Source organism: Triticum aestivum, chromosome 5D, assembly GCF_018294505.1.
Source record: "Triticum aestivum cultivar Chinese Spring chromosome 5D, IWGSC CS RefSeq v2.1, whole genome shotgun sequence".
In the NCBI taxonomy this organism is placed as follows: Eukaryota; Viridiplantae; Streptophyta; class Magnoliopsida; order Poales; family Poaceae; genus Triticum; species Triticum aestivum.
The window spans coordinates 530,406,181-530,476,473 of NC_057808.1; the positions used below are offsets into that span (position 1 = coordinate 530,406,181).

General features: G+C 43.2%; 6 protein-coding genes across 8 annotated transcripts; 3 read left to right on the plus strand and 3 right to left on the minus strand.

Moving 5' to 3' along the window:
* Positions 1–1,856: 1,856 nt before the first annotated feature.
* On the minus strand, positions 1,857–2,933 carry LOC123123511 (photosystem I reaction center subunit IV, chloroplastic). Its single transcript, XM_044544033.1, has 3 exons — positions 2,466–2,933; positions 2,322–2,387; positions 1,857–2,238 (listed from the first exon to the last, which is right to left on the minus strand). Exons 1-3 carry the CDS (start codon positions 2,736–2,738, stop codon positions 2,131–2,133), a joined length of 447 nt encoding a protein of 148 aa, XP_044399968.1. The 5' UTR covers positions 2,739–2,933; the 3' UTR covers positions 1,857–2,130.
* A 7,715-nt stretch (positions 2,934–10,648) lies between these two features.
* LOC123123512 (pentatricopeptide repeat-containing protein At1g59720, chloroplastic/mitochondrial) lies at positions 10,649–12,721 on the plus strand. Its single transcript, XM_044544034.1, has one exon. It carries the CDS (start codon positions 10,767–10,769, stop codon positions 12,393–12,395), a length of 1,629 nt encoding a protein of 542 aa, XP_044399969.1. The 5' UTR covers positions 10,649–10,766; the 3' UTR covers positions 12,396–12,721.
* Positions 12,722–14,702: 1,981 nt separating this feature from the next.
* Positions 14,703–18,208, minus strand: LOC123123513 (WAT1-related protein At5g64700). Its single transcript, XM_044544035.1, has 7 exons — positions 18,036–18,208; positions 17,894–17,956; positions 17,124–17,240; positions 15,984–16,224; positions 15,713–15,871; positions 15,468–15,616; positions 14,703–15,381 (listed from the first exon to the last, which is right to left on the minus strand). Exons 1-7 carry the CDS (start codon positions 18,206–18,208, stop codon positions 15,189–15,191), a joined length of 1,095 nt encoding a protein of 364 aa, XP_044399970.1. The 3' UTR covers positions 14,703–15,188.
* On the minus strand, positions 15,324–28,082 carry LOC123123514 (putative methyltransferase C9orf114). Of its 2 annotated transcripts, none has more exons than XM_044544037.1 (10): positions 27,744–28,082; positions 27,446–27,655; positions 27,292–27,358; positions 26,711–26,769; positions 24,949–25,027; positions 24,411–24,529; positions 24,256–24,335; positions 23,239–23,308; positions 22,888–22,981; positions 15,324–15,383 (listed from the first exon to the last, which is right to left on the minus strand). In XM_044544037.1, the coding sequence occupies exons 1-9, from the start codon at positions 28,005–28,007 to the stop codon at positions 22,889–22,891; spliced, it is 1,041 nt and encodes a 346-aa protein (XP_044399972.1). In that variant the 5' UTR covers positions 28,008–28,082; the 3' UTR covers positions 15,324–15,383; position 22,888. The 2 variants fall into 2 exon arrangements, with proteins under 2 accessions (XP_044399972.1, XP_044399971.1); XM_044544036.1 differs by lacking the exon at positions 15,324–15,383 and adding an exon at positions 22,272–22,829 and having other exon boundaries at positions 22,904–22,981.
* Positions 28,083–41,955: 13,873 nt separating this feature from the next.
* On the plus strand, positions 41,956–52,008 carry LOC123123515 (alpha-mannosidase At3g26720). Its single transcript, XM_044544039.1, has 29 exons — positions 41,956–42,388; positions 42,560–42,643; positions 42,925–43,013; positions 43,116–43,290; positions 44,222–44,341; positions 44,651–44,737; positions 44,819–44,890; positions 45,370–45,483; positions 46,018–46,118; positions 46,212–46,305; positions 46,420–46,587; positions 46,674–46,763; positions 46,843–46,908; positions 47,043–47,099; positions 47,272–47,491; positions 47,585–47,718; positions 47,925–47,993; positions 48,083–48,142; positions 48,247–48,318; positions 49,000–49,047; positions 49,185–49,304; positions 49,555–49,620; positions 50,250–50,362; positions 50,470–50,554; positions 50,723–50,833; positions 50,917–51,012; positions 51,297–51,344; positions 51,436–51,504; positions 51,593–52,008. The coding sequence occupies exons 1-29, from the start codon at positions 42,167–42,169 to the stop codon at positions 51,809–51,811; spliced, it is 3,069 nt and encodes a 1,022-aa protein (XP_044399974.1). The 5' UTR covers positions 41,956–42,166; the 3' UTR covers positions 51,812–52,008.
* A 6,551-nt stretch (positions 52,009–58,559) lies between these two features.
* Positions 58,560–61,575, plus strand: LOC123123516 (uncharacterized). Of its 2 annotated transcripts, none has more exons than XM_044544040.1 (4): positions 58,560–58,884; positions 59,211–59,321; positions 59,943–60,460; positions 60,710–61,575. In XM_044544040.1, exons 1-4 carry the CDS (start codon positions 58,603–58,605, stop codon positions 60,888–60,890), a joined length of 1,092 nt encoding a protein of 363 aa, XP_044399975.1. In that variant the 5' UTR covers positions 58,560–58,602; the 3' UTR covers positions 60,891–61,575. The 2 variants fall into 2 exon arrangements, with proteins under 2 accessions (XP_044399975.1, XP_044399976.1); XM_044544041.1 differs by having other exon boundaries at positions 59,949–60,460.
* Positions 61,576–70,293: the final 8,718 nt, after the last annotated feature.

Below are 70,293 nucleotides of genomic sequence, written 5' to 3' on the forward strand. Positions count from 1 at the left end.
CAATACCTTGTTCAATCTCGTTACCGGCAAGTCTCTTTACTCGTACCGCAATGCATGATCCCGTGACTAACGCCTTAGTCACATTGAGCTCATTATGATGATGCATTACCGAGTGGGCCCAGAGATACCTCTCCGTCACACGGAGTGACAAATCCCAGTCTCGATCTATGCCAACCCAACAGACACTTTCGGAGATACCCGTAGTGCACCTTTATAGTCACCCAGTTACGTTGTGACGTTTGGCACACCCAAAGCACTCCTACGGTATCCGGGAGTTGCACGATCTCATGGTCTAAGGAAAAGATACTTGACATTGGAAAAGCTCTAGCAAACGAAACTACACGAATGCTATGCTTAGGATTGGGTCTTGTCCATCACATCATTCACCTAATGATGTGATCCCGTTATCAACGACATCCAATGTCCATAGTCAGGAAACCATGACTATCTATTGATCAACGAGCTAGTCAACTAGAGGCTTACTAGGGACACATTGTGGTCTATGTATTCACACATGTATTACGATTTCCGGATAACACAACTATAGCATGAACAATAGACAATTACCATGAACAAAGAAATATAATAATAACCATTTATTATTGCCTCTAGGGCATATTTCCAACACAATGGTGCCCAAGAGAGCCTTGGTTGCGTCTCGATGTGACATCCATGATGTTGTTGTAGTACTCGGTAATCCTCCCTCAAAACCGTTCCTTTGATTGATCCGTTCCAACTAATGCATCAAGGGAGATGTTCATCCAAGCCTAACATAAAGGTACATCTTCATCTTGAGAATAGTTGTGAGTCTTTGCTCTTGATGGTGGCTTCATGGTTGATTGTGTCTCCATGTGATCGTCAACATCTTCGTCACGGCCTCCTCTTTGCGCACTTGATTATCAAACACTGAGTCATAGTTGAAATCTTCAAGCCCAAGCATACGTGGCTCCTTAAAAAATGATAAGAATTTAGTTGTGTTCATCTCCACACTACGACAACAACAAGCAATCACCAGACAATGCACTGGCCGAAATGAAAAGACATTTTATTACCTTGATGGCATTTCATCGACCACCTGGCAGCCACAATCCTTGTTGCCGACAGTGGCGGCCGGACGCGTAGGAGGAGTAGCCGTAGCGGTGTCCGTAGACGGGGTCCATGGCACCGGACGAGGACGAGGCACCGAAGACACCTTCTTGTTCTTCGCCACGTCATCGGCGAGCGCCGACACAGTTGTCGTCTGCTTCCTTGCCCTCTTGCCGCGGCTGGAGCAGCGGGAGGGCGGCCTACCGTCACCGTAGACGTAGCAGTTGTCTACTTCCTTGCTCGCTTGCCGATGGCTGGAGCAGTAGGAGGGCGGTCAACTGTCGCCGGAGATGCAACAGCCTTGCCACCGACCTTGCTACCGGCGGTGGTTGCCGGTGAGGTGGCCCTGAGGAGGTTTTGGTGCCCAACCTCTTTTTTGGTGCGGGCGGCGGCGCGGGGTCGTTTTCGGCAGTGAAGCGCCGGTGGCGGTGGCGGAAGGGTCTTGCCTCTCCATCCCATCCGGAATCGGGGGCATTGGTGGTGTCTGCGGCGAGTAGGGGTGACGGGAAGGGAAGGGATAGCTGCTCAGGCGGGAGAAGGGGGGAAAGAAAATTTTACTCCGCGTGGCCTCGGCCGAGTATATTTGAGATACTTGGTGGAAGTTTTCGGGCCAAGGAGGATAATCCACTAACGCTTTGCGAGTTCGGCTAGGTGTGGTTAGCCGCCTATAATCCTCCACTAAAGGATCGTAGGGGGTGGGTTAGAGATGTAATCGATTTGATCAATAATGTCCAATCTTGACTAAAAGGAAATCAGTAATCGACTGGATATGTCTTTGTGAACCTTGTTGTGCTGTCCATGCTGTATTGCTCTGTGTAGCCTTCCGGCAACATGAACAACCGATCTTTTGTACAAAAGTGAGCAAGAATACAATCATTTTAAGCAACGGGAGGAGATTATTAGGTCCATGAGGAAGCAGGCAAATACATATAATCGCAGAGGTATTACACATAAGGTTTGTGAGAGGCTAACATTCACATCGTCACTTGACGAGCTACTGATACAAACATTGGATGGAGCACACGGCAGCTTAGCCTCGTTCGCTTAAGCAGCAACCTCCTTGATCTCGTCCAGGGCGTAGTTGTTGGTCGACACGCCGGCGTAGTTCACCTTGGCGAAACGCACCACCACCGGGTAACGGGTGTTGGGATCCTACACACGCGCCATTCATCATTATTTGGCAATCGAATCCACTAACAGAAGCATTCCATTGCAAGAAGTGAAGATTTGGTTACCTGATCAACCGTGACGACGGATCCGGTCCCGTTGTACCAGTAGGACTCCCTCCTCAGAATCTTCACCTGATCATTTCATTTCAGGCAAGAGTTGAGCCACGATTGCCTTCACAACGATGCTAGCAAAGGAGTGTACTGACGTACCTTGGTGCCCCTCTTGGGTCCCCTCGGCGGCGGCTTGGCTTTGGCGGGCTCTTTGGTGGCCACGGCGCCTTCCGGTTTCTCCTCCGCGGCCGGTGCTGGCTCCGCCGGCGCGGCGGCAGTCGGCTCCTCCTCGGCGCGGGCCACGAGCTTCAAGCCCAGCCGGTTGGAGGGGACGAAGCTGACGCGGCTGCTCACGCCGCCGTTGGTGCCGCTGGGGATGCCCGCCGCCAGCATGAATCTGGAGGTGGCCGACGCCATGTTGGTGCTTGCCATCGGGACGGCAGCAAGTGTTGTTTGTCGGTGCTAGCTTAGCTCCTTCCTTGTGGTCGTGTGGCTCCGGCCAGCAAAAGTATGTAAGTCGACGGTGAGGTGTAAGGCGAAATAAGGTGCAAACGGCCTTGGTCGGGATGGCGAGCGGAGATAGGCGCGGATCATCTATCTCCAGCCAAGTGGGTGATTTGTGCCGGCCACTGCGGTGCCGCCACATGGCGTATCTTATCCTCCCATGTGGATAACCTCCCATCCATGCGATGGACTTGCTTGCTCGCCCACATACACAGATTGCAATCTTGGTTTATTTCGGCTATCGTTGGTCACCGCCGAGTAAATACTAGTAGGTTTGTAGAAAACACACTTTTACAAAAAAAAAAAAAAATTGGCAAAAGATACCACGTCTATGTTAAGCTTTTTGTGTGAACAACTAATCGGCGGATTAGAGCATTTTGACACAGGTATAGATCCCGCTCGTCGGGAGCCGGTTTTGCAAAAAAAAAAGGCACATGGACACTTCTTTTGCATCAAGGTTCCTACTTTTCCTCTCTCTATCTCTACAATGTCGCCGGCAATCGTCCTCTTCGTGCACGGCAGCATGCTCTCGACCTATCCTGTCTTCCACCTGCGCCAAGCCCACGCCCATGACAACGCGTCCGCCGTAGCCATGTTCTACGTAATGGCCCAGCCCTCGCCGGACACATAATGTGTGTGGGCGCCGCGGTCTGCGGCGGGGCGCCCACGTGTGAGCTGGCGGCCTTCCCCAAGAGCGTGCCCACTGGCATGGGCAGGACGGCGCACTGCCTTCTAGTGCGCAGTGGTGGTTCCTTCTCCAACCGCTCATCGTCCTTCTCTCCCGTGTCTTTCAGCCGCTGACACCAGAACATCACCTCGGCACCCTAAGGCCGGCATTGGCGTGCCATTCGCCCGAACCTCACATCTGTCCCCCACCCCGCGCGGCTCCAATGGCACATGCCTGTGCGGTGCCAAGCACTCCGCAATCTCACTGCCGACCTCACCGAGTAGAGGCAACACAATGGCGTGGTCCATGCGGCAGAGAGCGTCTACTACGCCATGTTCGGCCTGGTCGCCGCCATGTGTTCTGATGTGGGATGCTACCGGAACGATCTTTCACGGTACCAAAACAACTCACAACCAGCAATAACTAACTCTCTCTAACTAAGTGTCTTTTCAATTCCTGTTTTTACTTTTCTGTTCGTAGATTAGTAAAACTCCTTTTTATTCCCTTTTTCCTAGAAACAGACTATAGTAGACTATTTTCAAACTTCCATTTGGGTCCATACGAAACTGCATAAGTGACAACAAGTTGGGGATTATTGTGCCTTCCTATTCCCTATCTATGGGATCGATAAACCTTACTTACTGCGATTTTACTACAAAGCCATGTGCACTTGTAGGACATCACCGTGACGAACAACTCTGATTACATCGGCGCATGCTGGCATAGGTAACACCAAGCTTGATGAACCATGGACATAGTGCTGACATGCCTACGAGCTTTCTAACCGGCCGCCAATGGTTTACACCAAGGGTGACCGATGAACCGTACCCGAAAGCAACCACCGCCACCGGTGTGACAGTAGCTCACTAGAGATGGTGGACCTAATGGTTCTCACGGGCCCCGCGCTGGCTGGCTCAGGAGATGTCAAATAGAGCTTGGTTCGTGAATTAAAAAAATACTCATGATTTTGGAAAAAATATTCAAGAAATCATAAAATATTCGCGGATTCGGAAATGCTAGTGATTTAGAAAAAATTAAAAATATGTTCGCAAATCCAAAAAATGTTCATAATTTTGTAAAAATCTTCAGGAAATTAAAAAAATTACGAGTACAAAAAATGTTTGTAATTATGAGAAAAATATTCACGTATTCAAAAGAATGTCCGTAAATTCAAAACTGTTCATGGTTTTGGAAAACTATTCGGGAAATAATAAAATGTTCGTGTATTCAAAAAATGTTTATGATAATGGGAAAAGTATTGGCGAATCCAAAAAATGTCCATGGTTTTGGACAAACTGTTCAGCAACTAATTAAATGTTTGCGGTTTCAAAAAATGTTTATGATATTGAAGAAATGTACGCGAATCCAATCAAACAATGTTAACGATTTTGAAAACAGTGCAATAAAAAAATGTTTGTGGATACAAGAGATGCTTATGATTATGAAAAAATGTTCGTAAGTTTCCAAAAAAATCTTGAATTCAAAAAATCTTCATGAATTTGGGAAAATAGTTTGGGAAATCAAAAAATGTGCGCGGATGCGAACAAATATTTGTGATTTTGAAACAATGTTTGTGTATTCAAAAAATGTTTGAGAATTCAAAAAATTGTCACGATTTTTAAAAACTGTTCAGGAAATAGAAATTTGTTCACAGATACAAAAAATGTTTGCATATTTAAAAAATATTTATGAATATCAGAAATTTGTTTTTCAAAAAATGTTCATGATTTTCGAAAAGCTGTTCCGGGAATAAAAAATTGTTCACAGATTCAAAAATGTTTGTGATTATGAAAAAAAATTCCAGAATTCGAAAAATTGTTCACGAATATAAATAATATTCATGATTTTGGAAAAACTATTTAGGAAATTATAAAATACATGAGGATTCTGAAAATATCTGTGATTTTTAAACAATGTTCACATATTCAAAAAGTGTCGTCACTCCAAAGAGTGTCCACGAATTCAAAAAATGGTGATCATTTTTAAAAAATGTTTGCAGATATTTTTTTGTGATTATGAAATAATGTCCGGGTATTCTTTTTTTAAATTTCACAAAAATAGTGAATTCAATTTTTTTCTTGAATGTGGAAAAACTGTTTGGGAAATCTGTGGTTTTTTTAAATTACTATTTATTAGAAAAGATAATAAATAATTACTTTCAAAATGAAATAAGAAATAAAAAAGAAGAGAAGTGGGGGATAAAAAGAAATAATGAAAATCCCACAGATTTTTATAATTTGAGGGAAATAGGAGGGGTTCAAAATTCCTCTTTACTAGAAGGATTAGGCGCGCTTTGCTGCGCCGTTAGTGTTGTTAGATTTCTTTAAAAAATACTCATTCTATTTTAAATTATAAGGTGTATTAATTTTTTGAAAAGTCAATCGTTTTAAGTTTGATCAAATTTGTAGAGAAATATATCAAAATCCATAATATCAAATCAGTAAGATTAGATTAATCATGAAATGATTTTTCATTTTTTTTAATAATTGTGGATGTCGATATTTTTTGCTCTGTACTTGGTCAAAGTTAAAGAAATTTGACTTTCCAAAAAATAATACCCCTTATATTTTGGAACTGATGGAATATTTAGTTTGTCGGGTGGGAGAGATAATGCAGTGTGTTTTATGTTTATTTATAATGCAGTGATTTTGACGGGCTTTTTATGGTGTGGTTTTGTGTTATCCGCTAACCAACGTTTTATCTGGGGAAATTTCGGCGTCGGTGACTGCATTTACTATATTGATGTTATAGTATCACATGATGGCGCTTCTTTTTTTTTCTAGGTGGTGGGGGGAGGGTTCAAAATTCCTCTTTGCTAGAAGGATTAGGCGCGCTTTGCTGCGCCATTGGTGTTGTTAGATTTCTTTAAAAAAATACTCACTCTATTTCAAAATATAAGGTGTATTGAAAAGTCACTCATTTTAAGTTTGATCAAATTTGTGAAATATATCAAAGTCCATAATATCAAATTAGTAATATTAGATTAATCATGAAATGATTTTTATTTATTTTTAATACTGTGGATGTCTATATTTTTTGCTCTGAACTTGGTCAAAGTTAAAGAAATTCGACTTTCCAAAAAATAATACCCCTTATATTTTTGAACTGATGGAATATTTACTTTGGCTGGTGCGGAAGATGAGGGAGTGTGTTTTATTTTTATTTATAATGCAGTGATTTTGACGGGCCTTTCGTGGTGTGGTTCTGTGTTATCCGCTAACCAACATTTTATGTGGGGAAATTTCGGTGTCGGTGGCTACATTTACTATATTAATGCTATAGTATCACATGATGGCGCTTATTTTTTCTAGGTGGTGGGAGGGTGCACCGGATTGATATATTTTTATAGGCCGATTGCTGCTGATTGATTTGAAAATCGTTGGCCCATTCAAAATCATAAATCAAATCCAAAATTGAATACCTCAATTGAATGAAAGAGCTTCAAAATTAGTGGACATAGGGAATTAAAAGAATCGAATGAGAGAGCTCCTTGAGAAATTGTTGACCCGGTCAAAATCAGGTGACCCAATCCTAAATTGAAGACCTCAATTAATTGTGAGGCCTTAAATTTAGGAAGCATAGTGTATAGTATAAAAGAATTGAATGAGGAAGCTTTGAGAAATTGTTGACCCGGTCAAAATCGGGTGACACAATTTCAATTGGAGACCTCAATTGAATGTGGGCTCTTTAAAACTAGGGAGCATAGTGTCATAGAGGATTAGAACAGATAATAAATAATTCCTTTAAAAAAGAAATAAGAAATAAAAGAGAAGAGAAGTGGGGGATAAAAAGGAATAATTTGAAAATCCCACAGATTTTTTATAATTTGAGGTTTCTTGGATAATTTTGTCCTGTTGGAAATTTTAGTAATTGTATTCTAAACATGCAATGTCCAGTGTTTTTGTACCTCCATGATCGGCAGAGGTAGCTCTAAACATACTTGGCTGATTAGCTTCGCCCACAAAAATTTGGATACATCTTGTTAAAGCTAACAATATGTTTCTTACATTGTGCTTGAGATTTTCAACTTGTTCTTATTTCCTTTTCCTTGTGTAAATAATTTGGTTGTAATGCAGTTCTGCATCTTTATGGCATATATATTCAGGAAAATAGAAGGCATCTGTTTGCTGTTAAGTTACCAATCCTATTGTTGTGGGATTAGAAATGATTCACATCTTCGTTCCTAAATATAAGCCTTTTTAGAGATTCCAGTATGGACTACATATGGAGCAAAATAAGTGAATCTACAAAATATATCTATATACATCCGTATGTAGTTCGTAATGAAATCTCTAAAAGCGCTTATATTTAGAAACAAAGGGAGTATATATATACTAGGGGAAATTACTGATTTGGGTCAAAAAAAATGGATGCGACCAATCGATTTTAGCTTGAAAAATCATTTTTGCGAAAAATAATTTACATATTTTCGATGTGAGGCTTAAAATGAAGGACAGAACATAGTGTTCTGCTCTGTTCTTGGATAGGCCAGCCGCACTTACAAGCAGTGGGGTATTTTCATCATCTAATGTATTTGCCCCTCCTTCGTCGGAGATGGTCGGCCTGAGGCTAGGTGGTCGGGTCTCAAGATCCATCATCTAGTCCCGGCTGCGAGTTAGAGAGACAGAGTTGCCGGTGAAAACCGAGCCGATGGCGGGTGATGGCGGCGTTTTGCGTCGTTACCTTGATGAAGGTATCGTCGTGTAACTGCTGTCGACCCACTCGTGCTGCTTCGGGGGAAATCCTAGGATCTTGTCTTCTAGATCGTCAAACGATGGCGGTATTGCGGTGCCGTTTCTCTCTTGGGAGCATCGTTTGTGGAGCAGCGCTGGAAGACAGAGGCAGGAGGTGGAGCAGCTTCGTCTTGCACGGAGCTTCGGTGGAGCTGTCAAGACATGCCTAGCCGACAGGTGCTACGCTGAGTAATGCGTGGTTGGCAGGTGCTACGCACGACAGATCTTTCAGAGTCTTCGCGTCTGGACGGACGAGCGCAGGGCGGTGGCGTCGTTGGACGCCGTGGTGACGTCGACGGATGTCCGGACTGACAAGTATAATGCGGATCTCTCTCCTGAAGATGGATCAGTGGTCCGATGATGATGGCGGCTTCTAAAACGTGTGCATGTGATGTGCGCTTTAGGTCTGCTGCACCGGCTATTGGTTCCGATAAGTTATGTGGATGGATCGGCGACAACACCGGTTTTAGATATGGGGAGTGAGAGCACTTCACATTATCGAGTTTGTAGGTATGAGTGTTGGCTTCGGATGGATTGATGTATGTTCTTGTTAGACCTTTGTTGAATAATTAATAAAGATGGCTGCATGCATCGATTGATGCAGAGGCAGGGGGTTTAACTTCCTTTTCAAAAAGAAGGTATTTGCCCCTGGGTAGGATAAATGTTGGATGTCCTAAAGAACAAGAAAGATAGTAGACTCCTTTCTTTGAGTTTGTCTCCATTCTATTCCCATGTGAGGCTTAAAATAATGGAATATGATTCTTGTTATTGGTATGAACTCTAAACATGCAAATGTTCTGTGCCTTGCACCTCCATTATCTGCACGGAAATGTTATCTAATTGAATTACTTGGCTGATTAGCTTGCCCTCAAGATTTAGATGCATTGCAACATCACGATTCTTCATACTTGCCCTATATTTTACCTTCTTAAAGCTAGAATATCTGTTGACGGGCAATCTTTCACTGAGAAATATCAAACGTTGTATTATTGCCTGAGACAGGTAGGGTGACCAAGATGTATGTTTCACACTACATAGATTTAGATCTGAGTGGTAGAACACGGGGTTGGGCAGAGCAGCATCCAAAGGTGGACCTGACAAAGGGGAAGCAAGTGATCAGCCCGTGCCAAGCCGTAGTGCAGTTCTTCCACCTTCAATGCATGCAATCCACACTCCTAAGTATATCCGGCCATCCTCTTGCTTCGTTCATCATCATCATCATCAACTTCTTTGTGTCCTCTTCATTGGGAGCTCGGAGATACTCGGGGCATAAACCCGGATCAAAACCTTGGCAAACACCCGCACACATTTGAGTGTGCTATTTTCTCCAAATGCGAAGATACTCATCAGTGTAGTCAGCCAGAATGCCATATGGTATATATCACTCTCATTGCCGCGGATATCGTTTGATATGAACTAAACCCAACCAAACCAGCCGCATTCCTCGAGCGAGTCAAAAAAATGACAGTTTTGCTCGCAAGCTTCCACAATGCGAAGAAAAAGATATCTACGCATTAGATTATGGCTACGAAAGAGGTGAGTCGGATAGGTTGTTACCTCGATGGAGTAATCTTTCGTGAGCATGAAATGGCTGAGAGCTCGGTTGCGTGGAATGTGAAGACGGTCAACTGTCTTCTCTTCTTGCCGGCCTCCAATTCATCAACAAGATGCAACAAGACGAGGTGCTCGACATTGTCGTCGAAAAACGTATCCTCTATGTCGGAATCATCCGACTCCGACAATGAACTTCAATCATTATCCATCTAAAAAATAAATCAGCGATTTAATCTACATACCGCTCGTCTCTTAAAATTAAACCCCACGGAAAGCACTAGAAAAATCACCTTTGCCCGCAAGGGCGGCGCCGCTTCTTCCCCACCGATGGTCGATAGCAAATCCGCCACCCCTACTACCCCATGGACGCACGACCCCAAACCCGCGGCGCCGGCAGCTGCGAGCACGAATCCGTGGCTCAATCGCGCTCGGGGCAACCTCTTCCGCCCGCAATGAGGCTTCACGCAAAGCTCCACGGCGGATCGATGGCGGCGACGGTGGCCACACGTCCGCGGGAAGGAATGGCCAGCCGAGAGCTCCGAAAGTGGTGGACAAGATGCGACGGAGGGCGGTGAGAACTACTCGACGGTGCAAGGCGGCCGGGGGCAGCGAGAATCGACGAGGAGACGCGGCAGCAGCGGCGGTGGAATGGAGGGCGCGATGTGAAACTTCCGCCCCATAAAAATTTCCTAGCGATAGGGGAAACTGAAAATGGGGTGGCGAAAACTGCACATATGCAGCACTCGGGTTCGAATATACCGCTCATTCCGGAACAGGGCATTTTTCGGGAACTGCCCCCGGACTGTGAAATGACGGTAATTTTTGCTAAAGATGCTCTAATGAACGAAAGGTCCTCTCCGGTAAAAGGAAAAGAAACAGAGAGAGAAGAACAAAGCCAACCCGCGCTGCCGTCCACACAATCACACAAACCACCACCATATCCACCTCACCTGCCCCCGCCGTCGCCATGCCCGACTCGGCCTCGCCGCCGCAGCGCCAACAATGGCCCCCTCCCTCGCCGGCACGCCGCTCCCCACCACCTCCTCTCACCCCAGCCGCCCCTCCTCCGTCCAGCTCCTCCGCTCGCTCGCGCGCTCCCGCCGGGCGGACCTCGCCCACCGCGCGCTCCTCCTCTTCCGCTCCCTCCACGCCTCCCCGTCGCCGCCGCCCCCGCATTTCTCCCTCCCGGCGGCGCTCTCCGCCGCCTCCTTCCTCTCCGCGCTCCCCGAGGGCCGCCAGCTCCACGCGCTAGCGGCCAAGCTCGCGCTCGCCCCGGCCCACACCGTCGTCGCCAACTCCCTCCTCCACCTCTACGCCTCCTGCGGCCTCCCCGACGCCGCGCTCGCGCTCTTCCGGCTCATCCCCGCCAAGTCCCTCGTCTCCTGGAACACCGCCATCGACGCGCTCGCCAGCAACGGCGACCACCTCGGCGCGCTCGACCTCTTCCGGGAGATGCAGCGGGACACGACCCTCCCGCCCGACGCCTACACCGTGCAGAGCGTCCTCGGCGCGTGCGCCGGCGCGGGCGCGCTCTCGCTCGGGGTCTACGCGCACGCGCTGCTGCTGCGCCAGCTCGGGGGCCACGGCGACGTGTCCCGTGACGTGCTCATCAACAACTCGCTCGTGGACCTGTATGGCAAGTGCGGGGCCGTCGAGCTCGCGCGGCAGGTGTTCGACCGGATGCCCGAGCGGGACATCACGTCGTGGAACGTGGCGATCCTCACGCTCGCCAACCACGGATGCGTGCGCGAGTCCGTGGAGCTGTTTGATCGGATGACGCGGGCCGAGAATGTTGTGCCGAACGCAATCACGTTCGTCGCGGTTCTTAGCGCTTGCAACCATGGCGGGATGGTGGAGGAAGGCAGAAGATACTTCGAGATGATGGTCAGCGAGTACAGGATCAGGCCGAGGATCGAGCACTACGGGTGCATGGTGGACATATTGGCACGAGCTGGCTTCATCGAAGAGGCTCTGGATGTCGTGTCTGGCATGAACTGCCGGCCCGATGCCATCATCTGGAGGAGCCTGCTGGACGCATGCTCCAGGCAGAACGCCGGGGTAGAGCTTAGCGAGGCCATGGCCAAGCTGGCACTTGATGTTCCGGATGATGCTGTCAGCGGTGTCTACGTCCTGCTCTCAAGGGTCTACGCATTCGCACAGAAGTGGAACGACGTGGGCATGATCCGGCGGTTGATGAGCGACGAGGGTCTCAAAAAGGAGCCAGGTTTCAGCTCCATTGAAATGGATGGCCTGGTTCATCAATTTGTCGCAGGCGACACGTCACACCCTCGGTCGGAGGAGATATATGCGAAGCTGGATGAGATCGAGCAGAGGCTTGTGTCCTCTGGATACAAGCCAGACTTATCAGAGGCTCGTATGGTTGCTGGCATGGACCATACCAAGGGCGCCGCCCTCCGCTTGCACAGTGAGCGGCTAGCCATATCGTTTGGTTTGCTCAAGGCGACACCCGGTGCACCTATTCGGATCCTGAAGAACCTGAGGGTGTGCAAAGACTGCCATACTATCAGCAAGCTCATATCAGAGCTCTATGGTGTTGAGATCATTGTTAGGGACCGGATTCGGTTTCACCATTTCAAGGATGGAGCATGTTCCTGCAAAGATTACTGGTGATACTTGAGCCAAAGAGACTGCGCTGCAGACGTTTTGTTGAGAGTGCCCTAGCAAAACATAAAATGCATCTCTGCAGGCGTTCAAGACACGAAATGAAATAGGGGGTATACCGTAGCATGTATCTTCTTCATTGTTTTATAGGTTGTCCAGATCGAAATTAGCTGGTTTGTCAGATAAACAGGATGTTATTAGATACATGTTCTACTTCTCAGTCTTCACTTTCACTCAAACACTATAAGGTAGATACTGTAATGACAGTTACATTGACCTCACGAGAAATACGAGGCCGGCCAGTCCGTTGTTCTGCACGGATTGATTTTGAGTAATTCTTAAGCCCACCTGTGTTGAACTGAAGTTCTCACTCCATATATCTCAGACACAAAGTCGAATTTATCAGAGATGAAACTCCTGGAAACTACAAGGGGGTAAGTAATCCCACCATTTCTTTTTACCTATTGAAAGATTGAGAACATAATGGTCGCTTTGGCTGATGAAACAGAGTGGCACTCGTCAGTTGTGTCATAAAATGCCGCACAAGATAAAACATTTGTTATAAGAATTGCTTGCGTGAACATGTATTATCTGATTTAGCTCTGTTTTTGGGAAATATTCTCTAAACTGGCATCTGGTTTCTTTTGTAGGACTTGCTGCCTGACAATATTCTTCTAGAGGTGTTCCTATGTGCTATCAAGACGGCAGATTATAGCTCTATAGGAACTTGCAGGCATATTAAAATATAAGAACTACATTAACGGTGTGCCTTTTAAAAGTTTGCGTTTCTATTCAATATAGTTTGGTAACTTTATCAATTTCACTCAGATGATTTTTCCCCAGATTTCATTCTCTTTCATATCTTAAACTTACAAATATTTTCTTCCTTTTTTTCATGTGCAAAAAATTTAGTGCACTTTTACTTATGGATACTACAGTAAATCTTGATCTAACTCAATGTACCTCGAAGAGAGCAACAAAATGCACCTTATATCCTTATGAGTGTTCTGTTATGATAGCAGGCGACTCAATTGTTGCCTAAACTGAGCTTCAGTTAGTCTTACCATTTTATAACAGGATGTCAAGAGACATTTCATATTATTTACGTTCTAGGAGGAAATCTATATTATACACAATGTAATGGAGGGGGTGACCCCTTCCACTGTATAATTTTCTGACATGAAAATGCTATATGCCATTAATTGAGTATATCCAATAATTGATCTTACAGAATGTGTCAACTTCTATACTGGGTCTAACAGTTCCATCTCACATTTCTCTTTTGATTTATTAAGGAGCTTTCAGCTATGGAACACCTTCTTGAGAATAGTAACCTCATGGTACTATTTTTTATTGCCCACACATCTATTTTTTTTGCTTCACAAAATAGTTTCTGTTGAATTTTATTATCAAACAGTATTGGTCTGGGCCCTTTGAGCAAGCCAGGAATGCCAAATGTTGAATCCAATTCTTTTTTTGTTGAGTACTATCTCAGTCCGAAAATTTACTATTGAAAACAATAGAATCTATTATGTCATACTTATGCATCTATTTATAAGTGCTTCATGTTACTTTGCATTTCCAGGGACCCATCTTACAACTATCTGTCAGAAACCTCATGTTACTTACATTTTTGTTGGTGTCCTTCCTGGTTTGACATTGTTTTTCGAGACTGCAGCAAAGAGCCCCTTTAAATCATAAGTATCTCCATCTGCCCTGCCGTGTTAGTTTGCCAACTAACTACACTATGGGTCTGGTAGATAACTCCCGACAGGCTGAGGACTGACTCTTAAGGTATGACTTTTTTCATGTATACCTTCTATACAACATGACTGTTGCTTTGGTGTTTCATTGAGGCAATTGATGGCAGTAAATATTTCATCATTTTTGTTTCATGTTTATATGGAGTCCTAACTGAATGCGGGTTGTATGATAACATAAAACTAAAAATATACTATGTGGGCAAGCGAAGTATATGCAGAGCATAATTTACACTCATTTCTGAAGTAAGTTGAGAATAGTAAAGACAAAAATTAAAGAAGAAAGGATCAGCGACATATGTGAAAAGGTCCAATGCCTTGTGAAATTATGGTAGTAGCTATTCAGATAGTAAACTATATTGTTCTGGTTTCAGAGATAAATGGCAACTTCAGTTCCATGGGATGACTCTTCTCCAACAGTCAATTAATGGCAATTATGGTGGGGTTTAAAAATCCTTAAACAAGGGTATTAGGTAAGAAAAGGATTACAGTTGCCTTTTTTTCGTGTTTCGTTGGATGTGTAAACTTGTGCAAGATGGCAGAAAGTCAGAATCTAGAACATCTGAAATTTAGCACTAATAAAGAAAAGGATTACAGTTGCTCACAGTGGAAGCATGGATTGTCGTGATTACAGATAAGGATGCAGAGCGATATTCCACTAAGATCCGCTAAAGCGATATGCTAATCCCTCTGTTCACTTTTGTAAGTCGTTTAGGACAGTTGAAATTGAACTGTTTTAGGTGTTGTCTTAAATGTCTAAAAGGTCTTGCAAAAGTGAAGAGGGAGTAGTACAAATTTAACCCACCCATGAACCTTAAGCTAGAACTTAATTATCTGAGTTTTGACTATGAAGTGGATATTAGTTTGAGTTCATGTATCTCTGCCTATGTATGCACTTGAACAAGATAGGAAGAGAACCCATTGCTCTACCACTCCCCACAATCTCCGAGTCAAACGATCCTACAGCTGCCTAATGGGGATCGCTTGAGGCAGCCGCCTAATAACAAAGCCTGCTGCTCAGAGTTTCAAAGCTTGCCAGATATCAATCTTCTCTTTCGCACCCCTTGATCGAATCTCGCGTTAATGGAACTGGTACGCCGCTTTCTTGTTCCTCCAAATCCAAGCTTGCTGCATTTGCTTCGATGCCTCCTTGCTTGCTGAGAGCTACTTGCTCTATCCTCTTCCCCCATAGAACATTGTACAGGCCACCAACCATCAGCGCGCCACTTATTACACTGTTCATCAGAAGAGAAATTTCAAGAAGATAAAAATTGATGTAGCTCTTCTGTCTAACGAGCAAACGTTTAAGTCGACAATGGACCTTCCAAGGGTGACTGCTTCTCCTATGAGAAGTGACAGAACGATGGTGATAACAAAAGTTAGGGGCACTGTCATGGCCAGGAACACCGGGCCGCACTTGTCAATTACCCAGACCAGCAGGTAATTTGAAAATGCGGAAACAACCACGCCCTACAACATAAAAGTGTTTTCCGAGGTCAGGATTAAAAAACAGTCTTCTAATCAATCGATATGATCTGCTTCTGTTGAGGGGATTCTTATACTTACAGAATAGACGATCGCGACAAGACCTACATCCAGGCTCAGCTTCCATCTTGAAAAATCTCTCTCCATCACAAGAGCCATGAAAAAAGATTGAACGGTCGCAAAGACAATCTGAAGGGTCATGTTAAGCAGCATGGAAGGGTACTCCTCCAGCAAAGGGCCCTAGAAGGCAACATGCAAGCTAAATTTAGCATGAATAAATTAGTTTCTGAACATGTGCGTGCACACACACACACATACACACCTAGACGTGCGCACAGAGCAAGATGCATACCTGAAACACTGTCCAAAGAGCAAACAGTACAGTCGCGAGAGACTGCAGGAGAATTCCCAATAGCCAGCTCCTTGAGGCATGAATATCAACTCGACTTGTGTGGTGAAAAAGAGGGTGTTGGATGATGGATTTGAGCTGAGGTCCATGGTATAGCGCTAGTACGACAACACCAGCGGCACAAAGCACTATACCAGAAACTTTCACAATCCCATGGAAGCTCTTCAGTTTCAAGGACTCCATTCTACCATAAGTGGCACGACGAATCACTCACTGATCCACGGAATTTTGATCATAAAAGTTCACATTGTATACAAAACAAGTCGACTTATTTTTCACTCCCACTATCGTTACTACACCAAGTTCATCAAAGCACTCACATCTACACAGAAGTAGGTTTACACAACTGATGGTTCATTAGCAATCTCAAAAACAATCAACAACTAATGGTTCACGTTAAACAACTGATTTCACGCGAACATAAGCAATAGCAATTGATTAGCACTCCCACTATAAATAAATATAAATCTCTGTAATTATTTTATTGAAGCAAAGTTAATGAGAGAAAAAGTTATCACTCAAATGTGTTATCTCCACCCTTTGTCTAAAGTTTGATAGAAGCTGAGTCCAGTCGTCGCAATTAGGCTTGACTAGCCCCCTACAGTTTTCTGGCCAAAAAATGGTTAGGCAAGCTTTTGGGCCTGGTTTAGGACCGGCTAGGTTGGGTTTGGTAGTATGGTCTACGATGATCTTGCTATTGATACAACATGTAGAACTGAATTAATTGTTATATTTCTTTCTCTGAACAATTGTGTAGTTTCCTAGAGCAAAAGGAACATTTTGCTTTCCTGTGATCTTAACATGAAGAGTTATAAACATTACAATATAACCATTTCGTTAGGCTGCAAAACATCTCTAAATTACAATCTCAACTATGCCCGTCACTGATTCTCATAATCAGACGTTTATGGAAGCTATTCTTCTGTATATAACATATTCGTGTTACCTACGTATGGATATCCGAAATACAAATTTACTAACATTAGCTTTATGACATGTTTAAAATTTAATTGTCACAAGGGGGAAAGAAAAAAATGGCCTAGCCTTCAAGGAAGTAATGCAATCATCATTAAAAACACATACCCCAATAGAAGAGCCAAAAAGAAAGTTAACACTGGTTGGAGATTTTGTACTGCAGTAGCAGAAGTTGCTGAAGCATAATTGAGGCCAACAAATGATATGTTTAGAGAAGCAGACACCCTGGGGAAATGAAATGAAAGAAGATTATTAGTAGAAGATTTGCCAGAATAAGATGTATAACATATATAAAGAAAACGAAACAGTTAAGATAACTAGGAAATACCAAGGTTCAGTTGTAAGCAAAAAAAAAAAAAACTGGTACGTTTTTACACAATAACTATTTACATAATTCTTAGCTTTGCATAAAATTTCTGTCGAAAGTAAATCAGTTAACCTAACTACATAGCTACTTTCCCACAAAGAGGAAAAATTGGAAATATAGATTTAATATGATGTAACTGAAATTCTCTGTCGGAAAGGCCGGCTTGCAATTGATGAAGGTGATGGGTATACTACACTGAAACCAACACGACCGAGGGATGATCCTAATGAAAATAAAGTATTTTTTTTATATCGCGAGGGTACACATGGTGCACATAAAAGAACTTCAAACATATAAAGTTTGGATAACCAGCAGAATGAAACAATTACGGTATTAGCTAGATGTCTAACAACTCCAAGTCACAATTCCTCACATGAGTACACCCATTCCACGCTAAAATACAAAATTATGAAAATAATACATCATTGCAAATCCATTTTTTTATCTAACAATGCCATTTGATAAACAAGATGATTAAGTATAGACAACACTTCTGCATTGTACTTCCTACCCATATAATGCATGCACAAATAGCTTCAGACAGACTTTGTGTGACAGTTGTGGGGCGGTTTTCCTGCAAAAATAAAATCTCAGTTCATGCTTCCTAGATGAAATCCAGATCCAGGAAAAGAAGCAGCCAAAAATCTGCATACCTTTCAGTTGCAAAAGCAATGGGCAGTAACAACATTGTAGCTATTACATGCCTGTAGAAAACAAGAACATATGTACTTGTACCTTGGTTAAAAGCAACTTTGGTGAGTATCTGCATAACCCCATAGATAAACCTTACGAGAAATGAAACAGCATAAGGTGATGTCTTTCCCATACTCTCGTTTGTTAGAACTTCAAAGATGATTGCTTAAATACTACTACTTGTCCATCGGGACACGTCATCCAACCTTCACTGTCAGGACACCTCATCAAACCTTTGCTGTCATCAGGTTTGTTCAGATAGGACTCATAGGTATCCACTTAAGGAAATATTATCTTACGTATGTTTCACTATGTGGAGGCCACCCTAGTCGCTTGCTTTAATCAAGGTTAAAAAATGGCAGCAACAATTTTTAGGTCTAACAAGTTAATTGGTTACATCTTACAGTACTTCGCAACAACAAAATATTACACTGTGCAAGACACAATAATTGCAACAAACTGGGTATTTTATCAGTTCCAAGGTGCTTGTATGAATGCATGATGCATCTACCCAACAGCAAATTGGCATAGATTTGAAGCATCCAACACTTAAACATTGTCGCGGCACAAATGAAAAGACATGTGCAGTATTACTCATTTCAGGGTTCATCTTACTACGGAAAAGGAGGTAGGAACTTCGAAGTGCTTCACTTCCCAGTCAAGGTGTCAAGAATTACATGATAACTTCTCGTGTATATTTAACAACATAAAAAACGGTCATACTTCAACCATCATTTACCTCAGATAAAAGATTTAAAATATTGTGACGGGAATCTTTAACGTCCCCTCGGCGCTCCCAGTGCGCGACGACATGCTCACCATACGATCAGCCAGGCAGCCCTGGGACCTGGCCATGCACAACATGCATGGGTATGACAACAAGATGGCGTGGAATGTGCGCTGCGTGGGAAACTAAAGCATATGTATATTTCTAAAGGAAAAAAAGGGTTTCAATATGTCCAACTTTGTGACTCAGATGCGTTCAGGACATTCTCTACAAGAAAATAATACTTTGTGACTAATGCTCAGTGAGTCAATTCGGACTATATATTTCCCTAGAAATTATTCCGTTTGAAAGAGGCCTTTTACTGGCCGCAGTTAACAAATGCATCTTTATGGAAGGGTGGAGGGATACGTGGAAAAAGTGACACATGCATGATGTGGAAAAAGAAAAGGGCAGGCAGCAGTAAACAACTGCATCTTTATGAAGGATAGAGGGATCAATGGCAGAAGTGACACGTGATGTGGAGAAGGAAAAGGGCAGCAGCTATGGACAAAGAGTAAAATGGTTATAGGAGAAGGAGTTGTATTAGTGTATATTGCCTTCTAAACGGCACTAAATCCAGAATAGCGCTTGCATGCGTTTCCCTCTGTTCCAAATTAATTAAAGGTTTAGGCAAGTTTATAGAAAAATACATTAATATCTACAACATCAAATATATATAGTATGGAAATATATTTGATGATGAAACTGATTTGGTTTTATGATGAATATTAGCTTTGCGCCATAAATCCAAAACCAGTGGGCAATGATTGGTGCTTAAATGGATCTTGCTGCTTACAATCTCACTAATTTCAACAGATCAAGGAAAATAGATGGAGGAAACAACCAATCATCATCTGTTAATTTAGACATGATTTAGAAGCAAATTTGTCAATATAACTCAAATGATACAATTATAACTAAACAAAAGAAGGACGTGGTATGTCCTAGCACACTAATGGACACATTTTTTTTCTTACTAGTTAATATATTAATGTTATGCTGCTCATTTAATTATTATTAGTAACTGGGGAATATAAAAGATATTAGCAAACAACCAGTAACCACCATAATTTTTATGTGATGTTATGAAATTTCAGGTACATTTATAAGAAGGTACGAGCTACTCCCTCCGTCCCATAATATAAGAACGTTTTTGACACTACACTAGTACCAAAAACGCTCTTATATTATGGGACGGAGGGAATATATTTTATTCCCTCAGTGTTAATTTATTTTATCTTATTATTGGTGTTAAAGTCATCTTGATGCAGAGATTATAACATGATATAAATTGAGATAAGTAAAGCTAGTAATCTAGTGGTTTGAGTTCTCCTTTGTAAAGCTTAGCTCCTAAGTTACTCAGAGCTTATTCGAAGCTCCACAATTGACAAACAGAAAGAGAATGCTAGAACTTCTTTTGCTATTAAAAATGGAATATGAAAAAAATTGTGATGTTGCTTTGTGACCGGACAGCCCATACCATTTCAGCATCTAGTCATCATCGCCAGCCATAAGCACTCATGTCAAACCAGTAGAATCGCTCATCAACCATGAGCCATCCTTCCTCTCCCAAAGACTTACAAGTGACGCCAGAAACCACCTGGTCTCAGCCACCAACTAACCATTGTGTTTGTCCATATGCTTGCTCGCACGTTTGGAGAGGACTGGCTCTGGATCTGGTAAGACGATTGTGGAGGAGGCTCTCAGAAGCAGAAAGAAGTGTGGCGCCATAGAAAAGGCGTCTGCGGCTGCTTGACGGATGGTCATCAGCCTTTTGGGTTGTCCTTATGGTCTGGCTTGTCTCTATGGATTTGATGGTGCCCGTGGTCTTCCGCCGAGGTACTCTCATTGGGGGTTTCTTTACGATGCAGCAGTGTGGGGTTGGTGGTCGTGGCTGATCATGCGGTTGCATGCTCTGTGTGTAGTCCACATATGGTGGGTTTGTATCGTTTTTCGCTTGGTTTTTCATTAATTAACTGGGCAATTCTCTTCTTCTTAATTAATCGATGAGGCAAATCTTTTGCCTCCCTTTCAAAAAAAAATCATCACTTCGAACCACTGGACCTGACACTACTTTGCCCCCCCCCCCCCCCCTCTCCTCATCGACTCCTTCAACCCATAGGTCAGTTCCTGTAGGCAATTTGAAATTGGCCAATTTCAAGCAATTCGTACCAAATAGAGGCTTATGGGTAGGTCAGCGTCCTTGATGAATTTTACGATATCACACTCCTTAGCAGTTTGTTCTTAACGTCTTGATTTTGGTTTTAGTGCTAAGAGATTCCTTCCAGGGTTGAGTTTGATGTGGTGCTCTATGGTGTGGCGAGTACATTGATCACGGTGCGCAAGATTGGTTACGGTGTTTTCTCTAAACATACCGCATTTCAGTTTATGTCGCGCTAGGTTCATGTGTAATTTTAGCTGGTGTTGCTGTCACACGCGGTGGTGCATTGCAGGGCAGCTTTTATGCATTGAAAGCCCACTGTGCAAGAAGAACGGTCTTAGCGAACCAACAAGTGGTTCGATGGTTACTAGGACAATGGTATTCTTAGCTCATGAGGGTTCAAGTCCTAGATTTTACCTTAGTGCTCGCATTTTACTGGATTTATTCTAGGAGACGTTTCTATCGACTATGAAGACGTCTATGGCGACTATCAATCTTAAGATGATGTGTCAGCTCAATCTCTCGAAGGTGCTCATATGGATAGGATGTGTGCGTGTATTCATAAGGGTGAGCGTGTGTTAAAAAAAATAACGGTCTTACGAGCCCCTTGTTATCTCGCCAAAGGTGGTCTTGATTCCATTTTTATGTGGAGTAGACAAAGGTGGTCTTGGTAAACAAATGTGCTTAAACTTACAATTTGGTATAGCAATCGCACAAAGTGACTCAAAGACTGAACTTCTCAGGCGTTGTGTACACGTATGATGTGTCCCTATGGATGTGTCAGCTCTAGTAATCCTAATCTGGCGAATTCCCATTCGTATGAGTTTCTTTTTCTTTTACCGACCAATCCCAAAAGTTGGCTCAGAATCTCATATTTTTTTTAAAATAAAGCAGGTAGCCGGTTCGGAATGAACATGTGACTGAATGCAAAGAAATAAAATTTATCTTATTTATTGCTTTGGAAAACTTGAATCTCGCCTTCCAAAAAACAGTAATTCAATACCGGTGTAGATTTTAGCAATAAAGTACAATTTAATTTATCCATATTTCTTTCAATTTTGCATCATAAAACCCTGATTTGGCATAAAAATGTAACGAAATTCAAATTTAAATTTGGCTCTAGAGGACCATGGTTAGAAATGAACACCACAAGTCAGAGCAATGTTGCTTGCCAAACCAATGTTTTGATAGAAACCTTCTAAGTCATTAATTAAGCCAGCCAAATACAGTAAGCTGAAGCTTGATACAGTGGTACAAAGCTGCCAGGCGTGAAAATAAATAGGTGATACATCATAGATAAGACAACTTGGAGCAAATAAAATAGAACACTCGTTTTAGCCAATTTGGAGCAAATAAACCGACGAATAATTATGCTCCCTCTCTAAACACTTTTGTGTGGCACTGATCTTCTCAACTCTATCAATGCTCCCTTAAGAAAACTCTACCAATGCTAGCATCAATGTTTAAGCTATCTCGGCTTTTGCCCGGTTTTCCTCTAATTAACCAGGCAAGTTCTCTTCTTAATTCATGAAAATGTGTGTCTTGCCCATTTCAAAAATAGAAGTTAAAGCTATCGCCTATTCTTGCACCTCCTCTTTGCATTTACAGTGCTTGACCCGAGCAGAAAACCTGTAGGTGCTACAATCCAGCGATTGACCACCAAAAACAAACCCAAGGTGCATCTTCCATGTCTGTTCCAAGCGTTAAAACCAATCCTTGGGTAAGCGCAATGTTGTATTTGCATGTGTCGCATAAAACCTTCTAACTCGCCATCCCTGCTCGCCTGATGGGGTCTTGGAAGTATTGAAGGGATATGAGAAGTGCCTCCTGAAAATGGTTGCTTACTCTCAGCAAATAGCCTACATAAAGAATAAGCTCACAAGCTCTCAAGTGACACATACCTCTGTCCTTATTGTTCTGCTACCTTGGTTGGGGCATGTATTCAAATAACATGGGAATACATCATTTGCACCTTTGCCCTGTCAGAGGAATGTGTCACTTTAATACTACGAACAACAATAGTACAAACACTAATCGATGACGAATCAGATCTCATCCAATGGAAACAACCTTTTAGTATTTTTATTCAATCATATAAAAAAATACATGCCATGACGATAACTCGCTATCATACAAGTGATCAGGTTGCACAATATGATTGGACAATATAGAGACATGTCTGACGACAAAAGTAAATATCAGAATAAATATAGGAAACTGTAAAATGCAACCATACATTCAGATTTGGGTCCTCTTCGATGCTTTCTTCCAGACCAGCCAGTCCACCAAACGCAATTAAAAGGTGCCTGTGCAATGAAAAGCATATTTTTACTAACAGCACAGACTCCCGCAGTAGAGACTTCATAGATGTTGCAGGTTCTAAGCATAACTCGTAGGTTTGGAATGTGGAAACCATATGAGTACAACAAGGGTTTCTGATCATGGGAACCAGAAGACAAAAAAACAGAACCTGGCGATTTCATGTTAACTACGCTACAACCAGTTCAGGGCTTTAAGCTTTTGAGTTTTGATTGTTTCAGAATTAACATATCATAGAAACAACTATTTATTTACCTGTGCAGTTTAGGGGTGCTTAGATAGTGAACGAGGCCCTCTAAAAAATCAAAGAGGATGACATGGTTCGGTTTACAGGCCAGTAACCGCCAGTTTAACAAACCCTGAATACAGACCAGGAATCAATATAAAAAGGTTTTACTAACATGTATTAGTTCATCATTCCAAGTGAATGTTCAACAATCATCATTGCATTGGTCAAAACGTTTTGTCTGCTTTGAACCGATCAACCCAAAAAAAATTGTTTGTTGTTGCTGTGCTAAAAAAGAATCCAGCCATGGTGAGGTACAGACGGGGATTGGGACTTGGGACTTCAGGCACAAAAGAGGTGCACAATTTATTTGTTCAGCAAACTGGTGTTTTTGTGTAACTTCTCCCAGATAACCCAATTTAAAAAAAAAATGAAATTATCCGCCATTTTATTTGTTGAACTGTTATAGTTTATGTCTGCTCCAGTTATACCTCAAAATTATGAATAGGAAATTAATAAGCTTCATAGATCCTAACACCATATCATCTAGGAAGAGAAATTTACACATTGACAACCAAATCTGTTGTTTTGTTGTTGTTGTTGTTGTTGTTGTTGTTATTATTATTACTACTACTACTATTATTATTATTACTATTACTATTACTATTATTATTATTATTATTATTATCAAGAAGGTGGTCCAAATACCTGAATGAAGGTAAGATTAGCTCAGATGAAATAATGGTTTCGCCATGCTCTGAAGTGCCAATGATATGATCATATCCTTCCTAGAAGTGGTGAAAATAGTAAGTAATGATAAAATAAATTCGGCATTGGCATTATAACAGCCTTACAAGCAGTACCTTGTATGGTGAATCATTGATAACACCACTTAAATTTGAAGCATACCGGACTTTATAGCCCCAATATGATCCCATTTCTTCGCTGGGTGAGGACTGGGGAACGACTTTCCTTACACAAGCTAGATGTTCATACCGAAGTTACAATCAAATGGCAAAATGACACAAGTACAGTTTAAGTTACTCAAAAAACAACTAGATGAGAAGAGAAAGATGTATGCCAAAGGTAGACCACAGGTATGATAAAATGGAGTCTAGATTAAATATATTTGGCACTGAAAAACGAAATGGCTCTGGTTCCCCAATATATATATTCAAAATGGAATGTGACTGGCCCAAGTGGGTGCAATAAGAACATGTGGTGAGCTCAAAATTAATATATGGAAAATTTGTACAAATTGTGAACCAATACTAGTGGTACTTAAACATGATATCTATATTACACAAAAGATTCCTAAATTCTACAAGTATTACCAAAATTTTACACAGAACATCAACATAACCATGTGTATTGCCTGGAGTAAATGAAACGGTCATTTACCTGGTGTAAGGTCTCTGTTGGTTCCCATGGCTACAGTTACCCTTTTTCCTTGTTCTACGATTTGCTCAACCAGAACGTTCTGCAGAATTTTGATAACTAGAATTAATTCCAAATCCATCAGATCAAGATGGTCAGATATTTGTCTAGAGGCAATTTAGGTGTAGAACTGTGGATGAGACGGTATGCATTCTGGAATTTTGTTTAATATTTTAATAATAAATCAAGGGCTGTCCAAAGGAAGACATGCAGACATTTTGTTTAGTACGTGAAGCAACAGAATTACATGTTCTATCATGGGTCTGCCATGGGCCACGAAGAGAGGGGGATAATCCATATGGGGTAAATCCGTACATGGTGTCCCTTTTACAAGGAAGACTTGATTTGACACCAAAGAACATAATCCAAACTTTTCTAATGGCCCATATCATTATCTTTGTATTTAAGCTTATAACTGGCCTAACCAAATTGATATCCTTACTAACTAAATAACCTGTTATACTTATCTCCTTGATCACGGAACTACTCCTAGCTTGGTGCTGCCCTGTGTCATTGGGCATTGACCCATGACATCTTCATTTTCCAACATTTCATAGAAAAACAATTTTGTAGGAACACTCTAATTTAAAAACAGTCTAACACAATAAATTGTGTGTAAACAGTCAGAACACAGTAAATTATCAAAGAACAATTTGCGGTTCTCACCCTAAAGTTGGATTGGTTACGACTCTGGAATCCCTACCGTCATAGACTCCCTATAGAATTGGTGGCCAAGGAGAGCAGACTTGAGCGCAAAAGGAGGATATTGGCTCCATGGTTGCCCTCACTGTTTGGTCCACGGCAGGAGCATAGCAGCAGGGTGTTCCAGGGGGTGAGCAAGGACTTCTGGTCTGTGGCAAATGATATTAAGACGGAGGCGCAGCGATGGCAGCAGGTTTCCAATTACAGGTTGCACGAACTGCCATGAGTAGTAGCTAGTGTGTAACTGCGTGCGTGTTGCATGTGTTGTGCATTGTATAATATTTGATCCCAGCCCAAATCTTGAGTTGGAGACACTTGTTTGCAGGTTATCTAAAAACAATAATTAATCAGAGTAAAACAACATCACCCATAGCGGTGGTGCAGTAAGCTTCTTCTATAGCTTGAGGACAAGTTGACTGCTGTTATAAACCTATAATTTGTCTTAAACATAACACAGTTCCTAGAGATGATGGTTTAGAATTGAACAAGTGTTCTTATAATCTCAACATCTCAACCCCTAAAATAATAAATCGAACCAAATATAGATAATACCACATTGTAGGTAAGCGTATAGATCCATTTTATATTAGTTTCAACAGCCACAATACATACTATTGGATTCGTCACTGCTTCTATCAATTATCGTTAAATGTTTGACCATTTGTAAATGCAACTTAACTCAGAAACATTAATAATTACACAAAGAATAATGACTCCTGAGAATAAAATAATGACCTAAATGTGCTTGCTTGTAATGAAATAAGCTTGCCACAGTCGCAGACCGGTTGCTTGTTGGCATGAAGCATTACTCAGGGATGGGCATAACTTTATGCAAGTTAGATATATTGTTTCCGTCAAATAACTTGTACAGAGTGGGGTATTTACTAGTTTGCCACAATGGTAAAAATCGGTTAACTCTGTACATGAATACATCAATCATAGATCATAATTTAAATTTCAACAAAACCCTTTTCTCAAACATGTGCAGGAGAACAAAATGAGCATATAAGAGTACCATACACACCTGACTTAACCCAACATCAACAAGTGTACCCTTTGAACGATCCCCACCCAATGTTACACCTGTCGAAGTTCAGTATACTGTAAGCATCATGTCGAATCATACATGTGGAACATAAGCTGTGATAGAACATCATTCGATATGACATAGCTGATCTTTAACAAAAGTTAGAGATATATAACAGAAGCAGCATTTGCTGAAGCAAATAATTCTACACACATAACCATGTTACCGAGTACCTACCAGAACAAAAGCCAAACAAAGTATTCCCTCAATGACATGACTGATAGAGTTCAAAATACAATAAGTAACAATCGAACACTGGAATAAAGCTATCCAAGTTACGAAAAGAAGGATAAGTGCAAGACTTACATGGCTGCACCCCTAATTTATGAAATGCTTAGTTGTGGTCAATTGGCCATATATATCACAGGAGCCACGACAAATTGCCAAATTCATGTTTTACTATCAAAGTGCTCTCTGAATAAACTGAAACTCCATTTCATGTTGTGACCACATACCACAGCAACAGAAATTGAGACCAATGACAGCACAAAAGAGAGAGAGAGAGAGAGATATGCCACCTTCACGAAATTCAGACCACTCATGCTTGCGCACATGGTGCGGCGCGTCCAGCGGTGGAAGCAACCCCTGCATACCACAAGCAGCACGGCGGAATTAGCAGCCTCAAGAAATCCCCACCTATCAAGCAACCACCACCTTCTCAAAAATTCTCACCACATATTTAAAGTTCTTGTGCATTGGGAAGAGACGGCGGCGCAGGTACTGCGGCGTTTCCAGATACTCCAGTATGCGGACAAGGAACCGTGCACCGCTCTCCTCTTCCTCTTCGGCGCCACCGCCGTTCTCCGCCGCTGGACTGCTGTCGAAGACGACAATCTCGTCGATGCGGAATACGGCCGCCGCACGGGCTATCTGACCGGCCAGCTGAAACAGGAGAGGCGCGCTCTTATTAGCATCCCTAGTGTAAGAAATGCAAGGTACAGGGAAGGCGATAGGGGACGGGATTACTGACGAGGGTGGCGAGCTCGAGGGACTGGGCGTTGTCGATGACGGAGCCTGCGACGGCGATGCTCACCGTCGGCCTCCGCTTCGGATCCGCCTTCTCCTCCTCCTCCGCGTGCTTCTTCTTCTTCTTCTTGTGGACGGCTTCCTCCTCGGCCGTCGCGGGCTCGCCGCCGAGGTGCTCCGCGGTTTCTTTGCGCTTGCTTTTCTTCTCCTTCTTGTCCTTGTGCCGGGACTTCTTGGCGGCGGCTGCCTCCGCGCATGCCGGATTCATGGCGGCGGCGGCGGCGGCGGTCGGCCGGGATGGATTTGTGGGGTTTGGGGTTTTTTTTCTTAGGGAGAACGGGCTCGGCAAAGAGTTTTGGGGAGTGGCTTCCACCCGTGCGTGTCGGCCCAAGACCAGGCCACCGGGCCCGAGCCGGCGGCCTATAACCAGGGAACTGTTTTCCCTTTTTACCTGTGCCCATGACCTTGTCTCAAAAAAAAAAAACATGTGACCATGACCGGGGAACCAATAACTCGCACCGAATTTGGAAATCACCAGTTATACTCTTATTCCAAAAAAGGTAAATCAGTTTTCTTAAACACCTATTACAATATAGGCACATACGCACACATCGTCTATTAAAGACAGGTCACCACGGGTGACTCACTAGCGACGAAAATCTCGCCTTCCACACCAAAGCGTTAAACTTGGGGTTTAAACTCTGGCGGGTTGGGGCTACCACTGCCCACCTAACCGTCTAACCACTTATTGGTTCTTAAAAAGGAAAACTAGTTAGGAGTACGTCTTGAGAATGATATTTTAATTGGCTCTTAGTTACGACATAAGGTGTAATCCATCTGCACGTTTGTCGCCATTAGAGAGTTTTGGTGTGGTTTCCTAAGAAATAAATTGAGCGTCCATATTACAAATTTGTTTTCACCCATGTGTTTGGCATGTTGGTATCTTCAAAATTATATCATATGTTAATGGGTTTTCCTCGGGCACAACCTATATTTTCAGTGAAAACAAATTTGTACCTGGTGCAACAATGTAATGTACGTCATGTGGTCACGTACTTGTACTTCTCATGGGTAGTATGCTCCCGCTAGTGCAACTTGTACTCTACACGTAGTGGAACTTGTACTCCTGGGCACAACCTATCCCCCAACCTCGTGTGCGCAACGTGTACTTCATGTACAATACAAGTTGTACTCCCAACTCCCAAGTGCAACATGTACACCTTTTTTTTAACTCTGCAACATGTACCCCTTGTGCGACACAACTTGTACTTGCCACGTAGTGCAACATGTTCACCTTGTACTCCCAACAAAAAGTAACACAAGGGGAAACGAGAAAACAAACCAACAACCTCAAACCTGGGAAAAACTAACCTACCAAAAAAGGGAACCCTGGAAAGGACCAATCTCTCGCTTGCTCGTTGGTGGCTTCCCTTGCTGTCATGCGTTAGCCTGGAGTGCACATGTGTGTGCCCCTTGCGAGGGTACCCGCCAACTAGTCGTTTACCTCAATTTTTAGTCGTGGATGCCCCTCGAATTAATGGTTGGCTATACCCTCGTCAAGATGCGAGGGGACTCTTCAAAAATCTCCAACTCGGGATATCTCCTCTAGGTCATAGTTTCGACTCAAGTAAGTTTGTAAGTGACTCACCTCCCCTGAGTGAAACTGTGGCCCACTAGTAGAAAAAGGGTCAAATGTGAAGCACATTAGTGCCGGTTTGATTTTGAGCCGGCACTAATGTGTTCATTAGTGCCGGTTCCAACGGCTAGGCGGGCGGAGATCATTAGTACCGGTTCGTGAGCACCCTTTAGTACCGGTTCGTGTCACGAACCGGTACTAATGAGGCTGCGTCAGGCTGTGGTCAGGCTGGGGCCCCACGGGCACCTTTAGTACCGGTTCGTGCCATGAACCGGTATTATAGTTTCTTAGTAAGCTGTTTTTTAGTCCCACCTCGCGAAGAGAGAGGCACTAGGAGCGGTTTATAAACCCTGAGTGCAGAGACGATGAAGGAGAGGCGCAATGCTCATCTGCACGTTGCTTAGCTTTAAGCCTTGAGGAATAGTGTAGACTGCACGGAGCTATGTGCAATGCAGTTTGCACTATTTCGAAAGGCTTGAAGCTAATTAACGAGCATTGTGCCTCTTTTTTATCTTTAATAACTTATTACAACTCAGGACTTCTTGTGTTACGGCAAAAACTGGACGCACTTCGTGTACAAACTGGACAATCTCTTTCGAAGTATCAGGGTTTCTGACGAGAACTCATCTGTTACATGGGCACTTCATTTTTTTAAACTTATTACAACTCCAGACTTACTGTATCCACTTCGAAGGTCTCATCCAGCTTGGAGCCACGAACCGGTACTAAAGGGGCAGTTTCCCGCCCCTTGGCCTGGCGAAAATTGGCCTTTAGTACCGGTTGGTGGCTCCAACCGGTACTAAAGGCCCCTCCTATATATATGGCACTTACGAAAAATTCAGTTTCATCGACCACCACTTCTTCTCCAACTACTTCGCGCGACATCGCCGCCGCCGCCGTCGCCCATCGCGCGCCGCCCTCGCAGGCCCCGCCGCCCTCGCCGCCCCCGCCGCCCGTCGTCGCCGTCACCGCCGTTGCCCCCGCCGCCCGTCGCCGCCGCCCCGTACTACGTCGCCGTCTCGATCGCGCCGTCGCCCCCGGCCCGCCGCTTGTCGTCGCGCCGTCCCCGTCGCATCGCCGTCTCGCGCCGCCGCCCGTACGCCGCCGCCCCCCCGCTCGTACACACACACATACACACACACATATTGTTTTTACTTATTTTCTGTTTTCTGTTTTTAGATTAATGTTAGATAAATTACGTACATAAGAATGTTAGAATGTTAATGTTAGATGAATTATATGGAAAAGATATTAAATATTAATGTCAATTTTAGATGAATTAGCTAGATACTAATTAGGTATATATATGAGATTTGAACTAGTTGAATTAATATAACTAGTTTACTTTTAGTATGAAAATTAATAGAACAAGTTTATTTTTAGTAAGAAAATTTAGGTATATGAGATTATTTGAACTAATTGAATTAATATAACTAGTTTATTTTTAGTAAATGCTTAGTTGAACTAGTTGAATTAGTAGAACTAGTTTATTTTTAGTAAGAAAATTTAGGTATATGAGATTTGATGATCTAATTAAAATATTACTATATATATAGCTACTTTATATATTTTAGTAAGAAAATTAATAAAACTAGTTTATTTTTAGTAAATTCTTAGTTGAATTAGTTGAATTAATAGAACTAGTTTATTTTTAGTAAGAAAATTTAGATATCTGAGATTTGATGATCTAATTAAAATATTACTATATAGAACTAGCTACTTTATTTTAGTAAGAAAATTAATAGAACAAGTTTATTTTTATTAAATGCTTAGTTGAATTAGTTGAATTAATAGAACTAGTTGAACTAATTGAAGTAGTTGAATTAATAGAACTAGTAAGTGTTTAATGTTTCACCTATATGAACATAGGAAATGTCGTCTGACGACGAAAAAGATTTCATTAAGTGCGAATACTGTGAAGACCAACGCGGCCTGTGCGACAGAAATTTCCTTGTTGATGATAGGCGCTTCAGCATCAAGCTGGATGAGACCTTCGAAGTGGATACAGTAAGTCACAACGACAAGTCTTTTTTCGTAATTAAGCATGACTTATGCTTCATTTGCTTCAACTTATAATTTTTAATTTTCACTATTGTACTAGCGCATCCCCTGCCATGCAAGAATTTTTGTCTTGGATAAGATAGGTTTCAGTGCTATGGAAACTATGGAGGTAAAGAGAGTTTATCTGAAGACCGAGCATGGTTATACTTTCAACGTCAAATTATACAATGCAGACACATACACCTATTTTGAATGCAAAACTTGGCAAGCACTATGCAAGACTTATGCATTTGAGCTTGATATGGTTATCACCTTTGATATTCGTCCGGAAGATGATATTGAAGGTAATAGAGACATCTGGGTCGATGTGCAGACGCCTCCAGTTCTACCATTATGTGAGTTTCTCAACCATATTTATGTCTTTGATATTGTTTATTCAAAAATATAGTTGACAAGTAATTTCTATTGACAGCTTATTTTGATTCAAGCAAACATGTTCGGCGCTTGGTAGACAGGATCATCCACTGTCCCGGGGCTGAACTAAACTGCGAGGAGATAAGTCATTATGTTTCATGGCTTGAGGATCTTGATGTTGTCAAGAGAAATCATTTTCCTGAATTTGAAAATCTTAGTACTCAAAACGTGCGACCAATAGTGATCGTATTGAACTACGGTCACATGTATTTAGGAAAGATGTTAAGATTTTTACTATTAGTCCTCAGTGCATCTTTTGCATACATTATTTTTCAAGCTAAACTTTCATTGCTAAATTACTATACGATGTTCTTCAACAGGGACTCCTGATGACAGTTGTGCCTCAGTGGATCGAGACTAAAGGTCGCATGTCAATTGTTAGCTTACGGCCAAGATATCCTACAGTGCACATGAGTGCATTCATGATTTCTGAAAGCGATGAATGCTTAATAGTGAAAGATTGGAGCAAAATTGTTAACGATCGCAGAGAAGTACTATGGGGCAGCAATCAGAAGCGCAGCCCACGATTAGGAGACAGGTTCATCTGCATGCTCCAATATGATGAATCAGGAGAGCTATACATGTTCTATGCTATTTTACCTGAGAGAGAGCAGCAGGAGTGATTTAGCTAGTTATCATGCTCTTAGTACTTGTTGTCCTCTCATGCGTGTCCGTGTTCTTCGTCCTGAACTTAATCTCAAAGAGTGATTTGCTTTTGTGGTGTTATGAACGATTATAATATCATGACCATGTTGAACTCGATGATATCCTTGCTAGCTAGTATATACTGTTGTTGGTGATGATATGATGCAAGAGTTTTTATATTAATATGATGATGATGATGATGATGAGGAGTTATTATATCATTTATGAAAGAAACCGCATATTAGTTTCAACTGGATGGATCCTAGCTAAGTGATCAAGTATATGCCATATCCATATTACTTGATCACAAGTAATATGGATATGGCATATACTTGATCACTTAGCTAGGATCCACATGCATCCAGTCGAAACTAATCTGCGGTACTTCCACCTAATGATTTAACAACTCATTATAATGTAAAAAAATCACTAAATTAAATTGAAAACACAAAACTAAAGGAAAAAAAATTAAAACCAAAACACACCCAAACATTTAGTACCGGTTCGTGTTACTAACCGGTACTAATGTCCTACACGCACCCGGGCCTGGCTCGTGCCACGTGGTGGCACGTTAGCGCCGGTTCGTGCCGAACCGGTACTAAAGCGGGGGACCTTTAGTCCCCACTCTTTAGTGCCGGTTGCAGAACCGGCACTAAAGGCCCTTACGAGCCGGTGATAAAACTCCGTTTTCTACTAGTGGCCACATTCTAGCGTGGGGCTTGCCAGTGAGTACAAGTACACAATTTGAAGGATATACCCTACGCGCGTGCACATACCAAATCAACCAGTGAGTTTGTACACCCCCCTCTAGTCTCGCGCCTAGTCATGCCCCGAGTAGGACACTCGGGAAGGATAAGCACATGAGTGATAAGTCAGGGGTTTGTCGTTACATGAAACATGTTGCATGTAATCGTGTGATCACTAGATTGTATTAGATCTGCCCGAAGATAACTATGCGAATTGTGGCGGCAACCGATTTATATAAGGGGGAGGCGACCATCTGTCAAGCATCATTTGATTTACGAAGGTGGAAGGTCGTAACCTAGATCTATTTAGATCGGATCCACCACATTATAATTTTGTAAATAATCAATAAAACTCTGCATGAAGTAGGGCTTTTACCCATACAGGGCGCATGAATCTGAGTAAAATCATTGTGTCACCACTATTGTCATTGAGATCCTTTCAGATGCCACCCTTCACGCTAATGTTTTCCATGACCTGAGTAGATGATATAGTCGAAGGTGTATTAGTCGTCAACAAACTTGTCCACATCAGTACAAATTGGGCAACTGCACACGGTCAAAAAAGTGGATCACACATGGTTTCCATACCAACCATGTGTGATGTCACTACTAGGGAAAACCCTAGCAGTAGCGCGGGTATTTTGCCTATCAGTAGCGCGGGATGCCGCGCTACTGATAAGGCGCTACAGCTAACATGTAGCAGTAGCGCGTGTCGTCCAACGCTACTGCTATACATGGCTAGCAGTAGCGAGCTTTAGTGCAAAGCGCTGCTGCTAATATCTGCAGCGCTTTTTAGCAGGAAGCGCTACTGGTAAGGGAGCGCTACTGTTAACTTTATTCCCCTCGCTACTGCTAGTTTTATTAGTTTCTGTTTCTTTTTTCTGCATATTTGTTTTGTATTTGAACATGCTTTATACAATAATCTTTAGCATATCATACACATACAAATGTAATCATATATAGCATATACATACAAATAGTCTCATCAAATCATGTCAACATCATAATCATCATCCAACACAAAGTGGTCTATCATCATCATCTCGAAAATAGCGATACAAGTCTCGATTACTTGCAACTACATCGTCATCCATCTAAACTAAACTAACTACTAGCTGTCGCTCGGAAACCGGAAACCGGTACACCTGGGCCTGACACTCCGGCCACTCGTCGTATACTCCTGGCGTAGCACTTCTTCGCCATCGATGATCTATGCACCTGCATCGTCACATGAGTCGATGATATGCAACTTATATAGTTGAGCAACAGAAAGATACAGACTTGGCAAAAATAGAAGCAACATATCATAAGCATAAATAACAAAGTTCATCATACCCAAAATGCCCTAACTAGAGTGATCTTCGCTAGTCGAGAATGAAGGTTTAATTACATCACAAATAAAGTTTCGTCGTGCATAACTCAAAGTTTCGTCATACATAAAGTATGGACTAAACGGACACATTGTCATATATCGACAATCACTCCAACATGTCGTGCCATCCATCCAAGTCAGGGAGATAGTCCCCGAGCTTAGTGAAAGGCTTCAGGTCGAGAAGTTGAACGGCTACGCGTGTTCGGACGTCTTCCCGCGACTTTTGTCCTTCTTCGTAGAACATCCCTGTTTTTTCGATGACCTCCTTCATGATGATTTGGGCAAGTTCGCGCTGGATGTGATAGAACTCAGCTCGAAGTCGATGATCCTCGATATCTTCTAAGTTCTTTGCCCATTGCAGAATATGGGCATCTCCGGATCTAGGTGACATGCGAAGCTTCTGGTGATCCCGTCTGTACTCCAGCATGTGGTGTAGGACATAGAATCCATCATTAAGAGAATCACTCGGTTGCTGGATGCAGCATAAATCGGTCTTATGGCCGAAGGCGGGCCTGCCGTCCCTTTTCTTCTTGTCCTTGACCTCTCCACCTCGTGCGCCATAGTAAAACATAGCACTGTCGAGAACAGACTTGATGTGGGTGTAATCATTTTTGTTAATGTTCTTCGACGAGTCCAAGTAAAGAGCGTGGGAGTATCGGGGGTAGAGGATGATGAGGACGGCGCGCCCGCCGCTGCGCAAAATAAGTACACCTCAAATTAATTAGCCTCCACCGTGCAAATGAATGATTGAAATCGAAGGAAGGATATCCACGCGGATGACTTACAGGGGATGATAATTAAGGCACGAGAATCGCCTCCTTGTCCTTATTGGCGAGCATGAAATTGGCGATGTACTCCCTCGCATATTCACGGTGCTTTGTGGAGACTCCCAAGAAGCCCTCGTGCATGAAGTACTGCTCAACCCCGATGAGGTAGTTCATGTGCAAGGCATAAAGGCGGACAAACGTAAAATCCAGCTTCTTCAAGTGAAACATGTCGAAGATGTAATCGAATCGAAGGAAGAACTTCTCCGCGGGGAATGTGTCGACGTACGACAATTGCTGCGGCACGTTAACCACGTAGAGTGGGTATCCTGAATTTTTTGAGGCGATGAGGCATTTCTCTATCCGCGGCACATCATCATGAAGTCTCCTTAGATCGCCGAATCTGGCCCCTAGCACTGCTTTAGGTAGGATTGGTTCACCGGGGATATGCCATTTTGCCGCACCGGGGATATCTATACGGTCTTGAACCCGAGGTTGCTGAGGCGGCTGTATCATAAAAGCAGCTTGGTTGTCTTTCCTCGCTCTCTTCCTAGGCTTCTTTGCTACCGGAAGGTCGTCTATAATACGTTCAGCCTCCGGAGGCGGCAATTCAGGCACCGACTCATGACGCTCAAACCCTAAGTAGGCACCAGTATTGAGAAACTGTTGAGTGTCATCATCATCCTCATCCTCATCTATGGCGACATCACCAGCGACTAATGGAGCCTCTTCCTCACCCCATCCGCTATCACCCAGCACGACAGCCGATGCTAATTGGGTAGGCGGGGTGTTGATTTTCATACCTAACTGCGTGCTCGTGGGTTTGCTCCCGGCCGCCTCCAGACGAAGCAGACTCTTTAGCCACAACAGGACCCACCCATTGCAATCAGCAAGCCACCGCGGGGTCTCTTCGTCATCCCCCCTAGTACCGGAGGAGCCCAATTCTCGTGGCCCGGTTTGACACTGGCCACGGAAACCTTGAAGACGTCCGGGGGGATCGGTCGGCCGTGGAACAATGGTTCCTTCGGCTTCATTATCGTCGCCTTCCCCACGTCCACCTTCTAGTCGCCGATGGTGTACAATATGATGCACGGGGTTACGTCGCCGATGGTTCCTTTTTGTTTACGATCTGATGTTTCACCCTTGCTTTCCAGGCGGCCAACGCGTCGCTAAACTTGGTCATGGCGTGTTTGTTTATCTTCTTCATTTGCCGGGTCCTTATCTGGATCTCTATAATCCTTTTCATTATGGCCTGGGAACAAGAATATCTGGTGCAGCTTCTTTAGGAGGGAGGGCCTCATATTATCTATCTTCTGTAGTTTCTCATCATTGATGGTGGCGGTTGGCCGTACGATGCAGCCTATATATTTGATTGCCGTAGCACGATCGCGCTTCCTCGGGCGCTATTGGCTTAAAAATGCTGTCGTCCATCTCCGTGACCACCAGTCTAGTAGTCATGAGCTGGTTTGGGCGCCATGGCCTCTTTGCTTTCGGTTCTAGACCGGCTTCGCTAGTCTTGGCGCCGGTGTCAGTCTCATCGCCGGTCTACATGTCGGTATCAGTCCCCGATGCGACAGGTGGGCCCAGCAACAACATCGGTTGATCGTCGGCTTCCCTCAAAAGTTCGTCTGCCGCCAGGTAGACGTCGTCGCAATCAACATAACCCTGTCCTTCATCGTTGCTAGCCATGTTTCCTACGACTAAATCTAGTGAATTAATTCTAGACCTAATAAAATGAATAATGACATAAAAAAGGCATATGTTTTGCAGGAACGTTGACTCCTTCTCGGTGCGGCAAATCCCGGGCACTCGATATGTCCTCGTTTGTAGCACAAGTCATGCCGAAATTCATGGAAAATTTGGGCATGACCTTTGCTAAAAAATTGACAAATCGAGCACCTGAAATTTGCCGGAACGGAAATGAATCAACATTCCGGCAAAACATAGGCCACTCGGCTTCATTCCCTGGAAACAGTGTTCAAATATCCATCTTCGACACCGCAACACATGTCCAAATATACACGAGCAACCACATGTCCAAATTTCACAAGCTAATTCAAAAACTAAGTGTAGAAGAAAATTCATTTAACTACTAATAGAACAAAATTCCATTAACTTTAGTGCTCTATAATGATGAAAGAAAAAAATTCAGTTAGCTACTAATTTCATTCATTTAGGTTATTCATTTAACTTCACCTAATTAACCTACTGTACCACTACTACTAGCAACACTACTAACCTAATTAACCTAGCAAAACCCTACTGCTCTAACTAAAAAACATCTAATTAACATCTACTAGTACCACTACTGCCCTAACCTAATTAACATCTACTAGTATCACTATATACTAATAGCAGCACTGCTACAACATTTTCTTCATTTTTTCTTTTAAAAAAACATCTATGAAAACAAAAACCCTAATTAAACCTACTGCCCTCACTAACTTTTGCTGTAAACCAAAATTTTTGCTCTAACATCTACTACTTAACATCTTTTGCTATAAACTAACTTTTGCTCTAAACTAATTTTTGCTCTAAAATGCAGAGAGAGAGAGGAGGGGTGGGGGGCTTACAGAGAGGGGAGAGACGGTGGCGGGGAGGTGCTCGGCGACGATGGCAGGGGCGGGGAGGGCGGGCTCGGGCGGCGGTCCTGGGCGGGCTCGGGCGGCGGTGAGGTCGAGGGCGGCGACGGTGAGGTCGAGGGCGGCCTCGGGCGGCGGTGGTGAGGATGAGCGCGCCTCGGGGGGAGACGGTGAGGTTGCGGGCGTCGACGCCGGCAGGAGACGGCGGCGAAGTGGGCGGCGAAGAATTGGGGAGATGGCGGCGAATTAGGGAGACGACGACGAAGTGGGGCGAGGGATTTGGGGAAGAAGTGGTGGCCGGGGGGAGGGAAACCGCTGGTTAAGTGAAACATAACGGTAGCGCGTTACTGAAAACACGCTATAGCTAAGTTAGCTATAGCGCGTTTCAGTAAACGCGCTACTGCTATGCCTTCCTCCCTTTTCCCCTTTTCATTTATTTTTCTTTACATTTTATTTTTTCCCTTTCTCCTTTTTCTATTTCCATTTCCATTTACTTTTCTATTTGTTTTTCATTTTATTTTATTTTCGTTAGCAGTAGCGCTTTACACCTAAACGCGCTGCTACAACAATATTAGCGGTAGCGCGGTTTCCGAAAGACCGCTACTATTATGTGTAGCCTATCGGTTTAGTGGTGGGAATTTTAGTAGTAGCGCTTTTATAGTGAGACGCGCTACTGCCATATATGTATCTGCAGCGTGCTTATTCTGCACGCGCTACTGCTGTGTAGCAGTAGCGCGCTTTTTTAACAAGCGCTACTGCTAAAGTTCTGTGTATAATGTTTTCCTTAGTAGTGTGTAGCCATCATGACACATGGTTATGTCACCCCAATAGCGTGTGATGCCACATACATTGCACACGGCTAACCAACCAAAAACAATGTGCAATGAGCCAATGATACACATATTGCACACGGGCGGAGATTGTAAACGGTGCCAGATCCAATTTTAAGCATAGTAGGCTTCCCCTAAAAAATGAAGCCCCGCAATAAAAAAAGCATCCAAACCTGAGCATTCAAAGCACAATGCCATACATTTCACATTTAAAAATCAATCTACACTCGAAGCATCATCACTAGTCTTCAACCATCTGACAATCTAAGCATCAAGTCTCACATTGCATACAAGCATGGACAGAGCCTGGAATTCAAGGGGTCCATGAAAGAGAGAAAATGTTGAGGGAGATAAACGTATAAATTAGATTATTTCGAGTTAACAATTTAGAGGTGCTTTTAAAAGAATCAGCATGAGGAGAGCCATGACCCTAGATGGCGCACCATGGCTCCGCCCTGCATACAAGTCAAGTGCAAAGTAGCATTCGTCTTCATGCTTGATTATGCTTCAATCCTTGTCCTTATCCACGTTAGGTCCTTTACTTCTAAGCAATGCAAACAAACTAATTTCTCAAAACTTAAATCTCTACTTCTAAAGGGGAGTTGGTAGTCCCGCCTTACTCCCATCAACCCCTCGGCAAACTCGATATTACGCCCACGAGCATCATACAGACGAACTTTCATTGAAGCGCAGGCAAGTTGGGCCGGTCCATTTGACGCGTGCATTAACTCAAGCAAATTGGCACTTTTCCAAAACTATGTCATGCATTTAAATCATTCAAATCAAATCTTAACAAAATCTCAACTAAATCCATACTTGTTTACTATTCAAATCAAATCTTACCAAAACATTAACTATAATCAAAGTTGTCCGGGCGTGCAAGCATTTTTATTTTTTTGTTTTTTGTATGTTTCAGTATTTTGGCTTCTTTTTTTTTTATTTAATTTTTCTATGAGCAACCTATTATTTTGTGCTCGGCATACTATCAGAATAGACACTTCCCCAAAACAAAATCCAATTAAATTGACACTTTCCCAAAACAAGGTCATGCATTTACTCAATCAAATCTAAACAATATCTGAACAAAACAAAACTTTCTTCGCCTTCCACTACTCATACCTAGAAGGCCAAAACAAATCAAATCTTACCAAAACATTAACTATAATCAAAGTTGTCCGGGTGTGCAAGCATTTTTATTTTTTTATTTTTTGTATGTTTCAGTATTTTGGCTTCTTTTTTTTATTTAATTTTTCTATGAGCAACCTATTATTTTGTGCTCGGCATACTATCAGAATAGACACTTCCCCAAAACAAAATCCAATTAAATTGACACTTTCCCAAAACAAGGTCATGCATTTACTCAATCAAATCTAAACAATATCTGAACAAAACAAAACTTTCTTCGCCTTCCACTACTCATACCTAGAAGGCCAAAACAAATCAAATCTTACCAAAACATTAACTATAATCAAAGTTCGCCGGCCCATTTGACGTGTGTGCGTGTTTTTTTGTCTTTTTTTTCTAAGTTTCGTTTTCTGGCTTCCTTTTCCGATTCATTTTCCGTGACCAACCTATTATTTTGTGCTCCGCATACTATCAGAATTGACACAGACCTATACACTATGGTGAGGTGCTAGCATCGGCTCCATTCCGGTTAAACCTCCCCACCGATTTTTTTCTATCCCACCAATTTATTTAAATAGTTTTTAGCCCATTGATCTACTTAATTAATTTGGTTTTATCTGCCAAATCTACACAAATCATGTAGACCGATCTTCAGTATACATGTAAAGAAATCAAATCACGGTGATCTCTAATCAATCTTTACAATCCAAATCTATGGGAAAAAATCAATGTTTGATAACACAAGGCAACATTTATGGAAAGGAATCAATTACATGTCTATAATCTCTTTCTATGTTACTAAAGGGCAATCTATTGTTAAATAACAATATGTAGTAATCCTCGTTTGTACCCACGACTCCCACCGATCGAAGGGATACCGCACCATTTTTTTAGGGAAACTTTTACCATCACCCGGCGGATCGCGGGGTCTGCGTCCGCCACCTCCCCTACCTCACACGTGTCCCAGTGAGATTCCACACACTATCCTTTGTTGAACGCGCTTCTGCAACAGAAGCTATGTTTCTGAAACATATATAGCGTTGCAATGGTCTACGACAGGTCTACGTTTTGTAATAAAATATCTCTTACAAAATTTTTCTGCAAAAAGACCTTGGTTGCAAAAAAAAATTGCAACAAAAACTCAGTTGCAAAAAATGCAACAAAACAACTGCTGCAGAAAAATTCTGCAACAAGACCTATGTTGCAGAAATAATCCTGCAACGAGACCTGTGTTGCACAAGTAATCCTGCAACAAGGCATGCGTTGCAATAATGAAGGCACGTCCGAGCGCTCGATGCGGCACAGATCACATATCTAATGGCTCGCGACCCGGCTGATCTTCAGCCTGCGGATGCGTAGCACGCCGCTTTTTTTTTATCGTTTCCCTACCATCAGGTTTACTGATTTTTTTGGGGAAGTGTCAATTCTGTCTCTCTCTCTTCAACGGCCGATTCCCCTCCGTGTAGGGATCCTCCTACAAAATGAGGTTGCGCCTCCGCCGCTCAACTCCTCCCCGCCCCTTGACTAGGGTTTCTATATCAAGTTGCCTCCACCATGAAGGGAAGGTGCGTCGTGGGTTTTTTTGTGTGTAGGGCCAGCGTGTTGGAGATAACATGCGGATAGTTCGGACAACCACATTTCTCCACCGCATATGGTCTGGATTTGGGGGATCCCGACCTGTCCAAATGATTGAATTTTGGGTGCCTGTTGGGCACTCGTACACGCCATGACATACGTGCGAGAAATGAGCTTCAACCCTAAAGATGATCTTAATCATTTATTTGATTCATTTATATGCATTATAACCCGTACAACGCAGAGTCGTTCTACGAGTATGTTTAGCTGCGGGGGTGTAGTGTAGCGGTGGTATGGTATGGATGTCCTAGTCGGAACGAAAAGGAAGCACTGAGGATCGGAGAGAAAGGTCAGAAGGAGATGGCTGTAATTCGTGAGAAGGCGGGAGGACCACACTGAAATATGCTCTACTGGATAAATGCAGCAGCATATCCTGCATCCAGCCGAAGCCGACGTGGTACAGTGAGGGCGCAACCACCTGCACGCCCACTCCGCGAGCCCTCCCACCGCCAGGTGGGCCCGCTCCCCGCTGCTCTTAGCTAGTCCACTTGGCCCGCCGGCCGGGGCACTCATCAGTTACTCTCGCAACCCGACGACCGCCGCCGCCCCCTCCCCTCCCATCGCGCTCGCTCCCCGGGTGGGAGGATTCCCGACCGGCGGCGACCGCGCCGCCGCCCATGGGCCCCGTCCGGCTCGCCCTCCTCCTCCTCCTCCTCGCCGCCGCCGCCGTCGTGCTCGGCCCCGGCGGCGGCGGCGAGGCGGTGTACATCCCGTACAACACGTCGGCGGGGGTGGTCAACGGGAAGCTGAACGTGCACGTGGTCCCCCACACCCACGACGACGTCGGCTGGCTCAAGACCGTCGACCAGTACTACGTCGGATCCAACAACTCCATCCAGGTTCGAATTCCGCCGCTCGATTGTCGCCGGGCTTCTGCGAGATTTTTTTTCTCCCCCCTTTCCTCCAGATTTGTTACCCTTGTTTTGGTGTAGATTCATTTACGTTTCCGGTTGCCGTCAGACTCTGTGTGCATAGCGTTGAGGCTCAATTCGGGTCTTTTTTGGTCGCAGAATGCCTGCGTTCAGAACGTGCTGGATTCGCTCGTGCCGGCGCTGCTCAAGGACGAGAACCGCAAGTTCATCTACGTCGAGCAGGTAAGGAGACCGTCAATGTTCGCCAGACAATCTGAAAAGCTCGGAGTTCTGGAATTGGGAGGTTGCAGAGCACTGTACAACAGTCTCTGCTGCTTTACACCCGTTTCATGTCTGTCAGAGTATTATAGGAACTCTGTCCCCTGCTGTCTGTTTCCGGAATTGGAGCTGGACCAGCAGTTCTGCATCAAAATAGAACGGATGGTGTTACAATGTGGGTTCATTTTTGGGTTATATATGCTGTGATTTATCTTCAGTGACCGTTTATGTATGGTTGGTTGCAGGCGTTTTTCCAGAGATGGTGGAGGCAGCAGAGCGACATGATCAAGGATACAGTGAAGGGGCTCGTCAGCTCCGGCCGGTTGGAGTTCATGTATGCTGGCTCTTTGAACAACTTTCCTTTTTAGGCTGTACTAGCAATCATGTCTATGCTCTATAACTGATTGATGGCATATTACTCCTTGTGATGTTGCAGAAATGGGGGTATGTGCATGCACGACGAGGCGACTGTGCACTACATTGACATGATCGATCAGACTACGCTGGGGCACAGGTTCATCAAGGAGGAGTTTGGTCAGATTCCGAGGATTGGTTGGCAGATCGATCCATTTGGGCACTCTGCAGTTCAGGCTTACCTCCTCGGTGCAGAAGTAATTCACTGTATCCATTTTATTATGTCATGCTTTCAGATTTTGTGTGACTTTTTTTTTCTTATGGTCCACTGTTACTTCCGTGTACATCTCATTTGCATGATAAGATGAGTTTCACACTCAGGATGCTGACTTCTATACCATTATGGTAGGCTACCTGTCATCACTGGTTACAGTAATACCTGAACGTTGAGATGTGGTACTGTTGGTTCATAGAGCATGCATAATAGGAATGCCAAGGGCTATGCTCTCAAGAGTGAAGTGATTGACTGCACTTCTTGACCACCTAACACAACTAAATAATTTACACAACTCAGTCACTTCATTGAATTTTCAGCTACGCCTACAGTGTTTTGACAAACATGTCAGACTTGTCAGCGTAGAGATGGCTGCATAAACATTTAGTTGAGAAAGGTGACTCATGTCCTATTAGGACTTGGAGATGTATGACTAGGGATTTCTATACTAATTTAATCTCTTAGAGACTTTTAGTTTAGTTAGAGGAGAAGTTGGAGAATATGTGTGGGACAATATATAACCATTAGGTATGGCCATAGTTAGCAATCTGAGAGGTCAAGATCTCATCCAAAGTACGGTTAAGAGTGCAAGAATGGATTAAAGACTAGGTTATTCGTTAGCACTAGATTCTTGTATAGGGCATGGACCCAAGGCAAATTATTTGAAAGGTTGTGAGGGAGTGATAATCCCCTGTACTTGTTCAAGGTTATACTTAAATAATGTGTGGCCATTTCCCCAAATCTTTTCTCTCTTGCCGTGATTGTTTTGTCTCTGCTATTCTTGTTCTCTCTACAAGATCCATCTTTTGCTCTTGACACAATACAACCTTGTCCCAAGCTCACAGCCTTAGATTGGATATATGGCTACTGTGCATAAGAAGTATACTAGTGTAACACATTTTACCGTCTTTCAGGTAGGATTTGATGCCTTATATTTTTTCCGGATTGATTACCAAGATCGTGACACGAGGAATGGGACAAAAGAACTCGAGGTTGTATGGAGGGGCTCCAAGACCTTCGGCTCATCAGCTGATGTAAGTAGTATTTTCCTTTTCCGTAATGTAACATACAGTGAATCATTCTGATGATCTAGCGTAGACCTGCACTGCGACGCACCCATGGGGGTCTTAGCAGTATTTCTCGCTGCGAGTGGTCTGCACCGCACTGAGGTGGCATGCTCCAAATAAAAACCATGACCATATATATTGTAACAGTTTCTTTATTGTCAATGAGTATGCAGCACTCCTGCCAGTTTTCTCACAGAACAATCACTTTCAAGTCCGTAAAGTTTGGTAAACATGTTTCATATGTAATGACGGGAAATCTGCTCATTTTCTTTTCAGATTTTTGCTGGCATCTTCCCAAAAAATTATGAACCACCACCTGGTGAGTTTTATTTTGAAGTCGATGATACTTCCCCTGTTGTCCAGGTAAACTAATGAGAACTTCAGATATGTTAATTTAATCAACACCAGGAATAAACCTATTCTTCATTACTTTTGTCTATGTAGGATGATCCCCTTCTTTTTGATTACAATGTTGAACAACGGGTGAATGATTTTGTTGCTGCAGCGCTGGCACAGGTACAGTAGGGTCTCATATATGTCCATACTTTTACGCTGGTGCATAATTTGCCCAGTTATATGCATTGGATGAAAATCCATTGTCTACAAATTTCTTATTTAATTAGAATGGCCATCTGGGTTGCATTCACAAGTTCATACCTAACACTAAAAATGCGGCTTCAGATTTCTATGTTACTTCGACCTTAGCATTTCATGCTGAAAATTTAAAGGATGCAACAGAAACGTCCCGACAGGTAACACTGTCTGTCCTAAACCCGTGTCCGCCATACCGCTGAGTCGCGTGGCTTGTGGAGAGTATGATAGCGAGGCCGATCGGACAGCGCGCACGTGGTTCTACCAATAAGCCAAATACAGACCGTTCTACAAATAGATTTCCGTTATCTAAACCGCATCATTTCATACTTAAAGTTGTTGTTCTATTTGGTAGTACAGGTGTTCATTGTAATATATACTCTTTATTTCTTTTCTTTTTGTAGGCAAATGTTACAAGGACAAACCATATCATGTTTACAATGGGAACAGACTTCAAATATCAATACGCAGAAAGTTGGTTCAGACAGATGGACAAATTAATTCATTATGTGAACAAGGTAAAGGATGAGCCTAGAATAAGGCGAACAATACTAGATCTTCATGGCATATATTTTTGAAAGATATAATTATGCTTGTTTGAAACAACATATTTAAGAATATGGTCAAATGGTACTTTGAAGGCCATAAATGTCCTAAACTACTTGTATTGTGAATCGGTGGGTGTATTTCTTTAGTAACTTAGAAGCACTACTTAATCATACCTCGTGAGCTATCACCATCATGATTGTTTCAGTTATGGATCATGCAATACGTTTGAAATGTTTCAGTCTTCTCACACTAATATATGGGAACATTTCGTGGGATGCATTTGGTTTTTTTCTTGTGTCATATAATTGGATAAGGACATAAATGCTTAAGAAAATGGTCTAAGATAGTGCCATTCCATGCCTTTCTTTTCTTGTTATTGATACAAGTTGATTTTATTTGAGTATTTTAAATCGGTAAATAAGTAAATAGTGCTGAAATTTTATCTAAGATAGCTATTAACACATTATAACTCACCATGCTTGTTCTGTTTGATTATACCACAGGATGGCCGTGTGAATGCTCTGTACTCCACTCCTTCCATTTACACTGATGCAAAATTTTCTACAAATGAGCCATGGCCTCTTAAGACAAATGATTTCTTTCCGTATGTTCTATCTTATATTCATAATTAGTACAATTAACTTCGCTTTTGTACTTTTGTTCCTTCTCATTCGTATGGCTGTGTTTCTTTGATCAGATATGCAGATAACCCCAATGCATACTGGACAGGTTACTTCACAAGCAGACCTGCCTTAAAACGATATGTCCGCATGATGAGTGGATATTACTTGGTAGTTTTACCTACTCTTTTAATGTTTCCCTCTAGATGTCCAACACCATACGATATACTTCCTTTGTCACTTGGTGCCGTTCATGCTTAAAGGTCAATACGTTTTCACTTTCAGGCAGCTAGGCAGCTGGAGTTCTTCATTGGGAGAAGCAAGTCAGGTTCCACAACAGATAGCTTAGGAGATGCTCTAGCTCTTGCTCAGCATCATGATGCTGTTACAGGAACAGAGAAGCAACACGTTGCAAATGATTATGCGAAGAGATTATCAATTGGCTATAAGAAAGTAACTTCTCGAGAAAATTGCTGTAATTCATATTTGATGATTTCTTTTGCGATTCGATGGATTGATTTGGTTTGATTCTTGTCTAGGCGGAGGAACTGGTTTCGACTTCTCTCGGTTGCTTGAGTGAGTCAGGCTCAAATTCTCGTTGTTCGTCCCCAACGACAAAGTTTGGGCAGGTTGGTTTGCAGGTTTTCTCTAACTAATTTGCCTTTTCAGTTAAAAATGTGTATTTACTGTTTACTGATCTTTTTTCAGTGTCCTCTCCTGAACATTACTTATTGCCCCCCTTCCGAGATGAACTTATCTCAAGGAAAAAGCTTGGTGAGTTCTGTTCTTAACTCATGCATGGCTCTTTTCAAGATGAAATTTGTATAGGTTTTTATTAATCCATGACACTTTCTTGGAAAGTAAACCCGTGTAACATCTAATATGTTGTTTTCAACTATTTGTTACAGGTTGTTCTTGTGTACAACTCTCTTGGATGGAAACGAGAGGATGTCCTCCGCATACCAGTATGCAATTTTTGTTCCCTAAAAAACAAGATGTTTTGTTGGTCTTTTATTGCTGATTCATCCATCCATCCATTCTTTTTATGAATAATATGTGCTTATAAAAAGTGCCACTACCATGAAACTCCCGTACTGTGGAATGAAAACTAAATGTGCCTCTTTGTAAAATTAATAGGTCATGAGTGACTCGATTGTTGTCCATGATTCTGAAGGAAGAGAAATTGAATCGCAACTTCTGCCTATAGCTAATGCCTCATCGCACCTACGGGACAGACATGTCAAGGCTTACTTGGGCACATCGCCTGCTGCAAGTCCTAAGTTTTGGGTTGCTTTTCCTGCTTCGGTAGCACCACTTGGTTTTAGCACTTATTTTATCTCGATCGGAAAGAGATCAGGTGAATTCCGCATCTTTCGTCTTGATATACAACAAAATATAAAGGATTGCTCGAAAGTTTGACAATTTCTCTGTTGCATTATATACATTTCAGCATCTATCTCTTCGACATCCACTCTAAATTCTCAGGGAAGTGAAAGTAGGAATCTGCAAGTTGGGCAAGGGCGTTTGAAACTTCAATATGATGCAGCTGGAGCATTATCCCAGTACTCCGATAGCAAGACACAGGTAATTTGCTAATTGCCCAGCATTATTTTCAATCTAAAACGGTTTTACCTCTTGCCTTGCTTTTATCTTTTATACACTAAGATTATCCAGGCTTATCTTCCCTAGCAGCTCATATGTCCATTCTGGTATTGGATATTGAATTTCGCTTTTAGTCTTGCTTGTTATCTAGAATCACCTGTACTCAAGAATCATTAATATATTTCAAGGTCGAAGCAAATTTTGAGCAGAAGTACAAGTATTACCTAGGACAAGATGGAAGCGGAGATGATCCTCAGGTGCACCAGGGATTCTACAAATAGTCTATTTCACCTTAAAAGTAGCAATTACTTACACTGGCATTTGTTTAATTTTTCCTGGACTGTAGGCTTCTGGAGCATACATATTTCGCCCTAAGGGCGTTGTTCCTATCAAAACTGATGGTCAGGTATGAAGAAGGGATCAAAGTATCTCTAAAATACTGAATGGATCAAAGGGATCTTTAAAAAAGGTGCATTGTCGATCTGACGAATTTATGTTTCCCACTTCAAGGTTCCTCCCACGATTCTGCGTGGGCCCATATTGGATGAAGTGCATCAGCAGATTAATCCATGGATATATCAGGTTAATCATATGTATACTGCTTGTCTGAACCACCACTCATAAGGATTTACTTGCTTCTTTTTTCTTCCTGATCTTCGTGTTCTCAACGAATTTCTAGCACACATCTTTGTTGCTACAGCAACATGGCGCTATTCGTTTGCAAATTTTGATAGTAACACTATTCGTTCTAAATTATCATATACCTTAGACTCGGTAGATTTACTATTGTCCATTCAACATCTTCTGTATAACATGTGCGGTTCACCTATGATTATGCAGGAATAGCAACATGAACTAAATGTCCTGTCCAAGCCAAAGAACTTACCCCGAAAAGTCCTGACAAATGATGTATCCACAACAATTTTTACTTCTCGTTCCGGCAAACGAATAATCATTAAGTCCTCTTTCCGGACAAGACATACAAAGAGACCCGCCAACTGTCTTTTTAGTGAATCTTTAAAAGATAGATATTGTATTTTTTTTTTACAATTTTGGTTAAGTGAGGGATCAAATATGTCGATGAAATGGTTTGAACTATTTACTAGGAAAAAAGGGGTCCCACAATATAAGAGCGTTTTTTGACACTAGTGAGGTTGATAGTGCCAAAATATGGACTTTATTCTTTTTTTTCATTCCTTGTTAATCGACTAAAAATAATTTTTTTTCTTGATAATTGATATAGCTTTTCTTATCTTTGTGCAGATAACTAGAGTTTACAAGGGAAAGGACTATGTGGAAACCGAGTTCATAGTGAGTGCTGTGTCATTGCACCTTGCATTGATTTCTTCTTGGAGGCCTTCACATTTTGCATGACAATACATTCGCCTTGTTTCTTTTCTGTCATTACATATTTCTAACATCTTATTAATAATTGTTTTTATTCGTAGGTTGGACCAATACCAGTCGACGATGAAAATGGAAAAGAACTTTCAACTGAAATCATTACTAGCATGGCAACAAACAAAACATTTTACACTGATTCCAGTGGGCGTGATTTCATCAAAAGGGTATGATGCACTACCACTAGCACTTGACCCTTTCCCCAGACAAAAAATGTCTATTGTCTTTCTAATAAATGTAGTGAAAGCAAAAAAATAGTTCACAGACAATTGCATTAATGATTCTTGTCGTAGTTTTGAAAGGGGGGAGAAACTAGTGATGTTATAGAGGATAACTGCAATATAAATTAAGTGTTGCAACAGTGCACAGTTATGCCATCACTTATTTTAGTATATAATATGCCCTTTTTTCTTTCAGGTACGGGATTATCGCTCGGAGTGGAAGATTGAAGTAAACCAACCTGTTGCTGGAAACTATTATCCTGTGAGCTCTTGTTTTCTCTATTACAGTATATTTTATACAAGGAAGCTTAGTAGTATCCTTAAGAAATGGCTTCTTTCATCCTTTTCCATCATTGAGTTGACATCTGAAAGTAGTTAGGAGTTCACTTTGCACTTCCCCTCAGTTTACACATATTTTGTTTTTGGAGGGTTTTTGGTTTACTTTGTAATTGATATGTTTTTGGTCATTGACTCTACCTGTAGATGAAAACAGATATCTAATGACAGCTAAAGTAGCTCTCTTCTTTACTTATTTAGCATCCTAAGAATAACACCTGATCTCGACATGTAGTGATTTTATTGTGTAGCTTAGACGAGATGATGTGATCTCGCAGTGCAAAAGGGGACACAAATTTTGACATTTAATGACAGATAAGGCAAGTCTCTCCATTTGGTGTCATACGAGAGGGTTGACATAGGAAGTTGATCATTTAATGACAGATTTAGCCGTATTTGGAGAACTTTGGTAGGCGAGGGGCTATTGGTGATTATGGAGGTCATAAGAAGTTGAACTTTGGAGGATCCAAAGTTGCAAATTATTCTGTAGTTTCACTTATAGATTGTGATGGGGCTGATTTATACACAGATTGATAGATCTGTATTTATTTTCAGATTAATCTTGGCATTTATGTGGAAGATGGCAGCAAAGAGTTGTCTATACTTGTAGACAGGTCTGTTGGAGGTTCGAGCATAAAGGATGGACAAATAGAGCTAATGCTACACAGGTACATGTCACACTCAGAGTTGCACAGTATTTTCTTGCTTCATTCATACTGTTGCAATTTTCTTTTTCTACCTCTGCTTGGTTAAATATTTCCTACTCCTTGTGTAGGAGGCTACTCAATGATGATGGTCGTGGTGTTGCGGAAGCACTAGATGAAAAAGTCTGTTTGGATGATCAATGTGAAGGACTAGTTGTAAGTAATGAATATCTTTCTGACCATGTGCTTTGGATGGAATTCAGAACCAGATGTTGGCATATATCACCAAATCCTGTTGTGCAGATCAATTTGTTCTATTATTTGCAAGCACACAATATGTTGTGCAGAAACATTATCTAAAGCAACTTATTACATTATCAACAGATTGAAGGAAAATACTATCTCAAAATTGACCCACAAGGTGACGGAGCTAGGTGGCGTCGTACATTTGGTCAGGAGCTGTACTCCCCTCTTCTTCTTGCGTTCGCAGAAAAGGTACAGCATAAATTTTGTTGCACTCGTGATCGATCAAACAGTTATTCTTGTCGCATTGAACATTCCCCTACTTGTTTTTCCAGGATGGAGGCAACTGGGGGAATTCACATGTTTCATCATTCTCTGCAATGGATCCAACTTACAGCCTTCCTGAAAATGTCGCGTTGCTTACTCTTGAGGTATGTGTATGTCTATGGAGAATGGACCATTGTTATCATATCTCCTTAAAAAGGGAAAAAAATCGGTATGTACTGGGCAAGAGAGTGCTGATCTGATAACTCTGAGTACCGTACCGTTTATTTTGCAATGTTGCAAGCTAGTTTTTAATCCTGCTGGTTTGAGAGGTTACAAGTAATACCAGCCAGTTAGCTGCAACAAATGTAATCAACACCACAGAATATTGATGAAAATGGTATCTGGATCCGTTTGCTGCGCGTGTTAAAAATACCTATGCGTTGTACAGGAACTCGAAGATGGAAGTGTTCTCCTTCGGTTGGCTCACCTATACGAGGTCTCATACTTTGGTCATTCTCATTTATTTTCTCTCGCTCCAATCAGATCCAGTTTTGTACCTTTTGTAAAACATTGTCCTGTGCATATAGGCTGGAGAGCATAAGGATCTCTCGGCCCCGGCGAGTGTCGACCTCAAGAGGGTATTCCCAGATAAAAAGGTAACCTCCATTAAAATCTACACCGTTTTATTTATTTGATTGGATCTTGATGAATATTCTCACACCCTTCCCAATCCTGATGCTCCAGATCGGCAAGATAATCGAAACAAGCCTATCGGCGAACCAAGAGCGCGCTGCCATGGAGAAGAAGAGGCTGAAGTGGAAGGTGGCAGGGCCTCCCCCAAAAGAAAATGTGGTCCGTGGAGGGCCCTTGGACCCCTCCAAGCTCGTCGTCGAGTTGGCACCCATGGAGATCCGCACATTCGTCATCAACTTCGACCACCGACTCGCCGCACATCCGATGTAAGCGCCATGGCGATGATCGCCGACGTTGTTGTTAGGAATAAGCAACTTGTATTCCCATGAGGCCATAGGCCGATATATATACATGTATAGGTGTGGAACATATGCAGGAAACCCCTTATATAACGGGATAAATACAAAGGGGTACATGACTTATATTATAACTCTAACACCCCCCTCAAACTCATGGTGGATGAACAACACTGAGTTTGGAGAGATAAAAGCCATGTTGTGCTCTAGTCCGGGCTTTCGTCAGGAAATCCGCCAACTGTAACTCGGAAGGCACATACTGAAGAGCAATAACCTGATCCTGCACACCAGCGCGCACATAGAAAGCATCAACACCAATATGCTTAGTGAGCTCATGCTTCATAGGATCGCGCGCAATGCTAATAGCACCTGTACTGTCAGATAAGAGCAGAGTCGGTGTAGTGACAGAAACACCAAAATCCTGAAGTAACCAACGTAACCAAGTCACCTCTGCCGTCAAAAGAGCCATGGCTCGCAACTCAGCCTCAGCACTCGAACGGGAAACTGCAATCTGTTTCTTCGTCTTCCAAGCAATGAGAGAACCGCCAAGAAAAACACAGTAAGCAGAAAGTGAACGGCGATCAGAAGGATCACTAGCCCACGTAGCATCCGAATAGGCCTGAAGCTGTAAAGAACTGGAGCTAGGAAAGAATAGACGGTGAGAGATCGTGCCCCGAAGATATCGGAGAACACGAAGGAGATGACTATAGTGAACCGATGTGGGAGCAGAGACAAACTGACTCAGAATATGAACCGGATAAGAGATGTCCGGACGAGTGACAGCTAGATAGACAAGATTGCCAACGAGATGACGATAACGCGTCGGGTCAGGGAGAGGATCACCATCAGTAGCACGGAGGTGAACATTGAGCTCCATAGGAGTCTCAACAATGCGCTCGTCAGTAAGAGCAGCACGAGCAAGAAGATCCTGGATATACTTTTCCCGAGATATAAAAAAGCCATCAGAGGTAGAAGAGACTTCAATCCCAAGAAAGTAGCGAAGAGGTCCAATATCAGACATAAGAAACTGCTCATTAAGACGAGCCTTTACAAAGGCAATATACTCGGGGTCATCCCCAGTGATGATCATGTCATCAACATAGAGAAGAAGAAGAGTCCGACCACGAGGAGAAAGGTGAATAAACAATGCTGGATCATGAGCACTTGCTGAAAAACCAGCAGTAGTGACCACAGAGGCAAACCGCTCAAACCAGGCGCGAGGGGCTTGCTTAAGGCCATAGAGAGAGCGACGAAGACGACATACCATGCCATCAGGAACAGAATACCCAGGTGGTGGCTGCATGTACACCTCCTCACGCAGCTCACCATTAAGAAAGACATTCTTAACATCAAGCTGAGATATAGACCAGTGGCGTGCAGAGGCAACGACAAGAAGTGTACGAACAGTGGTCATATGGGCCACAGGAGCAAAAGTCTCGTCATAATCACGACCATGCTCCTGCTGAAAACCACGAGCCACAAGACGAGCTTTGTGACGCTCAAGAGAACCATCGGAGCGAGTCTTAACCTTGTAGACCCACTTACAAGTGATGGGACGGACTCCGGGAGGAAGAGAAACAAGATCCCAGGTACCAGTGCGTTCAAGAGCAGCAATCTCCTCTGCCATCGCAAACTGCCATTCAGGATGAACAACAGCCTGACGGTAAGAAGTCGACTCAAGAACAGCAGCACCAGCGGTGGGAAATCCAAAGCGATCAACAGGCGGACGAGGACGAGAACGCAAGCCATAAGTAGGCTGAGAGGAAGAGGACGACTCATCCAATGAAGCATCCACAGGTCGTGAACGACGAGTGTAATGCTGAGGAAAAGATGGAACAATAGAAGGAGGAATCGCCAAGGTAGAATCGGGGGGTGGCGACGAAGAAGTCACCGGAGATGAAGGTGTAAAATCCGGTGACATGCTAGGCGAGGAGACCGGAGAAGATGGTGGCTGCAAATCGACTAGAGGTGGAGAAGCAGAGGGAGTGGAACGAATAGGCACAGGCACGACGGGGGTGATAGGTGAGTCAGGAAAAGTGAGGAAAGAGATATCCTCCACTGAAAAAATCGAGGAAGATGGGCGTGGGTAGAAAGGACGAGACTCATCAAAAGTCACGTCTCGAGAGATACGCATCCGACGACCGATAGGATCCCAACAACGATAGCCCTTATGCTCATCACTGTAGCCTAAGAAGACACACTCAACAGACTGAGCGGTCAGTTTGGTGCGTTCGCGAGGGGCAAGAAGAACATAGCAAACACAACCAAACAAGCGAAGCATCGAATAATCGGGAGAACAATCAAAAAGACGCTCAAAAGGAACGCCACCCTGCAAAGCAGCGGACGGCTGAAGGTTGATGAGATAGGCGGAAGTGGAGATAGCCTCGGCCCAAAAATGAGGCGGAAGAGAGGCGGCGATCATCATCGCACGAGCCGTCTCAAGAAGGTGACGATGCTTGCGCTCAGACACGCCATTCTGAGCATGAGCACCAGGACAAGAGAACTGGGCAAGAGTACCCTGCTCAGCAAGGACACCACGCAACATCTTAGAGATATACTCGCCAGCGGAGTCAGCATGAAAAACACGAATGGGTGAAGAGAACTGAGTATGAACCATGGCAGCAAAACGCTTATAAATAGACAACACCTCACTACGAGAAGTCATGAAATAAAGCCATGTGTAACGAGAGAAATCATCTATGAAAATAATATATATTTATGACCACCTTTCGAAGCGAAAGGAGCCGGACCCCATACATCAGAATGGACTAAATCGAAAGGACGCTTAGACACTGACTCACTATCTGAATATGGTAATTGAATCTGCTTGCCAAGACGACAACCCTGACACTCTAAAGAGACATCTCCTGAGACAGACCCCAGAAGACCTCGACGAACTAAAGACGATAACCGAGAACCACACAAATGACCAAGTCGATGATGCCACTGCTTGAAGGAACCAGTAACAGAGGCGACAGAAGCGGAGGGACTGGCGATGGTGGTGGCAGCGGAAGGAACATGAAGCCAGTCCAACTCCCAAAGACCCTGAGAATCACGGCGGCGAGGGCCAGCCCCAACCAGAGTGTGCGTGCGACGGTCCTGGACAGAACAAGAGTCAACGTCAAGGATGACACGACAACCAGAATCAGTAAGTTGACCAGCAGAAAACAGATTCATGGTAAGTCGAGGAACATGAGCAACATCAGGAACAGAATAAGAAGGAGTGGAAAGATTGCCTCTACTAGCAACAGAAAGTGGAGTACCATCAGCAGTGAAGACATGAACAGGAGAATCCAGCGATCGAAGAGAGGACAAAGCGGAAGAATGAGAAGACATATGAAAAGAAGCTCCAGAGTCCAGAACCCATGGGGATGTACCTGACTGTGTAGAGGGCGGTTGCTCAGTGCGGGAAGCATCAGTCACAGAACCAGCAGTACCCGTCGAGGAAGAACCTGAAGCCGCGAGCAGATGCTTAAGTCTCAGAATATCCTGCTCAGTCAAAGCAATGGCTGAAGCTGTCGAGGGAGATGACGAAGTCCCTGAGGAGGATGATCGCGCCTTGCGCAGGTGTTTCCGCTTTGTGTAGCACTGGGACTCAATATGACCATCATTGTTGCAGTAGTCACAATGTGGACGGGGGCGACCTGAGCCTCCAGAAGGAGTGGGCAAGAGCGGCGGAGCACTCGAGCGAGAATGGGTCGGTGCAGCAGGTGGAGTGGAAGAAGCCCGAGTAGCGAGCACAGAGGGAACCTCCAGCAAACTAGCACCACGTAAGCGAGTCTCCTCAGCACGAATCTCTGAAAGCGCCTCCATGAGAGAAATACGGCCACGAGCAAACAACTGAGCACGCCGGGGCTCAAACTCCTTACGGAGCCGAGACAGGAACTCGTAGACGCGATGAAACTCCAAATTGTCCTGGACAGCCTGGCAGCAGGGGCAAGTACGACAACCAGCACTGCGGAGAGAATCAAGCTGGCGCCAGATAGCAGAACTCTGTGCATAAAAGTCATCAACAGTAGAGTCACCCTGCTGAAGAGCATGCTCCTGACGAACCACAGAAAGGTATAAGGCATCACCAGAGGGCTCATAGCGCTGACGAAGACAAGTCCACATCTGAAAGACAGTAGGAAGACCCAGAAACTCAGAAGCAAACTGAGGCAGAACACTAGCAGTGAGAACAGCTGCAGCACGAGCATCATCATCAAGCCACTGGGTGTAAACAGACAAAGCACCATGATACATCTGAAGAGCCTCCTCATAAGCCAAAACCCTCTCATCATAAGCACGATCAGCAGCCTCATCAGCAAGCTTAGCCGCATCCTTGGCAGCCTGATTAGCGTCTGTAGGAAGAACCGGTGGAGTCGGCGGAGTAGGGGCCACCAGAGGAACCGGACGTGGCGGACAGCAGACCTCGCCAGAAAGAACACCCCAGAGACGGATGCCACGCATGTGAATGCGCATGAAGCCATCGAACTCGGTGTAGTTAGTACCATCGAAGATCACCGGACAGCGAGGGACAGCAACATAGCCCGATGCAGCAGACATTTTTTTTAGCAGAGATCCGAAATCAGCAGAATCCGACGAGAGAGCTTCCAATCGGGAACGGGACGGGATCGGGGAGCGGCAGGCAGTCGATCAGGGGGCAGCTGGCAGTCGGCGGCTGAAGAACCGCAGGGGCCAGGGCCGACTGGAGAGGAGATCGACAGGAGATTAGAGCCGGCTGGAGACGAGCCCCATGCTTCGATCGAGCGGCGGGAGCAGGAGATCGGGGGCGCCTGCGGGAGTCCGGGGCTGGCGGGAGCAGAAGATCGGGGCCGGCGGGACGAGCCCCCTGCTTCGATCGAGCGGACGAAGAGGAGATCGAGCGGGGTTGGAGATCGATCGGGATGTACAGACGGATCAAACACACGAGTTGCAGCGTGCAAAAAATTGACCTAGCTCTAATACCATGTTAGGAATAAGCAACTTGTATTCCCATGAGGCCATAGGCCGATATATATACATGTACAAGTGTGGAACATATGCAGGAAACCTCTTATACAACAGGATAAATACAAAGGGGTACATGACTTATATTATAACTCTAACAGTTGTAACTTTTTTGTAATTTTGAATCAGAATGTTGTATTGTTGAAGCTTAACTCGAATGAGTTGTGAATAGCAATAAGAAATAATGTGGCTACGGAGGCCTGGAGCGTCATCAACATCTTAAATAAGTTTCAGCTAGTGACATCAGTTGCTTGAGTACTTGAGGGCATACTCTGACGCCAAATTATTGATTTAACATAATATTTTTCAAAGTCAAATTTTGTAAATTTTGACCAAGTTTATAGAAAAACTATCAACTTACAGTACCATTAGATTCATCATAAAATATGTTTTTGAACGTAAATATTCATGTTATACCTATAACTTTGTTCAAAGTTTACAAAGATTTTTTTTTTAAAAAAAAATTATAGGAGTGAGTATGTGGTTGTGATGGTATGGTAGTGTCTGAGTACCAAGTGTGGAATTTTGACTCCCTGGCTTGAATTTTTTCTTTTGGAATATTTAGAAATCATCTTTTTAACTTTGAAAATTTTCTGAAAAAAATACACACACATACACATGGATGAAGTAAGTTTTGACGATGCGACGACTTTTTTTTTAATCTGTGGCTCACATACAAACATATTTCATCATGCAACTTTACAAACATGAAGTCATATATTATACTCTCTCAGTCCTAAAATAAGTGCCCGATGTGCCAACGATTCGATGAGGATGGAGGCCATCTCTTTTTTTAAATGCAAGCTATGTAGTAAGGAAAGTGTGGAGCCTGATGGAATTGGAAAGCGTCCGACAGCAATGTATGAACCTAACTGATCCAAAGCAGATTATCTGTTACTACTTGCTAAGTGCCGACCTTGAAGCCAAAACCAAATGCATTAGTCTGCTTTGGAACTGGTGGAAGTGTAGAAACAAGGTGAATTTTGAGGGAAAAAAGTTTTGTTGCAACTCAGTTGTTTTTCAGGCTGGTTCTGATGCAAAGGAGTATGTAGAGTTCTTTGCACAGCGCAAAGATTCAAGTCCAAAAACAGTGCAAGGGTGGAAGCCCCCGCCACAGGATATTCTAAAGATTAACGCTGATGGAAGTTTCCATAGTGACAAGAAGTGTGGTGGCTGGGGGTTTGTGATCCGAGACCACATGGGAGATGTAATGGGTGCAGGTGCTGGCAGGGTGGAGTACGCCCAAGATGTTCTACAGGTGGAGGCTGAAGCGTGTGTGCATGCCTTGAACTATGCCCAGGAGTGGGGAATGATCAACATCTTGGTAGAGACGGATGCGCAGAATTTGGTCCAAGCTATCACTAACACGAAGAACTACGATCTAGCGCCAAATGGAGTCCTTTTTAGGGAAATAATTGCCCTTGCTATGTTGCATTTAAGTTCTTTTTCTATCTCTTTTTGCCCACGGGATTGTAATAATGTTGCGGATGCTCTAGCGACGCACGGATCGAAGATGGTGCATGTGTCCCAAGCCGTATGGCCGGGCGCTGCTCCTACCTTTATCCGAGACTTGATTGCCGACGATCTTGTTCGGCGTGGTTAATTGAAATGAAATTAAAAAAAAAACCCTGGTAAGCTATCTCAAAAAACAAAAACCCTTAGTCAAGCACCTGGTCCTATCGTGAAAAAAAAAAACCCTCCACTCCTGCTCGCCCAAGGCCCAAACTCAACATTTAAAAAAAAAAACAAGGCGGCCCGCTCTCCCCGGCTGCTCCCATGGCGAAGGAGGACCCGGGGCCTCAGCCGGCGGAGGGCAACGCCCCGTTGCCGGCGGGGTTCATCTTCAGGTGCGACGGCGCGACCAAGCCCGAGTGCTTCAGGTACAGGGTGCTGGGCCTGCCGCGGCGGAGGCTGGGAGCCGTCTCCCGGATCAGGCGCGGCGCGGCGCTCTTCCTCTACGACTTCGACGCCAGGTACCTCTACGGGCCCTACCGCGCCGACTCCGACGGCGGGCGCGACCTCGAGCCCGCCGCCTTCGAGGGCCGCCTACCCGCCCAGGTACCGTCCCGGCCCCCCTCGCGTTCCAGGCCTGGACTCTGGAGTCATGTGTGATTGTGCGTGTATGAATCTCTCCACCATCAAGGATGCAGTGCTGATTTGCCACTCGATGCGTGACTGAAATGTGGGTCCTGGTGCCACATTTCAAATCTGTATGGTTATCTCCCAAAAGAGTCCTGTCAATTTTAATTTTCTGAAATTTCAGTTCATCTTGGCTCGTCTTATGATCTTCAGTTTCCAAAATGGCATCCAGCAATCAACTTGATAGATGAGCCGTACATTATTATTACTCATAAATTGAATGTTCAGTCTTCTTGTATCTGCAGGTCAAATTCATGATTGATGGTGATTTCATGCCTGTCCCAGGGAAAATCGTAAGATACACCATAAAAGAGAATTATCCCGGCAAATTCTTGCCAGAACTTACCTTTGCACAAGTAAGTGGAATCGGTGTTTATTGATGTTTTGTATTTGAGTAGAGGTGAAACGAATTCTGCTGAATCTTTCTTGTAGATAGCTCCTGTACAAAATGGTTCAAACTTAAGGCAGTCTGCCAGATGAACACTCATGCTCGCTTATTTATGGCCTTCTGTATACATTAAAGTATCAAACTAGTCAATTCTCATCTTGTTGTGCCTAGTTTAACTACAGATGGAGGGCTATTTTATGAAAAGCAATAATTAGGAGAGCCGCGTGCTTCAGAACTTGCTGCTGTGGTGTAAGCATATGTAGAAGCAAGTCGAGATTGAGAGGGATTACAATGTACTACCTCTGTAATCAAATTATTTCCTTTTCCTGGGAAAATAGCAACATGGTATAGAGATGAAAAAAGTGGGTGTAATGGGAACATGTTCTTCTTTCTATCACTTCTTCTCTTGAGTTTTTAGGTGAAATTACTGGTATAATCATATCAGTGTATCGGCTAGTTGGAATGGACAGGGATAACATCTTTATCCTCCATCTTTCTACTCTGTCTTTAATTTTATCAGTGGTAGCTGTGAACTTTATCGTACATTTACCTGCATTGAATTTCCATTGTTTTTGGTATTCTGTTGTAGGTTGAGAAACTGAGAGCATTGTTCCGTCCAATTACTTCACTGCCAGTGCCAGAGGCACCACCCCTGCATTATGTTGGCAACAGTCATTCCGCTCCATCTGCTGCTTTTCTGCCTCCTTCGGCTTCATCTTCAGACTCAACACAGCCAGCTGCTTATGTGCCTCACCCAAGCGCCCATGTTCTCACTCCAGCTGCTCAGCTGGTGCCAAATGAACCTTATGCATGCCCAGATTCTCACCTTCCTGCTCCGACTGCTCAATTCGCCGCGCCTGCTTACTATGTGACCACAACTGCGCATCTGTATCAAGCAGGTTATCAAACATATGGTGCATCGCCTGCCACCTACCACTACGCCCAAGCGCCTCCTTTGCAACTTGTCTATGTGCAAGCCCAACACCCTGTGCCAGAACATGTTACAGACCCTGCCTGTCCCTCTGATCCCAGCTATGATGCTAATGGGAATGATCCGTATCTATTTGATGCTGTGAAGTCTCAGTACCTGGAAACTACTTCTGGGAGGTATGTATGGTAGCCACCAGTTGGGCCTAGTACTTCTCTGTTTCTTAATATCTACATGCAAAGCTATTTTTTGCAATCCAATTTTTATACATATAGGTCCATGCCCACCTCGTTGACGTCTCAACTTAAAAGGAACTACTTGCAGGGACAATGTAGATCGGAAGCCGCCATCTATTCCTGTGTCTTTTTTCCTTTGCTACATGCACAAGTAATTGATCGTGCTTTTTCCTCGTACTTTTTGTGTTTCAGAGCTGCTGCACCACATGAAGTGGCCGCGAAGAACCCGCAACTTGTCATGCATTGTGTGTACGCCCCAGGCAGCGAGTGTGCAACCGGAGAAACCACGCAGTCCAGTGCTGAAGGAGCCGCATCGGCGGTCTACTCCCATGGCTGCGCCATTGGTGTACGCCGTCGCAGCTGCACCACATGAAGTGGCCGGGACGAACCTGCAACTTGTCATGCACTATGGGTATGCCCCAGGCAGCGAGGGTGCAACCGCAGAAACTACGCAGTCCAGTGCTGAAAGAGCCGCATCGGCAATCTACTCCCATGCTGGTGCCCCAGCGACCACTCAGGCTGTGCCATCGGTGTATGCCGTGGCAGCTGCACCGGCTAACCTGTGATTACCCTGTCACCATTCAGTCTTTCTGGCAACATGGTCAACCCGAACCAAGTGAGCTGTTACTCTGCCCTGTCGTGTTTCACCATTCTACCCAGACGAGGACTGGAAGTTCAGATCGACTAAAGATGATATCGCTCTCCTTTCTGCTGATGTGTTTGGTATGATGTATAGAAGGATTCAGCTGCTGCTGTTTAGTTCGTTAGACTGGTGGTACTAATATCCCTATAATTTTCATATTGTAGACGGGAGTGGAATTTTTCTGAGATTTATTATATGTGATTTTATAGCCTTGTAATTCTCTCCGATCTATATGTCTTCTTTGGCCAAGTAGATTGATTTATCTTCAATGAGAGAGGTGCTTGGTACTAGATTCAATCTTGCGGTGTCCTTACTCTGTGACGGGATGAGTTGCATAACGCGTATTGTATTGTTGCTACTAAGGGTAAAACGATGGGGTTCGAACATATTATTTGGTTTTACTTTGTTTACGTTATGTCATCATGCTCCAAGCATTACTCTGTTTGTTATGAATTTAACACCTTAAGATGCATGCTGGATAGCAGTCAAGGATGGAATAATAGTAGTAGGCGTCATTAAGTTTAACAGTTTACTTGTCACGGACGTAATGCCTATATATTGATCATGCCATGAAGAATCATCATAACTATGAGCTATTCTATTAATTGCCCAACAGTAATTTGTTTACCCACCATTGCTATGCTTATTAGAGAGATGCCTCTAGTGAACCTATGGAACCCGGGTCCATTTACTTTATATTTACTAAAACCTAAAAAATACATCGATGTTTTTATTTATATTTTATTTTATCTATCTACCACTATCAGATTTAATTATAGCAATTGGCGAGAACGAGGGGATTGACAACCCCCTTGTTGTAGTTGGGTGCAAGCATTTGCTTTGTGTGTGTGCAGGAACCGTTTATCTTGTCTGTGTGGTGTCTTCTATTAGTTCAATAAACCTTTGTTCTTAACTAAGGGAAATACTTTTTGCTACTACACTACTTCGTTCTTCCTCTTGAGGGAATCCCAACGCCTATCACAAGTAGCAGTGGGGCGCAACGAAGATCGCCCAATGATAGTGGCCCCGGTAGTGCTCTGCGGTCCACCCGTCATGGACCTCCCAGCTGGGTCGCATAGACGTGAGCCATCCGGGCAAATCCGATGGCTTGCATCGCCCATGAGTAGCCCCAACGGCAAGACATAAGCGTGAGGTCACCCGTCATGGACGTACCAGCCAGGTCTCCGCGCGCGTGGTACCTCCCCCGCGGGCACGCCTGACGTGGCCCAATGGCGATGGCTCCTGGCACGCCGGACGGTCCAACCCTCATGGACCTCTCAACTGGGTTGCCCAGACGTGCGTCCGAGCAGATCGCACGGGCCGGAGCGCTCCCGAGTGGCTCCCACGGCAAGCCACCACGCCACGTACAGCCATGAGACTTGCTTCGCCCGCGGAGAGCCTGGGAGGCGGGTACTCCACCATCCTTTATAGGAGTAATAATTAGTCATGAATGCATATGTGGCTTATGTTACATGTGTTATTTGTTATTTTTAAGTTGCGTTGCTTCTTGAAATCTTATTCTATTTCTTTGTAGATGAAGTGGTATGTGATGTACATAGCTACATGTCTAGGAGTCTACGATTTATGGTCCTCATGCAATGAGCAAGTGATTGCTTGCAAATGCTGCTCCTTCAAATTGTTCAATAGTAGGAACGAGGCAGAGAATGATTACACCAAGTATGTGCTCATTGAGAAGAGCAATTATGAAGTAGGCAATGGTGTAGGAAAACTTATCGGGTTGAGTGGGTTCAAGAACTTGATAATCCTCTTCCAGCTTGTCCTAATTGTGGTATTGCTTTTATCATGTGATTTTATGTAACATGCATTGGCCACGTTGTTGTTTAGTGAGGAGACACTTGTGCTAAGTAACTATTTTCTGACTTCAGATGAAGCTTGTGTGTACCATATATGATGTTTTTGTGAGTTTATTGCTATGTATGTGGCACACGGGTCGCTGGAACAACATATATGGTCCACGGGCCGCACGCGCCCTCGTAACCGCCGTCCGCCGCGGGGCACGAGGTTGGATCTAGAGCTGGCATCGTGAGAATGTAGCTAGGGGAGAAATGGGGGTGGACACGGACTGCACGCATCCTCGTCGCAACCGTCCACCGCGGGGCTTTGCCCAGGGCCTCCTCCGGCAACAGCAAGTGGAGGATTGATGTCTACTACACAACTTGTTTTTGTAAACTCGTGTTGGGCCTCCAAGCGCAGAGTTTTGTAGGACAGTAGCAATTTTCCCTCAAGTGGATGACCTAAGGTTTATCAATCCGTGGGAGGCGTAGGATGAAGATGGTCTCTCTCAAACAACCATGCAACCAAATAACAAAGAGTCTCTTGTGTCCCCAACACACCAAATACAATGCTAAATTGTATAGGTGCACTAGTTCGGCGAAGAGATGGTGATACAAGTGTAGTAATGATAGTAGATATTGATTTTTTAATAGTAACAATAAAAAACAGCAAGGTAGCAAGTAACGAAAGTGAGCACAAAAAGTATTGCAATGCTTGAAAATGAGGCCTAGGGTCCGTACTTTCGCTAGTGCAATCTCTCAACAATGCTAATATAATTGGATCATATAACTATCCCTCAACGTGCGACGAAGAATCACTCCAAAGTTCTTATCTAGCAGAGAACATAAGAATAAATTGTTTGTAGGGTACACAATCACCTCAAAGTTATCCTTTCCGATTGATCTATCTAAGAGTTCGTACTAAAATAACACCAAGTTATCCTTTCCGGTCGATCTATCCAAGAGTTCGTACTAAAATAACACCATATGATACACATCAACCAACTCTAATGTCACCTAAATACTCCAATGTAACCGCGAGTATCCGTGAGTTGATTATGTGATATGCATCAAACAATTTCAGATTCATAATACTCAATCCAACACAAAGAACCTCAAAGAGTGCCCCAAGATTTCTACCGGAGAAACAAGGACGAAAACGTGCATCAACCCCTATGCATAGATTACCCCAATGTCACCTCGGTAATTCGCGACTTGAGTACCAAGACATATATCAAGTGCTCTCAAATCCAACAAAGTATTCAATCCGATAATAACGAAATCTCAAAGGAAAAACTCAATTCATCACAACAAGATAGAAAGGGGAAAACACCATATGATCCAACTATATTAACAAAGCCCACAATACATGAAGATCGTGTCAAATCCAGAACACGAGAGAGAGAGAGAGATTAAACACATAGCTATTGGTACAAACCCTCAGCCCCGAGGGTGGACTACTCCCTCCTCATCATGGAGGCCGCCAGGATGATGAAGATGACCTCCGATGATGATTTCCTCCTCCGTCAGGGTGCCGGAACAGAGTCCAGATTGGTTTTTCGTGGCTATAGAGGCTTGCAGCGGTGGACCTTCGGATCTAGGTTAACTTTCGGGGGTTTCTGAAAATATAGGATTTTTCAGCATTGGAATCGCACGAAGATGGGTCTCAGGGGGCCCACCACCCACCAGGGCGCGCCAGGGGGGTGGCGCACCCTGGTGTCTTGTGGGCAGCACGGGCCCCCCTTTTGTGGTTCTTTGCTCCATTATTTCTCTTTTCTTCCAATTTTTTTCCAAAAAGTTTCGTCCAATTCCGAGAACTTTTATTTCTGCACAAAAAACAACACCGTGGCAGTTCTGCTTAAAACATCGTCAGTCCGGGTTAGTTCCATTCAAATCATATCAAAACCATATAAAATTGTTGCAAACATGGCCGAATACTTTATAAATTATAGATACGTTGGAGACGTATCATCACCCCTAAGCTTAATTCCTGCTTGTCCTCGAGTAGGTAAATGATAAAAGAAATAATTTATGAAGTGTGAATGCTAGCATAGTGTGTAAGTTTGACCAATGATAATTTCATTCACTTTTCCTAGCATCATAACAACAACTCTTTCTCATAAAACTTCTCATGTTAAAGTAGCGACCAATTCATATGTTATGGTTCAAACAATGAATTCTCTTGAAACTTAAAAACCTATGTTTTTAGTCACCAAACAATTGCAATTCAACTTATTCTCAACAAAGTCTAAGTAAGAGCTGCACATACTCAATCATCATATAGTCTTCTATGATTGCTAGTACTCGAAGCATATTTTTAGAACAAATGGCATTCATCGAACATAGAGAAAGATAGGGGCGTAATGTTTCGCCTCCCAACTCATTTATCATAGAGATAATTGTCAACAATAATAAATAATGATCAAATATATTTGACTGGCCATATGTGCCTAGATCTTTCCCCACCACATGATGCTTGCCAACTAGATAATAATTGAGGTTGAATGAGGATGTATACTATTGACTCTTGCATAAAAGTAAATACTGAAAAGTAAAATATAGGCCCTTCGTAGAGGGAAGCAGAGCTTGTCATGCACTTTTTATTTTTGGATGCCCAAGCTCTTAGTGCAAAGGAACGTCACGTTATATTGCCCCTTATGGTAGCAACCTTTATTATGCAGTCTGTCACTTTTATTACTTTGCCATCACAAGTTTGTACAATGCTTATTTTCCCTTACAAGAAAAGATCAAATATATTTAGGAGCAATTTTTATTGCTTTATGCTCCGATGACAACTTACTTGAAGGATCTTATTCAATCCATAGGTAGGTATGGTGGACACTCATAGCAAGAAACTTGGTTTACGGGTTTTTGGATGCACAAGTAGTATCTCTACTTAGTACGAATTTTTGGCTAGCAAAAGATCCTAGGCAGACACCACATGTTGGAGGATCCATAACAATATAACTTCTATGCAAATATACACAACCATAACTCATTATGTTGTCTTCCTTGTCCAACTTCAACTAATTTGCTCCAGTTTGAAAATAATTAATGGGTATTCACAATCATAGAAGATGTCCAAGATAATATATTTGTATGTGAAAGTTCTCTTCCTTATACTAATCATTCATGAATTGCTTGTATGACCAATATTGTGATTGTCAAGCTTCAAAAGATTTCACTTTCTAAACCCAATGTGAAGCTACTACTAGGTATGATACAAGCATGTGAAGCACATATAATTTCAACTTTGTGATATTCAATTCATTCAACAATTTACTCATAGGATATAACTGAAGCACAAGAGTAAATGACAAGCTACTCCAAAAAGATATAAGTGAAGTTCAAGCGAGTAGTTAAGTAAACGGGCAGCTAATTGACGTCTCTCTCTTATTTAAAAACTTTCAGATATAAGTATTTTATTAAAACAGCAAGCAAAACAAAATAAAATGACACTCCAAGAATAGCACACATCATGCGAACAAGCAAAAACTTAGCTTCAACCGATACTAATCGATAATTGTTCATGAAGAAAGGTGGGATGCCTACCGGGGCATCCCCAAGATTAGGTGCTTGAGACTTCTTGTAATATTATCTTGGGATGCCTTGGGCATCCCCAAGCTTGGGCTTTTGTGTCTCCTTAATTCCTCATGGTTTCCCTAAATCTAAAAAAAATTACCCACACAAAACTCAACAAGAACTCGTGAGATAAGTTAGTATAAACTAGCAAACATACCCGTGCGTTGCAATGGGTGAAAAAAACATCTCTACCCGTAACAGGCCTGAGCATTCGGTATAAACCAAAAATTCGGTTTCTACCATTCAGTTTTTTTGTAATTTCGGTTAGCAAAGTTGGAAACCGAAACATACTTCACAAAATAGCTAACCGAAAATTCGGTTAACCGAGTTTTCGGTTTGGTATTCGGTTTTCTACCGTATTAGCCGAATGCAATAGGAATTTCAGCTGTGTAATCGCTACCATGCACCTGCGCTCTTATATAAGCTAGGACTCCAACTCCTTCTGCATGTCCAACCGAGGTGGGACTAAACTAAGTAACGAACCACCGGCAGCGCGCGCGTACAGTGGCCTCGCTGGAGAAAAAGAAAGCCCATACCAGATTGGACCTTGCACGTAGGTTGGTCGACTTGGCCCATGAATTATCATTTCCCTGTCGCGCGCGAGCTCCAGCGCTGGAGAAACTACTGTACTTTCACGCGTCGTGAGGTATGTTCGGTTTTCGGCCAACCGAGCTAAAAACCGTACCGACCGAAGTAAGTTCGGTTTGCAGAGTTAAAAACCGAACTTTTCTGTTCTAGCATTAAAAACCGAAATTTCAGTTTTTGTTGGTTTCGGTATCGGTTCGGTCTTCGGTCCATCGGTTTTTATGCCCACCCCTAACCCGTAATACAATATGTATGACTCAAGACCTCCTCCTCCAGCTCCTTCCACACTTGCATAGGTCCACTCCCTCTATTTCAATACTGCACCCCACCTTTGTCGCCGCTTCTCTTACCTTTCACGCTCACCAACAGTGGCCACGGTGTTCACCAGATCATAACACGTCTGAACATGATCAATCACAAGGCGATGAGATCAATCAGCACCTGTAATTGAACTGCGCCAAGACAAGAGAATGTTTAGAACTCAAAAAATCTAATCTCATCAAGTAGGGTGCGAGGGACGCCTTCCACGAGTAATTCCTACCACAACGCAAATGCTTCGCTATGGAGAAATGCCGGTTGGCATGAATCAGGGATGGTCTGGTCTAGGAACTTTGAAGATGGATTGATTTAGGTTAGGATTCTTGGAACGACACTTCGAGGGATGGAATGTGTGAGATGAACTAAGAACTACGGGCACTGTGTGCATTTTACCGGAAATGAAGAAATCAACTCTCCATGCCGTATAGTGAACTTCCCATGTGGCTAAAATTGAATTAGCAAAACACGAAATATATAATCTAGAGATGAGGAGTAAAGCATGACAGCAAATCATAAATAAAGGTAAAATGTTTTTTTCCTCCGAGTTAATTGTGTCGGCTTAATTTTATTATAGCCTAAGAGGGTACCTAAAGGAATAAGTACTATAACAAAAATGAGTTTCCTTGATTCCAATGTTGCAAGAAAACAACACTGAAAAACCATATTGACAGGACAGTTGTGATCCTGATATCAGATTAGTGGCAGGAAGAGCAAGACGTTTCATATTCAACATATGGACCCAAAAAATAAAAATGGAGCATCCGCATATTTTTTTATAAAAAATAGAACATTCCGCATACCCAAAATTCATATCATGTGTAGTTACTTTCAAATCTGAGTGGATTAGTAAGAGCAAATTCTGATGTTGCTCAAGTAGTAACTTGTGTAGTGGATGAAACAAAAATATTTTCTAAAACTCAAAGAATTAGTTGATATCTTGGTGCAACAGGAAATTTAGAAATTCCATATCCATGTAACTGAATCTTATCAAACTATCAGCTAACCAATTTAATAACATTTCACGAATTAATTGTCATGTATGAACCTATTTGGCTATTGTAGAGGAAGCATAACATCATATAAGAGATGCACATTTCAATCATCTTCTGTGCCGCATTGAGAGTTGAGACACTATTAGAAGATATAGAAAAAAGGAACCTTGTATGAGTAATTCAGTAACATTGGAGGGAATAAAGCTCACGTAACAAACAAATCATATTCAACCATATCGAAGGGAGATAGCTGTTGTGCAAGGAAAAACATAAAGTGCAAAATTCAGCAGTGTCAGTACCTAGCTGGGCTCCATGCTACACGTAGGTCATAAACATCGACAACAGGTGACAAAGTCTTGCATCTGGCTTGTGCAGAAACTATGCAAACAGTATACTACTCAAGAAAAACAATTGAAAAAATGAAGATTGAATCTATTACTTAAATTCCCTTGGTTACTACAGAGGTCAGCCTGAATTTGAACTCTGTCATGCAATATACTATTGATCGATGGTGCTCACAGTATGTCGCGCTGTCGCCTGAACCAAGCCCGTCTGTAATTGCTCACCTCTGTTGGAGTCAGGCTACACGCGTGGCTATGCAACTAGATCCGTAGCGGATAGCCAAGCCATGCACGTATGCATGCATCCGTGACTGGACCCCAAACCATATACGAGTATTTGGTCTTTGTTCTTGCTGCTCAGGTTGGTGCATGGAGTTGAAGATGCTGCATGCGCGTGGCCATGGAGCTAGGTGACGTGCCGGAGCTGTTGTCGTTCACACTGAAGGCGCCGAGGAAGCCACTCGTTTGTGCGCGTGCACCATCGCCGTGGTGGACCTCTAGAGAGGAAGTTGAGCGGGCGATCACAACCACGACCATGATCCAGCCTCTCTTGCCATGGTGCCTCCACCCATAACTGCATTATGCCTTGCCGGTGTCGTCCGCCACCACCACGAGCGGGGCTCGAGCTGAGAGAAAGTTGCGCGAGTGACGACAACCATGACCATGACCTAGCCTCTCCTGCCATGGCGCCTCCACCCATTGTAGCGACCCGACCTCAAACGGTCAAGTCTCTGTGCTTCTGTCTCATCCCTGAATCGGTAATGCTGACACATACAGTATTTGAATGATTTATAACAGAGTAGCAATCACACACTTATTACATCGAATGTCTCAAAAGAGAACTTATTACAATAAATATGGCTTAAGGCCATCTAATACGATAACAACGGAAGGCTTGGAAGATAAAGTGAGTCCAGCAACTCCAACGGCATAGCTGAGCTGCACGACAATGACCTAACGAACCTTACTCCTCGTCTGAAAAGTCTGCAACATAATACGTTGCAGCCCGATAACGGGTCAACACATGGAATATGCTGGCAATATAACACAGTAGAGCAAGAACAGAATAATGCTATCACTACATGCATATTTGGCTGGTGGAAAAGCTCTAGGGTTATAGTTTTGCGAAAAGCCAATTTTTTCCTACAACAAAGGAATAAATTTTATTTAACTATCATGGTAGTTGAAACATCATTGAGAAGGTTCCTCCAACTCAATCCCAATTAAAGTAATTATCAAGCCAACAATATTAAATTAGAGTGATGAGATACATATGATAATCCAAGTACGAGATACTCAAGATGTCCATAACCGGGGGCACGGCTAACCATGATTAGATTGTACACTCTGTAGAGGTTTGCGCACTTTTCCCCACAAGACTCAATCGCCTCCGTTGGATTTCTCGCACTACATGGTGTTTGAGAAACGGATGACCGAGACACAGTCTTTCAGAAGCATTAACTCTAACCCCGGGTAGACAGTACCAACCTACATCCCTCTACATCTGCTAGCCTACCACTGG

What these genes read in the sequence shown, in the direction of transcription:
- LOC123123511 (XM_044544033.1), bottom strand. Translation starts at nt 2,738, where the DNA reads ATGGCAAGCACCAACATGGCGTCGGCCACCTCCAGATTCATGCTGGCG. An exon ending in GACCCAAGAGGGGCACCAAG is followed by an intron (nt 2,388 to 2,465) that starts GTACGTCAGTAC and finishes TGAAATGATCAG; the next exon opens with GTGAAGATTCTGAGGAGGGA. An exon ending in CCGTCGTCACGGTTGATCAG is followed by an intron (nt 2,239 to 2,321) that starts GTAACCAAATCT and finishes GCGCGTGTGTAG; the next exon opens with GATCCCAACACCCGTTACCC.
- LOC123123515 (XM_044544039.1), top strand. Translation starts at nt 42,167, where the DNA reads ATGGGCCCCGTCCGGCTCGCCCTCCTCCTCCTCCTCCTCGCCGCCGCC. An exon ending in GGCGTGATTTCATCAAAAGG is followed by an intron (nt 49,305 to 49,554) that starts GTATGATGCACT and finishes TTTTTCTTTCAG; the next exon opens with GTACGGGATTATCGCTCGGA. An exon ending in ATCAATGTGAAGGACTAGTT is followed by an intron (nt 50,555 to 50,722) that starts GTAAGTAATGAA and finishes CATTATCAACAG; the next exon opens with ATTGAAGGAAAATACTATCT.
- LOC123123512 (XM_044544034.1), top strand. Translation starts at nt 10,767, where the DNA reads ATGGCCCCCTCCCTCGCCGGCACGCCGCTCCCCACCACCTCCTCTCAC.
- LOC123123514 (XM_044544036.1), bottom strand. Translation starts at nt 28,007, where the DNA reads ATGAATCCGGCATGCGCGGAGGCAGCCGCCGCCAAGAAGTCCCGGCAC. An exon ending in TCAATGATTCACCATACAAG is followed by an intron (nt 24,336 to 24,410) that starts GTACTGCTTGTA and finishes CACCACTTCTAG; the next exon opens with GAAGGATATGATCATATCAT. An exon ending in GCAGAACAATAAGGACAGAG is followed by an intron (nt 22,830 to 22,903) that starts GTATGTGTCACT and finishes AACCATTTTCAG; the next exon opens with GAGGCACTTCTCATATCCCT.
- LOC123123516 (XM_044544040.1), top strand. Translation starts at nt 58,603, where the DNA reads ATGGCGAAGGAGGACCCGGGGCCTCAGCCGGCGGAGGGCAACGCCCCG. An exon ending in AGGGCCGCCTACCCGCCCAG is followed by an intron (nt 58,885 to 59,210) that starts GTACCGTCCCGG and finishes TTGTATCTGCAG; the next exon opens with GTCAAATTCATGATTGATGG. An exon ending in CAGAACTTACCTTTGCACAA is followed by an intron (nt 59,322 to 59,942) that starts GTAAGTGGAATC and finishes ATTCTGTTGTAG; the next exon opens with GTTGAGAAACTGAGAGCATT.
- LOC123123513 (XM_044544035.1), bottom strand. Translation starts at nt 18,208, where the DNA reads ATGGGAAAGACATCACCTTATGCTGTTTCATTTCTCGTAAGGTTTATC. An exon ending in ATTGCTTTTGCAACTGAAAG is followed by an intron (nt 17,957 to 18,035) that starts GTATGCAGATTT and finishes TTATTTTTGCAG; the next exon opens with GAAAACCGCCCCACAACTGT. An exon ending in TTGTCGCGATCGTCTATTCT is followed by an intron (nt 15,617 to 15,712) that starts GTAAGTATAAGA and finishes TTTATGTTGTAG; the next exon opens with GGCGTGGTTGTTTCCGCATT.